This window comes from Diabrotica virgifera, chromosome 9 (assembly GCF_917563875.1).
Source record: "Diabrotica virgifera virgifera chromosome 9, PGI_DIABVI_V3a".
Classification (NCBI taxonomy): domain Eukaryota; kingdom Metazoa; phylum Arthropoda; class Insecta; order Coleoptera; family Chrysomelidae; genus Diabrotica; species Diabrotica virgifera.
The window spans coordinates 144,967,756-145,039,844 of NC_065451.1; the positions used below are offsets into that span (position 1 = coordinate 144,967,756).

Sequence of the window (72,089 nt, forward strand, 5' to 3'; positions counted from 1 at the left end):
TATCAAAGTTTATTATATATGCTATTATTGAATTTTTATTGAATTTTGAATTTTTATTGAATTTATTTGAAAAATCTATCCGATTTCGATTTTTAGTACGGTTATTTTTGAATATTTTATGGAATATCGAATTTTTTTTCAAAAATTTCTATCGAATTTTGAGATATGAACTGATTTTGAATATTTTTATCTAACTTTTGCATATGCTATTGTGAATTTTTATTGAATTTTTGTCGAATATGTATACTATTATTGAATTTTTATTAGCCAGTTGTTTTTATTATTGATATTTATTGATTCTATAGATACATTTTCATCGATTTTGTGTTAAATTTTGTATGAGATGAACCTGAATTAATAATTTTTGTGCGATAAATGATATATAAAGGATATATAAATGATTTTTTAATGAATAATGATTAGTGATGACATACGTTGATATAAGAGCTTAAGATAAACATTGCTGTAAGCAAGAAATATACTTTTAACGAACCGACCTGATGAGTCGAGATAAGGAATTTGAAGAAGAACTATATAGATTAGAAGAAGAACTAACAATATTATAAGCTAAATATTATGAGGCAATTAGAGACAATAAGAAACCCACTGCTCTTGTCAAATTAGGAAGGTACTAAGTGATTTATAGAAGCTTGAACGCTTATTAGAGACCCACTCTGTGTTTTGAAGGGTACCTATTTTATTCATGATTATTCGTGAATAAACAACGGCCTCAAAGCAAGGGATTGAGGTTGTGATATTTTTAGAAGAATTTGAACCGCATAAAATACCTATTTCGTGTTTTGAGTTAACTATACCACCTCAATGGTGCGTACAGATCAGGGCAAAAATTCGGGTTAATATTGGCGGAGAACTAAGACATCCGAGTGAAACTTCTTTTATTATGGTAAAACGAAAGTATCGGAGCTAGTATATGAAGTGATGATTATGATGTTATATGAAATGATATATGAGATAAATGATATATGATTGTTATATGAAATATGTATATGAAGATGAATTATGTACACTCTAGAAGTGTTGTTATATGAAGAAAAATGAAGAAATATATAGTTGTAGTACCAGACAAGAAGAAGAATAGAAAAAAAAAAAAGAATTTTATTAAAATATGTGGGAAAAATGAAAGAAGAAACAAAAAATTTGTCAGAAATGTCAAAATAAACAAGCAGAATTAAGAATAATATCAAATAAGTAGCTAGTATATAATGAATTCAGGTTAAATTTTCGCGGAAAATGGAAGTGTTTGAATTAAGGATAGACAATATCTTACAATAGGATTCTAGTTTCAACCTTCGTACCGTTAACACGTATCGAATACGAGCTAGATAGTTATTAAAAAGTAGTTAGCAGAAAATTTATCGCTCATTAAGTAGATATAAATAAAAGTTTATTTATATACAAGTTAAGTTTTTGTGAAAGTGGTAAATACAAGTAAGTGATATACGGAATATTGACTACTTTTCACGTAATTATTTGAAACAATAAAAAATATTTTTATTGTATTTTAATATACAATTATATATACTAGGAACATTTTAAACACATTTTCAATTTTATTTGCGGTCTATACTTACAAGAACTGGAGTCGGTTACCAATAGGGGGACAGGGCCGCACTCACTTTTGCGGGTGATACCTGTTCTTCTAAAATGATCTCCACTGAAACAAGCATGGATCAACAATCTCAACACAACATAAATTCACCGAAAAGCTACTCACAGGTGACAAATCAATTCAAATTCCCTTCAAGAGACCAGGCACTAGTCTTCAGTGCAATCGAAAATACTCCACTTCATGACTACCTAATCCCTCTTGGTAACATTATTCAACCTAAAAACATCATTTTCGCCTCCCGCCTTTCCAACAACCGGGTTTGCATGTACCTCGCGAATAAAAATATCCTAGATCAGTTTTTAGACAACTATGGCCAAATCACTATCCGAGGAGAACTTTTAAAGGCTAGACGACTCATAACACCAGCCGAACGAATTGTCATGTCAAATGTATCCCCGACCATCCCACACCATGTTCTTGAAAAAGAACTGCTAAAAATCGGTTTACATCTTGTATCTCCCATAACATTTTTAAAAATCGGCGCAAATCTTCCCGAGTACAGCCATATTCTAAGCTTTCGACGGCAAGTATATGTTAGCCCTCATAATTTAACCATCCCAAGCGCCATAACAATAACATTCGAAAACACAAACCAAACAATATTCTTTTCTCAAGATGGAAACGTCTGTTTCAAATGCAAAAATCCGGGACATAGGGCAGCAGCCTGTACCGAACCTACAAATATATCTACGACGCAACAAACTTCACTAAGCTCTACAGCTTCAAATACTACAACTGCAGCTGACTCGGCTGCACAAACAACAAAAGCATCAACTGCTACGCCCACCCTCACCAGTACGACTAACCAACCTGAAACGTCCCAATCTAAACAAGCTCCAACTACATCATCACATCAAAGTACCTTTTCAGAACATACTGAGCCCAAATTACCAAACGTAAATACAGAAGTAACTGAAAACAAAGACACTCATTTAAAACGCTCTATCAGTGAAGTCGCTTCTCCAGAATCCGACAATACACTTCAAGAAAACCCATTTACAGTACCAAAATCTACAGCATCTCGAAAGAAGACAAAGACATCTAAACTTGAAGAAACGCATTCGAATGTATCCATTTGCTCCATGATACATCCTGCCAAAACCTTCATTGATAATCACGAACCACCATTTCCGCTGAACAGTGATCAATTAGTCTGCCTCCTAGAAAACATAGCTGGCTTATCGAACCCCATAATCCCAATCAATGACTTCACTTCTGATTTTAGAGGTCTAAGTGACATGTTAAAGGAAATCCGTCCCTACTTAAAAGAAAGGTCGATAAAAACAAGGCTGACTAACTTACGTACATAAACTTAACGAAACACTTTTGAAATTTTCAAGTTTGAAATATTCTATAATTAGCCGTTAATTAACCGCTAATTAATCGTGAAAAAAAAAAAATTTACCGCTCATTAACTTTTTTTTTTATGCGATGTTTCGCTAAGTTGACGTCAACTTAGCGAAACACTTATTTAAAAAATTAGTATTTCGTTCCCGCTTATATCTCAATCGACGCTATTATTTAACCGTTAATTAATCGTGAAGAAAAAAATTCAATAATTTATTAAGTTTTTTTTTTATGCGATGTTTCGCTAGGTTGACGTCAACTTAGCGGAACAAAAATTTAAAAAATAGGTATTTCGTTGCCAGTTACGGCTTGTTCGATTCTATGAATTAACCGTAAATTAATCGTGAAGAAAGAAATTTCACCACTTATGTAGTTTTTATTCTTTATATGTTTCGACAAGTTGGTGTCAACTTGGTGGAACGAAAATTTAAAAAAATGGTTTTTCGTTTTCGCTTATAGCTTAATCGACGCTACGAATAAACCGTAAATTAATCGTGAAGAAATAAATTCAATAACTTATTAAGTTTTTTTTTATGCGAAGTTCCGCTAAGTTGACGTCAACTTGACGGAACAAACATTTAAAAAATGTTTATTTCGTTGCCAGTTACGGCTTGTTCGATGCTATGAATTAACCGTGAATTAATCGTGAAGAAAGAAATTTTACCGCTTATGTAGTTTTTATTTTTTCAATATCTCGCGAAGTTATTATCAACTTAGCGATACCAAAATGTGTAAAATATGAATTTCGTTGCCAGTTCAAGCTTGATCGGTTCTATGAATTAACCGTAAATAAATCGTAAAAAAAAAATTCAATAATTTATTAAGTTTTTTTTTTATACGATGTTTCGCTAAGTTGACGTCAACTTAACGGAACAAAAATTCATAAAATAGGTATTTCGTTGCCAGTTACAGCTTGATCGATTCTATGAATTAACCGTAAATTAATCGTGAAGAAAAAAATTTTACCGCTTACCCAGCTAACAAAGTTGGGGTAGTGCTACCGGTAGCATTGAGTAGTGGTGCTTCCTGTTCGTGTGATTATCAACCCAACCCAACTATCAACCCAAGATAAGTATCAGGTAAAACCTTCTAATATCTTGGGCCTGATTTTCCTTGTTATATATTTTGTGTCTGGCTTTTCAGGGCAAAGAAAAGGTAAACGATTTTTGAAATAAAGGTCACGTATCCGAGTCTTTCACTCGAGTGTTTTAGACGATTCTTATACTCAAGTAAAATTACTTGGGTCTTCTGAAAGGAAATACAACTTTCCGAGTTTTTAATTCAGCCGTTCATTTGTTAGCATCGCAATATTTTCCGTCTCGTTTATGAGGGTCATTTTGGGTCGAAAACCGAAAAATTGTTGTGTGCTTTTTTACCTGAACGGCACAACTGCGTTGTCGCTCCGAAAAATTGTAATTAATTGGAAAAAAACGACTGAAAAAGGACGTTATACTTGAACGCTCCCCTTATCTTAAAAGGTTCAAAGATTTCGAAACCTATAAATTGACTCGATTTTTTGGAAAAGTTCTCAGATAGTTCGGCGTAGAACTCAGAGAACACCGCGTTGGTACGGTATCCACTTTTAAGAAAATATTGGCTTGTAGCTATTATTTCTAAAGTTCAATTTAAAAAGTGTTAGTGTTACTGCTCGAGGAAACAATTGGGCTACGAAGCGGCAAAAAGTCAACCCTAGTAAGGAATAACAGTAAGTAAAAATGTGAATCACTATTATCAAAAATATTTGAAACGACTTATTAAAAACGGAATACGCTGATAAGATTGTAATCAGTGCCTCAAAAACTCATGTACTCTAATAACATGTATAAATTAGATCAACTTCATAATGAAAATTAAAAAAAAAAAAACAAACAGACCACCACGGGCCCTCTTTGAGCGAAATCTCCTGTTTAAACAGGCGATATGATTGATTTCAAGACTTTGTTTTAGTACTAACGTACGAAAAGTAGTAAACTTTTAGACAAAAAAATGAAAAAGTATAGCAAAAATTTATTTCTGATATGCATTTTGAAAACATCTTGAAAGCATACCACTGTAACGAAAAAAATTAAAGTACGTCTGAGAAGCAAGTGAGAAGTTAAACTTTTGTAAACAGGTTGTTAACGTTTGGAGTTGTTTTAAGAAACATTATACCTAAAAGGTCTATATAAGGTATCAATGATACCTTTTCAACAGTGGTCCTAAAAGACTACTTTTTTGCCCACTTGACGCATGAAAATAGTATATTTCGCAGCAAGGGAAAAAAAAATTCTCTCGAGGGTGTGAGTTATTTTCCGAGCCAAAGGCGAGGAAAACATGCACCCGAGGGAGAAATTTATTTTTTCCTATGTTGCGAACCATATTTTTCATTTTAGCGGGCAGAAAAGTTCACTTTTTTACCCGCTACGATGAAAAGTATATTTTGAAGATAATAGGAAAATAATAGGTACAGATAATTGTGAGTGTTAACGTTTTCGAAAAACTCAATAATTTTGGACATTGTCGTAATTTTCAGATTTTTAACAATTTCGAGAAGTTTCAAGGTTTGGAGGATTTGGATACCAAATTTTTAGAAACTCCAGGAACTTAAGAAATTGTGAAGTTACGGAAAAATTCTAAAAATTAACTACATTTTTATAATTTTCAATATTACAAGAATTTCACAAATTCTTAACATTTTTAACATTGCGGAATTTTCATCAATGTGAAACATTTTCGAAGTTAGAGAAAGTATAATAAAAATTTTTGAAGTTCTAGGAATTTTGAGAATCGCAAAATTTTCGTAAATTTCACAGATTTTTATATTTTTTGAAAATTTTGAAAAAACATATGAATAGTTATTGGAATTGCAAAAATTTCACAAATTTTTTAGAATGCCAAAAATTTCTAATTTTTAATAAATTTCAGAGATTTTTGGAAGTATCGAAAACTCAGAACATTTATAATATTTATGATTATTGACATTAAGAAAGTTCTACTAATTTTCAATTTTGAAAAGGTTGATAATTTTGAATATTATGAGTTTTTTAATGATTTTGAAAAATTTTAAGAGTTTGGAGTATTTGAAACAATCTGAAAGTCCAGAAAATTTTGACGATATTTAGAATTTTACAAATTTTGAAAACTTAAGAGATTTAAAACAGTTTAAAATATCTTGAGAAAATGGGAAGATTTCATTATCAATTCTTTGAAAAAGTTTTAATTTTTGAACTTGCTGAAATAAATGTGTTCCGCTGTTTGTGAGTGATGAGGTAATACACGAACAGCATTTTTTTTTATCCATATAGATTTTATTTTTACATTCAACAATAATTTATTGTATCAGAATTTCAAGGGTCTTTCAACCGTCAAAACCTCCCTCTATTTACGCGCCTATTATGTTTGTTATGCTAAATAATTGCTAATGCAGGTTACTTTCTCAGCCTCGTATTCAAAATTTAACGTCGCCTAATTTAAGGTTACCTCACGAGCGAATATATCTGTTATTTCTCTATGCGAATTCACAAAAACATTTAGGTGATACTGTATTGACGAAATTTTTCAGATTGACGCCACTTTCCAAAATTTTAAACTGTCCAATAGCTCAAATTTGAGCATTTTACGGATGAAGAAAGATGCCTCCCGGACGCCCACCTTTAGTTAACGAGCAACTATTAGTAGATGCAGTTTTGAAAAATCGTCAAGAAATAATTTGCGAACGTGATGACGGTCTTACTTCTATCGTCCCTGAAACCAATTCCATTTGGACCCACATCTCAGAAGAATTATCATTCAAAATAAAACCAGGAACCATTTATTCGTATATCGTGAATAACAAATTCAATCTGAAAAATCTAGTATTTGGGGATTATAACGAGAAGATTACAGCTCAAAATAATGACGTAGACGATTCCGATAATGAAACCAGTATTGCATCAGCCGATCTTTCTAATTTTTCAATTGTTCCCAAAGACAAGTCTGACACAGTTTTTATCCTGACTCTCGGAAAATCAGAATTCAATGATTTAATAGTTGAGACAGTCAGAAAATACAAAGATAAAAAAGGTTTTAATAAGATGCGTACTGTAAATGTTTTGAAACCACAGAAATGGACTGAAATTGTTTCAAAAAAAATATTTGAAGACTTCAATCTTCCTCATGGCTACCATTTCGAATACAATTACATAAATTCGGACAAACAAACTGGTACCTTTTCAGGTAATTTCTTATTTTTTTCGCTCTTCAATATTTATATTTATATGCATGTTTAGTCAATATTATGGTCTTGAAGTGCACTCATCTATCAAAGTTCTTCTAGCTCTAAGCTGTGATCGAGAAACATTGTAAAATTACTTAACTGTCAAGCTTCAACTACATGTTAGTCTATAAAATCTATTATAACATATTCTTGAAGAATATGTGTAAAATTAAATTATGATTACAAATTTGTTCCAGGTCATTGTAAATGTGGCAGTCGTTTGACATGCTACATTCAACCATACGCTGATCACGAACAAATCGTGAAATTGAAATGCATCGCTACTCAAGGGAATACAGATTGTGGAAAACGGCAATGCAGAGGTGAAACTCGAGCTCGACTTGTGCATGTTTTGGAGAAGGAATCTGTAGAAGTGTACAGAGCAAGACAAGCTGCAGAGACGATGAAAGAAGGGTGTTCTGTAGAACCTCCACATTTATACAGTGCACATGTCCTGAGAAATGCAAAATATCAATCTGAACAAAAAAAATATCGAGATCCCAATCCAATGTTGGCTTTGTCAAAATTTAAAAGATCTCAACAAGGACAAAATGTTGTCCACCTGATTTCTTTGGATCCAATCGCAGTTCATTTTTGGTCACCTCATCAGATTCGCATTTACAATAATTTGCGAAAGTCCAATGAGTACCGAATTTGCATCGACGCTACGGGAGGAATGGCCAAACAAGTGTTGCACGTGAACAATGAAAAATCGCATCACATTTTTTTTTACGCTATCGTCCTATTCTGCGATGCAGGACAAATACCGGTCGCAAGCATGTTTTCGGAGCAGCAGGACACCGTGGCGATCAGCACATGGTTGAAAAGATGGATTGGATCTGGGGCCAAATTTCCGAGAGAAGTCGTAAGTAATTATATCCATAAAACGACCAGCTGGGCAGGACTTATATTTCCATATGCTTGTCTTGGGAAAGTATGTAGCTAAACCAAGGCCTTTCCTGGGACTTCCCAGGAACTTAAAATAAAAATTTTCAAAATAGTATATCGAAGAAAATTATCACCATTCGATACAAGCAACTTGATCTTGAATCGTGTAAATCCAAATTTTCATTAAACTAATTTAAAAAAGTTTATAGAGTTTAAAATTTGCGATGTTTTCAGTTATATTAATAATGTTGGCTTTGCCACCTTTTATTACAATTTCAAATAATTTATAAAAAATAAAAAATTTTTCATTCCAACTTGGAGTAATATGATTCTGACTTTTAATGATTATACGAAAAATTCTGAATCCAATGTCAACTGTTCAATGTGATAAGTCACGAACATTAAGAACTATTTTTAGTTATTTTGTACTTTCGAACCTAAACTTGTAGTAGTTATATTTTGAATATGAATAACATAATAGAAACTTAAAACATTATACACAAAACAATACACAAATTTTGTAATTATTTTGAATTTTTTAACCGCAAGTTTAAGTAATTACACTAAAAAATGCAAAAAAAAAAAATAAGATCATCAGCAAGTTTCGGAAAAAGTGGTAGTTTTCAACTCGAATATTAGTGATTCGATTAAAAATTCAAGAAATCGAACAAAAAATCTAGAAATTATTAACAAAAGCTCGAATTCATAGTTATATTGAACTTGTCGCTGATCCGAAATGTAATGTCATTGAATTCTCAATTATATAAATGAAAATAACGTTTCAAAAGGTTACGAAAATTTAAAAACATTTCAACTTTTTTACTTCCTGAACCAAATTTCGAAGAATTTCATTCTGAATTGCAAAAAGAAAATACAAAACGCAAAATTATTATCGAAATTGGGAATCGGTAGTAATTTGATACATTTGAACATAAACTTGTGATTCAATCCTGAATTGGGAAAAAGAACACAAAATTCTAGAATAACCAGTAAATGCAGAATTCTTCTTAAACTTCTACCTTTCAACTTGGACTTTAGGTATGTAGTGATATTTCGAATCCAGAAACAGAAGCAAAAAGTGAGGAACGATTAATGAAAATTCAAAACTTATTTTGATAAAATAATAATTTTGTAATTTTAAGCCAAAACTTGTAGCTATTTGAATGCGTGCACTCTATATTGAAGTAAAAAAAATTCAAAATAGTGGAGAATATCCCAAATTTGTACAATTTTGAACTTTCACTAAATTCTTACAATGAGTTACATTTGGTTCTAAGTATCAAAAAGAAAAAGAAAAATTTCGAAATAATTAGCAAAATATGTATAAAAAGTTGAAGCTTTTTTAAACTTTTTACCAGAAATCAAAGCAACCAAATTCTAGATTCGAAAAATAAGACAAACGATGATAAAATAATCACTGAAATTCAAAATTTGTATAACTTTTAAACTTCCAGATCGAAACATTTTAAGTTTTTACATGTGAATTTCAAAAATATAGCAAAGTTATTAATGCAATAATTAATTTAGTAAAATTATTATCCTACTTATCTGAACAATTTGATTTTTAATAAAATTGAAACTGCAAAAGCAATCATTAACTAGACAAGTTTAAAATTTTAATAATGACGAACTAGTATTTTTGAAACGTAGAAATCCGTTTTTTTCGGAATCGCATGTGCTTCAAAATGTAAGAAATTATTTCTTGAGCGCTCTCCTGAGCATTTCTGCGTGCGTTGATATAATTTACTAAATTGCAAAAAAAGATCGTGAAATTCCGTTTGACGATACGTGAAGAACTTGGAAATATCTACAATTTCTTTATTCTGAGCTTTTTTGTCAAATCTATAATTTAGGTAATGATGAACCCGATGGTTTATGGGAAAATCTATAAACAAATACATTGAATATAAGAGGAGTTATTTTAGTAGTTCTCGGAGGTTTTCGAAGAGTTTCACATTTTCATTCCTCTAAACTTTTTTAATCAAATTAATCATTTAGGCAATAATGTAGTGGATTGTAAATGCAAAATGCTAGAAACAAATATATTTCATATCAGAAGAATTGTCTTTTGAGGTCCTGGAAGTTCTTAAGGAGTTTTACATGTTCTTTTAACAAAACTTTTTCGTCAAATCAGATCTAGACAAAAAAATACCGAGTGTCACACCCTAGCGCGTATGCAATGTATAATACTTATAAACCTATTTATTGTTATGCAATACAAATAAATTTATTGTATTCTCTAAGTATCAATCCAGGAAAAAAAGTCGAAAAAGTGAATTGTAGAACACCGTAGTATTTAGAGCAATGTGAAAAAAACTCCTTTACTATTAGTTTTGAATTTTCATGGATATAATCATGAAAAATCAGGTTCATCATTTTTTAAAATATATGATAAAACGAATCGATGTATGAGCACAAAATTGCATAACTCTCCAAAACTTTTCAGAACTCTTCGAAAAAAACTCCAAAATTAGATAATATAGTTAATAGATTTTTGCATGAAAAATCAATTTTCAAAATTAGGGTGCCAACTTCACAGAAATACTATTGAGTTTCCATTTAGAATCATTATTCAGTTTAGTATGAACTAAGTGTAATATCAGAATTATTTAGCAGTAATTCCGACCCTGAATCTAAAGCAAGCACAGAGAATAAATAAAAATTTATGAAAAATATGTTATAGGTTGTCGATTCATCAAAAGCGTTGTTGAACGCATGCTGTTGGTCATTTACTGGGCACGATACGAAAGAAGTTTATGCAGAGGCGTGTGTTGCGGCTGATTTACCTCGAACTTACATTAGGATCGATGTGGCGCATTATTTGAAAAACTGGTCAAATTACCTCAACAACGAAAAAAAAGCTGTGAAACGGTTTTACATGTTTTCGATCGGACTGCTTATACTTTGCAGAAGTCAAACTGAAGCTAGTGAAATCGTCAAAGCACTGTTAATTATTTCATCAAGCAACACTGCAGGAGACGGGGCGACATCTTTGAAAAAATCTCTTGAATTCATCAAAAATTCAGTTTCACAAAAAACTCCTGATGGTTCGGATATCCAAGAAATCATAGATACGAATCTTGAAGATGAAAGGGATGAAGAAATGAAAGACAAAGATGATGATGAAGAAATATTTGAATCCAAGGAAACTACATTACAGCGCTGGATACGAGATATCAAAGAAGAAGTTGATACAATACTCGAAGAGGAAGAAGGCGATGACATAAATCCACGTTTGTGCCCCCAATTCAATACTCGTCTTCTCCATCAATTAAACACCATTCCGTTGTGGTCGTGCATTTTTCGGGACAAATTTGGGTTTGGACGGGTTCCCGCTAGCAGTGCTCCCATAGAAAGCGAATTTAAGATAATCAAGAACCAGGTCTTGCAAAAACAATCAAGACTTGATTTGACGGTGGAAACTTTGGTCAAATATTATGACGGAAAATTAAAGTTAATAGATTGTTCATCCAAAACGAAAGATAAGAAAAGACAAGAGAAAATATCTCCCTCAGAATGTCCAATTGCAAATGATGCTGTTGACGATAAATGTGAGCGAAAGAGAAATTCTTCAGAATTGAGCGAGAAAGATGAACCCTTTGAAGAAGCTACTATGAATGGTGCAAATTTGGAAAGAAGTACTTTTGATGGACCCTCGTTTGAAGATGTAAGCCGAATTTCATCGGCTTGTGTAGCTTGCAAAAATGGAAACTACCCTTCAGGAGCACATATATGCATCTTGTGCAAATCGAAGGTACATGTGCTGCCAGGTTGCTCTGTTGGAGTAGAAGAAGAAGAAGAGGGCTATGGGGAAAGAAGACTTTGCACCCAATGTTTCGACAGTTCTTCGAAAGAAGCTAGAATTGCTTTCAGAGATGTTGAAAATTGGCGAGGCTTAGGACAAGCACAGAAGAAAAGTCGACGGGGTTTATATTTGAATGGCCTCGAACAAGAAGATATCCAATCGATCGACAACAATACATCAAAAACGTGCAAAATGCCGATTCTCAAAAATGGGAGCGATCCGAATCTGGGCTTGGTTACTATAGAAAGTACGAAATTTTCATTGAAAAACACATGTGCTTTTGACAGTATCTTTCAAATTCTGCTAGCAGGAGTTGCTGATCATGATGAAGTAAAAAATTGTGTACAAGATAACGCACATTTCAATCCATTGTTCGAAATGATCACAGAAGCAGCAAGGTCCAAAATTCAAAGCAAAACTTATCGAAGCAGAGCTGAAATTCTGTTGAAATTTTTCAAAAAAACACCAAAGAAAAATTGCATCGAAGAAATTTTTTGCCAATGCAACGTAGTTTCTTTAGGAAACTTTTTATTCTCATCCACACCGAGCTATCAAGAAATTTCCATTTGCCCAGCTGGATGTCCACCGAGAATAACATCACTTCCTTCAATCACAATCACTGGCAAAGAAATTCACCTGCCTCTTGGAAGGGTTATTGAAGATCACATAGTGATTCCAGGCGTCTCATGTAAACAAACTGGATGTAGAGAGGAAGAAAACAATCAAATTCACGAAATAGGTAAAAATTTACGAAAATTATAAATGTCACATCCTATACGAATTATTCAATGACTTCAATTAATGTAACATCGTCAATACACATTTAACCAAAGCGCTTAATTCGCAGCATTAAAAAAATGTATTCTTGCACATTTTTTTCTGCATAACTTTGCTTATAAATGTCCAAATTTTGAAATCTTCAACAAACTTTATCTGAGCATCCGAACGAAAGTCACTTATATCTGTAAATTTAAAAAAGTCATTCTGATTATAAGTTTTTTATCTATACCAATTTTCCACACTGTCCTAAAATTCCTTACCAATTTTAAAGAGTTCAAAAATTCAAATTTTTTAGAAACGCAAAATTTTTGGTAAAATTACTTAGTTTCGTCTAACCACTAGGACCAAAAGTTTAATTTTATCGAAAACTATATCATGAAACGTTGAAATGTTCATAAATCTTGATTTTAAAGAAACATTTTATACAAAATAAAAGTATGTTCCAGAATTACTCACGTTTTTCTAGAATTTTGGTTCAATTAAAGTCACATTATTACTAGAGCTTCATTTGCAGAATTTTAAATTTATAACTTTCAGAGAGACCACGCGAGATTTTTTAAGATCCATGAAAGCACTCATAAAACTTATTGATTTTGACGTATAATGCTACTCATGTTTTTACAGGAAAGATTGTAATGGTTGGCCTTGATTGCGACGAAAACATGACAATCGAATCCATTCCGAAGTCGTTCGAGTGCCCAAAAACAGGACAGGAATACGGTTTTCTTGGCGCAGTTCTCTATCAAGGGCCAACTGTTATGACAAGAAGAATTTCAGCAATCGGACATTACGTGGCGCTGACAAAAAGAGGACAGAAGTGGACGATATACGACGATCTTCATCAAAAATCAACTTCTGTAATGAAGACTGTTCGCGTGAAGCCGGAGTTGATTTTTTATTTTAAGAAATAACAATTGAGACGATGTAAAATAAAAATGTTTTGAAATCGATAAACTAGTTGTTGTACATTAAAGATATTAAACAAACCATCATTTTTAAAGTCAAATAAGTGACTATGAACAGACGAACATTCGGAACATTAGCATTTTTAATTGCTGAAATAACAAGCTTCATAGTAATGCTTCCTCAACAACCATGTGAACTTGGCGAAAATGAATAGACTTGATATTTTAATTTTGAAGAACGTTAGGTTTTCTCTTATTTCAATTAGGTTTCGACAGTTGCAACTAGTTTATTGCCTTATCATCAAAAAACGATAATTTTTTACAACTACGTTCTTCTATCAATTTTGTAAAAAATTTTTTCATAAACGTAGATTTTTTGAGGTTGATAACACATTTGCAAGTTTCTGTTACACCATGTTGATGCCAACTGAGAGAAAATGAATATTGAAAATATCGGACGCCTGGTAAGTGCACTGCCTTTTTACAGTTCCGTAATAGTCAATAGATCCTGTTACTTCCCGGAAAAACAAATAAACTCCACATCGAATGCAAATGAAAAATTAAATAACTTCTAAAGTAGTAATGAAAATAGAGCGTAAAACAATTATGAATGATTGATTTTCCTAATTTTCATTAGACTAAGTTGCTATCAACTGAATGAAACATCAAAATAAAAAAATTGAATGACCGTTTAATTATTTTCAATCAATATAAATCAGCGGTTAATTTATAGCATCAAAAAATCATTCAATAGTAACGATACACCAGTTCTTTATTTTTGATCAGCTACGTTTAAAACGGCACAGTCGAACATCACCCAGCGAAAAAATTATGTAGTGGTAAATTATGTTTCTTTAACAATTAATTGCATGTTGATAAGCAGCTCATCATACAGTGGTTCGAAAATCAACCTCGCATCATATGTAAACGATTTTTAGAGCTGCTCCGAAAACTCGCTGTCATTTCAGAGGAGTGAAATTGAAAAAGGGCAAAAAAATTCCAAAAATCCCTGAATAGAGTACATACTTTCACGATTAATTAACTGTTGATCAATAGCAGTGTTTAGGCGTGAAGCAATCATCCATTATAATTTTTAGAATTGACGGTTGGCTGAGTTTACGTCAACATAGTGAAATGCCGTAATAGTATATTACATTACTAGGACAGTAAAGTCATCATGCACGAGTGTGAGGGTTGTGATCCGAGGCGAAGCCGAGGAACATAATCACACGAGTAGGAAAATGACTTTACGTCCGAGTAATGTACGATATTTCACAGTACGAGTACGTTATGAGCGTCTTCGTACCGTGAAACGGTAGCGTTATGACGCTCATAATGCTACTAGTACTGTAAAAAATAAAATTAAATGAGGATCAACTTTTTCTTTTTACAATTGAAGAAAGGTCTTCCTTAGCGTCAACCAAGCGATTATTGGAAACGAAATAATAATTTTGAAAATTTTTTTTCTTTGAATTGATCTCAACTTAGCAGAACCTCACATTAGAACAAACCGAATAGGCAAGAAATTTTTTTTCTAATAATAGGACGATTAATTAACATTTAGATCATAGCATATCGGTCAAGCTTTAATTACAAATAAAATACAAATTTAGAAAATTTTAGTCCCACGCAGTTAGTATTAACTTAGAGAAATATAGCATACAACATAATAAAAGGGCGAGTAATCTTTTTTGTCATGATTGCTTAAGTGTTAATTCCGATCATTGATCAAGCAATTTGTTAAAACGATGAATGTACTTATTAAAAAAAATTTTGGATTCATAAGTGAATATCAACTCAGCGAGGCAACGCATTTGAAAAAACTATATAAGGAGTAAACTTTGTTCTTTCCTGAATACTTAGCAATTAAGTAACAGCGTCAGGAAAGTATAAAACAAAAAATAATAATTTCATTCACAATTTTTTATAGCTGAGATGATGTCAACTTAGCAAAACATTGCCTAACAAAACCTTAATGAGCGGTTAAATTTTGTTCTTCACGATCAATTTACAGTTAATTCATAGTGTGGATCAAGCTCTATGCGGAAACGAAATTCATATTTTACACATTTTTGTATCGCTAAGTTGATCATAACTTTGCGAAACCTTGAAAAAATAAAAACTACAAAAGCGGTAAAATTCCTTTCTTCACGATTAATTCACGGTTAATTCATAGCATCGCACGAGCCGTAACTGGCAACGAAATGGATATTTTTTAAATGTTTGTTCTGCCAAGTTGACGTCAACTTAGCGAAACATCGTATAAAAAAAAAACCTAATAAATTATTAAATTTTTTTTTCACGATTAAATTACGGTTAATTCATAGAACCGATCAAGCTTGAACTGGCAACGAAATTCATATTTTACACATTTTGGTATCACTAAGTTGATAATAACTTTGCGAAACATTGCAAAAATGAAAACTACATAAGCGGTAAAATTTCTTCCTTCACGATTAATTCACGGTTAATTCATAGCATCGAACGAGCCGTAACTGGCAACGAAATGGATATTTTTTAAATTTTTGTTCCGTTAAGTTGACGTCAACTTAGCGAAACATCATATAAAAAAAAACTTAATAAATTATTGAATTTTTTTTTTCACGATTTATTCACGGTTAATTCATAGAACCCATCAAGCTGTAAGTGGCAACGAAATTCATATTTTACACACTTTGGTATCGCTAAATTAATAATAACTTTGCGAAACATTGAAAACTGCATGAGCGGTAAAATTTCTTTCTTCACGATTAATTCACGGTTAATTCATAGCATCGAACAAGCCGTAACTGGCAACGAAATAAACATTTTTCAAATGTTTGTTCTGCCAAGTTGACGTCAACTTAGCGAAACATCATATAAAAAAAAAACTTAATAAATTATTATATTTTTTTTTTCACGATTAAATTACGGTTAATTCATAGAACCGATCAAGCTTGAACTGGCAACGAAATTCATATTTTACACATTTTGGTATCGCTAAATTAATAATAACTTTGCGAAACATTGAAAACTGCATGAGCGGTAAAATTTCTTTCTTCACGATTAATTCACAGTTAATTCATAGCATCGAACAAGCCGTAACTGGCAACGAAATAAACATTTTTTAAATGTTTGTTCCGCCAAGTTGACGTCAACTTAGCGGAACTTCGCATAAAAAAAAAACTTAATAAGTTATTGAATTTATTTCTTCACGATTAATTTACGGTTTATTCGTAGCGTCGATTAAGCTATAAGCGAAAACGAAAAACCATTTTTTTAAATTTTCGTTCCACCGAGTTGACACCAACTTGTCGAAACATATAAAGAATAAAAACTACATAAGTGGTGAAATTTCTTTCTTCACGATTAATTTACGGTTAATTCATAGAATCGAACAAGCCGTAACTGGCAACGAAATACCTATTTTTTAAATTTTTGTTCCGCTAAGTTGACGTCAACCTAGCGAAACATCGCATAAAAAAAAAACTTAATAAATTATTGAATTTTTTTCTTCACGATTAATTAACGGTTAAATAATAGCGTCGATTGAGATATAAGCGGGAACGAAATACTAATTTTTTAAATAAGTGTTTCGCTAAGTTGACGTCAACTTAGCGAAACATCGCATAAAAAAAAAGTTAATGAGCGGTAAATTTTTTTTTTCACGATTAATTAGCGGTTAATTAACGGCTAATTATAGAATATTTCAAACTTGAAAATTTCAAAAGTGTTTCGTTAAGTTTATGTACGTGACTAACTTGAATAAAAAAATACTTGCTCACCTTGGAGAGGTGGGCTCCGGTATAGAAAGTGATGCATCACAGTCATCATAGATCAGCAGCTGGTTTCTATCCATTGTTATATTCCATATTTTATATTCTTTTTTTACATTCAACTCAATAATACACTGGAATATTGATGGATTCTTCCATCGTCTAGCTATGCTACAGATTATCATTGCCGAAAACTGTCCAGATATAATCTGTCTGCAAGAGACCAATTTAAAACCCCAACAAAAATACAGTCCCAAACACTACACATGTTTCCGTAAGGACAGGATGCTTTTTAACCATGCTAGTGGCGGTGTTATTACATTAGTAAAAAAATCCCTCGACGCATATTTATTTCCCGTAGTAAGCAATTTAGAAGCGATAGTCATCAAAATTGAATCTTCCATGTCCTTCTACATATGTAATATCTACATTCCTCCCAATTCACAGGTAAATTACACAGATTTGCTACACCTTATAGACCAAATTCCAAAACCACGTATAGTCGTAGGTGACTTTAATGGACATAATATAATATGGGGATCTTCTAACACAAGTTCGATGGGAAGAACAATAGAAAACTTATTATATAACTTGGATTTAAATTGTCTTAATGATGGAACGCCTACTAGGTTCAACTCAGCATCGGGAGAATCCTCAGCAATTGACTTAAGTCTCTGTGATCCAATTTTAACTCCATCCTTATCTTGGGAAGTGCTGTCGTTCACCTATGGCAGCGACCACCACCCCATAAAAATCTGCAATACTAATACTCTACCGGAAATACAAGACACATTTGTTCCAAAATGGAAAACCGAGAAGGCTGATTGGGTGAGTTTCTCAACATATATTGATAATTCCATAGAAAGCTGTGAAATTAACTACTGCGATATCGATAAAACAATCACCAATTTTAATGACTTAATACTAAAAAGTGCCGAACTTTATATTCCAAAAACAAAAACAATATACAATCATCATCCAGTACCATGGTGGAATAAAGATTGCGAAGAAGCAATGCGACAAAGTAAAAAAGCTCTAAATAGGTTTAAACGACACAAAACCCAAGAAAACAAAATTGAATTCAAGCGCCTAAAAGCCAGAGCCCAAATGGTTATAAAAAAATCAAAAAAAGCCTCATGGTCAAAATACGTCTCTGAAATAAACAGTTCTACTCCAATGAGTGAAGTTTGGAAAAGAGTAAAGAAAATCTCCGGTTTGAAGTATTCCTCATCAATTAACACTCTTAAAATTAATAATACTATAGTCTCTACCTCACAAGGCATTGCTGAAACCCTTGCTTCCACCTTTGAACAACATTCCTCTAGCGAAAACTACAACAGTAACTTTAGAGACTACAAACAAGACAAAGAACGCACTATCTTGTCTCTAGAAGAATCCTACGAAAACCCCCTATCTAAACCTCTTACTATCATGGAACTGAATAGCTCCTTACAGGACATGAAAAACTCAAGTCCAGGACCCGACAATATCCCTGTTCTCTTTCTTAAGCAACTGTCAATATTGGCAAAACAACATCTTTTGCTAATTTTCAATCAAATCTGGCAACGTCGGCAATTTCCGTCTACATGGTCAAAGGCTACAATTCTACCGTTTTTAAAATCCAGAAAACCTCGACTTGACCCAGAATCATACAGGCCCATCTCTCTAACATGTGGCATGGCTAAATTAATGGAAAAAATAGTCAACGCCCGGCTTATGTGGACACTGGAAAACACTAATTTTTTCTTACCAGAGCAAAACGGCTTCAGACGTAACCGGTCAGCAGTCGACAATATTGTAGACCTACAAAGTGATGTCCAAGAAGCATTAGCAATGAATCAAATGTGCATAGCTATTTTCTTCGATCTAAAGAAAGCCTTCAATACGTGTTGGAGATACAGCATCATCGAAAAACTGCACGCATGCAATATTCGAGGACACTGCTTAGCCTATATCGAAAATTTCTTAAAAAACTTCTCCTTCCAAGTAAGAGTCAACAACGTTTATTCAGATTTTCATACTGCAGAAAATGGTACTCCACAAGGCTCAGTACTCAGTCCTACCCTATTCCTAGTTGCCATAAACAACATATTAAATAAATTACCTAAACCTCTCAAAGCTCGCCTCTATGCAGACGATTTAGTGGTGTACATTAAAGGAGCACAAAAAGACTCTTTGTGCCGAATAATACAGTCATTTTTAACTCGGCTAGAAGAATGGACAGCAAGTACAGGATTCGAATTCTCCGTTACAAAGACAACTGGGATGCTGTTTTCGAAAAAATCACCCTTTGCTCCAGTCCTTTATCTTCACAACAGCGTCATTCCCTTCGAAAACTCTGTGAAATTCCTCGGTATGTGGTTAGATCAAAAACTTTCCTGGAAAAAGCACATACAACACTTGGCGCTAACATGCAACAAAAGACTCAACTTGCTTAAAACCGTATCAAATCGTTTCTGGGGGTCCGACTTTTCTACGCTGCTGCTTCTGTACAAAACACTAATTAGATCCAAAATCGATTACGGTTCAATTGTTTATGCCTCCGCAACTAAGACTACCTTAAAACCACTAGATACAATCCACAATGCCGCACTTCGGATCGTTCTCGGAGCTTTTCACACTTCACCAATAGAAAGCATATATTCCGAAACTGGAGAACCATCATTGCAGTATAGGCGGACAATTTTAACACTTTCACATGCTTCTTCCGTAGCTGCCAATAAGGATCATCCACTATTTGAAAATACCTTTTCCAAAAATAATCACGACTTTTTCTCCAATAGACCTCGTACCGGAAAACCTTATTACATGCGAATAAGATCAATTTTAAATGAACTCGATGCAACAATTCCAGACGTGTTTCACTGTAACATCCAATATCCCACTCCATGGTTAATAGACATCCCAAATTGCAACACCTCTTTACTAGAGTTCTCCAAAAAATACACTAACACCTTACTTATAAAAAACAAACTGAACGAGATTCTTGAACGAGACTACCTAAACTGCACAAACATCTTCACCGATGCCTCTAAGTCCGTTGAAGGTATTGGTTGTGCATTTGTAACTCCAACGTCTACTTTTCAATTTAAACTACCGCCTAGTTCAAGCGTTTTCACCGCTGAACTATTTGCTTTGTATCGCGCCCTAAAACATGCAAACCTTTCAAATATTTCAAAGCCTCTGTTTCTCACCGACTCGCTCAGCTCTCTTCTCGCAATCCAGCATCTGTATCCTGAAAGTCCTTTAGAGAAACTAATAAAAATTGAGCTACAAATTGCCCAAGAGAACAACACAACTCCGAAATTTATATGGATCCCATCACATATAGGGATTATGGGCAATGAAGAGGCAGACAGAAGTTCTCGTAATGCAGCAACAAGTGCGATGTCCGAATTAGTGCGCGAGTGTGTATCTAAAGATCTCAAAACGTTTTTTAAACAAAAAGTGATCGGTCAGTGGCAACGCGAATGGTTTCTATCGCAATCTAAACTAAAATCGGTAAAACCAGATACACGACAGTGGAAAACAAGTATTAGTTCGAGGTTTATTCAAACGGTTCTAACGCGCCTACGTATAGGGCACACCAAGATTACACACTCATATTTACTCTCGGCCAGTGAACGTCCCATGTGTGACCTATGTGCTACGCCTCTTACCGTCACCCATCTGTTAATCGAGTGTCCAAAATATCAACGTGAACGTTCAATGAACAATCTACCAAACACTCTACTAGCTTTATTAGGAGAAAACTGTCCAGTAAAAGACTTACTCAACTATCTAATATCTATCAATATCTTGTATCAAATCTAGTTATTTTTTTTTACTTGTTAAAATAATTGTGAACCTTTGTTTATCAAGTAATGCCGCTAATAACCTGTTGGTGGATGCGGTAATTTTCTTTAATAAAAAAAAATATCTTACAATAAGTGTTAGTATATAGTAAGCAAAGGGACACAATAAGTGAAGTTTTTAGAAAGATTAAATCTGTATTATAGGTACAAGAGAGTTATTAGAAGATTTTAGAGACATATTAGAAGTTTTTAGAGAGATAAATTTTTATTATATGTACATTATTTTAAAGTTAGTAAGGCGTATATAAATAAATCAAAAGAAGACTGAAATAGGAATTATTAATAAAGTAAAGGTTGCATTTTTATTAACTGATTCGAGTAATATTAGCTTAGCTTAGGACTTTTAGCTAGATACGAGATTTTTATAATTATTTAGGTAGATTAGAGTATTCCCCTGCTTATATGAGATGCTTATAGGCACTAAAAGACTATGATAAAAATCCGGATAGGTTTAGTCACTGTTTTTATGTGGACACTGTTTTTTTGTGAATGGAGAAAAGCCTAAAAGGCAAGACGGACCAGAAAGTGAATTAGTGATAATGATAAACAATTTTTTAGTATTAGGAAAAACCGGTTTAGAATAGGAAAAAGAATATACATGTTTAGGGTATTAGGATAGTTAGGAAATTTAATTTTTGAAAATAGTATTACGTAACCATAAACATTTTGTAAAAGGGAAAGAGAAATAGATCTCATTTTAAAACAGGGAGATGTAATATAGTTGGGACAACCTATATAAATTAAGTTGTAAATATCTTTATCAAAATATAATGTAGTGTATTAGCCATGCTCGAAGACAATGACTCCTGACCGTGAATTAATACGTGAGGTTTACATATTATGTCGTGTATAAAAATGCAGTGTAGGTAAATTCAAGAGTTGTTATAATTAGGTACTTGATATGTACAAATGTGTGGTATAGGTAATGATTTGTAGTTGTAAACAATTATGGTTGAATCACCGTTTATACGATGTAAATATAAAGTTATCCAAACAATAGAGTTTTAATTAATTGGGACCAAAAAGACATTAACATCACACTATTTATTACAGTGGTGCTTGGTTCGTGGTGCTTGGTTCGTGGTGTTTGGTGCGTGGTGCTTCGTGGGTGGTGCGTGGTGCTTGTTGCGTCGTGCTTGGTGCGTGGTGCTTGGTTCGTTGTGCTTGGTGCGTGGTGCTTGGTTCGTGGTGTTTGGTGCGTGGTGTTTGGGGCGTGGTGCTTGGTGCGTAGTGCTTGGTGCGTGGTGCTAGGTGCGTGTTGCTTGGTTCGTGGTGCTTGGTTCGTGGTGCTTGGTTCGTGGTGTTTGGTGCGTGGTACTTGGTGGGTGGTGCGTGGTGCTTGTTGCGTCGTGCTTGGTGCGTGGTGCTTGGTTCGTTGTGCTTGGTGCGTGGTGCTTGGTTCGTGGTGTTTGTTGCGTGGTGTTTGGGGCGTGGTGCTTGGTGCGTAGTGCTTGGTGCGTGGTGCTAGGTGCGTGTTGCTTGGTTCGTGGTGCTTGGTTCGTGGTGTTTGGTGCGTTGTGCTTGGTGCGTGGTACTTGGTGGGTGGTGCTTGGTGCGTTGTGATTGGTGCGTGGTGGGTGGTGCGTGGTGAATGGTGCTTGGTTCGTGGTGCGGGGTGCTTGGTGCGTAGTGCTTGGTGCTTGTTGCGTGGTGCTCTGTTCTTAGAGCGTGGTGATTGGGGCGTGGTGCTTGGTGCGTGGTGCTTTGTTCGTAATGCAAGGAGCGTGGAAAGTGGTGCTTGGTGGGTGGTGCATGGTGCTTGTTGCGTAACGCTTGGTGCTAGGTGCGTGGTGCTTGGTGCTTGGTGCGTGGTGCTTGGTGGGTGGTGCTTGGTTCGTGGTGCTTAGTGCGTAATGCTTTGTTCTTGGTGCGTGGTGCTTGGTGTTTGTTGCGTGGTGCTTCGTTCTTAGTGCGTGGTGATTGGGGCGTGGTGCTTGGTGTGTGGTGCTTGGTTCGTAATGTAAGGAGCGTGGAAAGTGGTGCTTGGTGGGTGGTGCATGGTGCTTGTTGCGTAACGCTTGGTGCTCGGTGCGTGGTGCTTGGTTCGTAGTGCGTGGTGCTTGGTGGGTGGTGCGTGGTGCTTGGTGCGTGGTGCTTGGTTTGTGGAGCGTGTTGCTTAGTGCTTGGTTCTTGGTGCGTGGTGCTGTGTTCGTGGTGAGTGGTGCGTATTGCTTGGTGCTTGGTGGGTGGTGCTTGTTTTGTGTTGCTTGGTGCGTGGTGGTTGGTTTGTGTTGCTAGGTGTTTGGTGTGTGGTGCGTGGTGCATGGTTCGTCGTTCTTGGTGCGTGGTGCTTTGTTTGTGGTGCTTGGTGCGTGTTGCATGGTGCTTGGATCGTGGTGCGTGGTGCTTTGTTCTTGGTGTTCGGTGCGTGGTGCTTGGAGCTTGGTGCGTGTTGCCTGGTGGGTGGTGCTTGGTTCGTGGTGCTATGCGCGTATTGCTTGGTTCGTTGTGCGTGGTGTTTGTTTCGTGGTGCTAAGGTTCGTGGTGTTTGGTGCGTGGTGCTTGGTGCGTTGTGATTGGTGCGAGGTGGGTGGTGCGTGGTGCTTGGTTCGTGGTGCGTGTTGCTTGGTGCTTTGTGTTGGTTCGTGGTGCTTGGTGCGTGGTGCTTGGTTCGTGGTGCTTGGTGCGTGGTGTTTTGTGCGTGGTGCTTGGTGCTTTGTGCGTGGTGCTTGGTAAGTGGTGCGTGGTGCTTTGTTCGTGGTGCTTGGTTTGTGGTGCGTGTTGCTTGGTGCGTGGTGCTTGGTTCTTGGTGCGTGGTGCTTTGTTTGTGGTGCTTGGTGCGTTCTGTTTGGTGCGTAGTGCTTGGTTCGTGGTGCGTGGTGCTTGGTGTGTGGGGCTTGTTTCGTGTTGCTTGGTGCGTGGTGGTTGGTTTGTGGTGCGTGGTGTTTGGTGCGTAGTGCTTGGTTCGTAATGCTTGGTGTGTGGTGCGTGGTTCGTCGTGCTTGGTGCGTGGTGTTTTGTTCGTGGTGCTTGGTGCGTGGTGCTTGGTTCGTGGTGCTTGGTGCGTGTTGCTTGGTTCGTGGTGGGTGGTGCGTGGTGCTTTGTTCGTGGTGCTTGGTGCGTAGGACTTTGTGCGTGGTGCTTTGTTCGTGGGGCGTGGTGCTTGGAGCTTGGTGCGTGTTGCTTGGTGGGTGGTGCTTGGTGCGTGGTATGTAGTGCTTTGTGCGTGGTGCTTGGTTCGTGGTGCTTGGTGCGTGGTGTTTGGTGCTTGGTTCGTGGTGGGCACCAAAGAGACGTTGTTGAGGCTCTCTACAAGAACAGTAATGTCATTAATTGTTTGTGGTTAAGGATTCATGAAACTGGTGATTTTGCTGAACATCATACAGGCCATACAAGGATAACCAACCAGATTAAAGACAGTTTTCTTAGGTTGCAGGATTTGGAAGATCTCACTATAACTGCATGACAATTACAAATGAGACTGCAAGAGACCCATCAGCTGTTTTTAAGTTGCCAAACTATTAGAAATAACTTGCATGAAGTAGGTTTAGATGCACGTAGACCTGTGAGAGTGCGTGTGTTATCCACAGGAAATCGCGCTCATAGAGTTAAGTGGGCACAATAAAACGCAAATTGGGTTAGAGGTAAGTGATCCTCTACTTTGTTCACAGATGAGTATCTATTTGGATTTGCACCAGATACGAGACGGACAAGAATTTGGAGACGATCTGGCAATGCTGAACGATTGGTCACTGTGCAGGAGGTTCATAGACAGCAAAGCAGCAGTTTAATGATACGGGTAGCATCTCTCTTGGTGGAAGAAGCAGTTTCATTTATCTGGAACGGTTTCTAAATGCAAGAGACTACCGGGATATTATTCTCGAACCTATTGTTATACCCTTTGCATAAGAAGCTGGTTTCCAATTTCAATTAATGCATGACAATGCGCGTCCACATACTGCCAGGGTCTTGCAAACATTCTTCGAAGATAACGAAATTGAGGTTTTATCATGGCCTGTACAATCGCCAGATTTAAACTCAATTGAGCATTTATGGGACATATTGGGCAGATGCATTTTACAACAAAATATTGCGTTCAAAACAAAACAGCAACTGTTTGAGGGCCTTTCAATGGAGTGGAGCAGAATACCGCAGAAAGACACTGACCATCTGATCATGAGTTAGCCTAACAGATGTAGGGCAGTAATCAACAACCGTGGAGGTCATACACTGTATTAACTTATCCTACAGACTACTTTGTTAGGAGTTGAGGGGCCACAAATTATTTTTTTATTTATTTATGTTAGCATTTTTTGACTTATGGAGGAGCTTTGTCTTAGTTTTTTAAGAGCTATTGAGATAATTCTAAGAAAAAAATTTATTTTATAAAAAGTTTATTTTATATTCGGGACCCTTGTTTATAACTTATTTTTTAAATATTTGAAATAAATCATTTAAAATACTTCTGTAATCTCGCATTTTGTTTTTGTCCCCTAGATTATTTTGATGTGTGTATAAACACAACATAAGTAAAATAATTTGTGGACCGGCAACGATTAATTTCATTTAAGATGATAATTAGGGGGTGGTTTCCCCGATTTTTTTTTGCCAAAACAAAAGCGACCATCTTTATTTTGAGCAAAACTTGCTTAAATTTAATGCTAGAAACTTTTTATAAAAACAGAAATAAAGCTTTTTTTAAACACTTTAAAAAAGTTATAATGGGTTTTCCGCAAAAAGTGCTTAATTTTTTGGATATTTCACTTAGAAATATTCTATTTGAACTTTGGTGAATATGAATCTATTTTTCATTGGCTATAACTCTGGTTTTACGAGGTCCAGAGACCTAACGCGTACACCATTACTTTTTTACATGCTACATATATTTTTGTTGTAGTAAATAGTGTGATGTTACTGTCTTCTAGGTCGTAATTAATTAAAACTCTCTTCTTAGTTCAAATACATTATATTATTTACACTCAACTCCATCAATGACTAACCATAACAATCTGTTTACATATATCAGTAGCGACCTACCTTACATTAATTAAATACTGAGTACAATAATCTTTCTCCACCGAGTTAATGTTTATATACACATTTAAATAATAACAAAACATGACAATTCAATGTTACTTGCGGTTATTGATACAAGAACAGATACTACATGGATTAATGACTTTGAATGAGTTTTAAACATATTTTGTACAGGGTGATATTATAATACCACACCTCCCCGTTTTGTTAAAATTACATATTTTTAAAATGTGATGCTCCTCTTTCCCTTTTACAAAAATGTTTATGGTTACCTAATACTATTTTGAAAAATTAAATTTCCTAACTATGCTAACTAACTGTAACATGGTACATTTCAGATCAATCAATTTTTCCCTAAACATGTATATTCTTTTGCCTATTTTACACAAAAGTTCATATTTTCCCTATACTAGAACTGGTATTTTATAACCTATTACTAGTTCACGTACTTTCACGTCGTGTCTTTTCGTCCTTTTTTTTTCGTTCACTAATTCACTTCATCAAAACAGTGTCCACAGTGAATGGAATTGATCCTTACTTTTAAATAGTCTTTTAGTGCCTATAATCCGTAATTAATCTAATTGTAATAAAATCTCGAATTTAATACTTCCTAAGCTAGTCTAAATATTACCTAAACCTCTATTAAATGGTATATAAAAAAAATAATTTAACGTTACTTTACTATTTCATCTTATTATTTCAGTCTTATTTTGATTTATTTATATACGCCTTACTAACTTTAAAATATTGTACCTATAATAAAAATGTAATCTCTCTAAAACTTTTAATATGTGTCTCTAAAAAAACTTCTAATAACTCTCTTGTACCTATAATAAAGATTTAATCTCTCTAAAAACTTCACTTTTTGTGTCCCTTTGCTTACTATCTACTAACACTATTGTAAGATATTGTCTATCCTTAATTCAAACACTTCCATTTTCCACGAAAATTTAACCTGAATTCATTATCTACATTTAAAAATAAGTTATTTATAATTTACGTTACTTTAGAAAAAAATTTACAGTTTTAATTCTTAGACATATTTCAATGATTAGCTACTTATTTGCTTAATATCTTCTTAATTTTGCTTTTCTTGCAATTTTTATGTGTCTTCTTTCATTTTTCCCACATATTTTACTAAAAATTCTCTTTTTTTCTTTCTTTTCTTCTTGTCTGTTACTACAACTCATATAATTAATTTTTCTTCATATAATAGCACTTCTACAGTGTATATAATTCATCTTCATATACATCTTTCATATAACAATCATATATCATTTATCTCATATATCATTTCATATAACATCATAATCATCACTTCATATACTAGCTCCGATACCTTCGTTTTACCTTAATAAAAGAGGTTTCACTCGGATGTCTTAGTTCTCCGCCAATATTAACCCGAATTTTCGCCCTGATCTGTACGCACCATTTAGGTGGTATAGTTAACTCAAAACACGAAATAGGTATTTTATGCGGTTCAAATTCTTCTAAAAATATCACAACCTCAATCCCTTGCTTTGAGGCCGTTGTTTATTCGCGAATAATCATGAATAAAATAGGTACTCTCAAAACACAGAGTGGGTCTCTAATAAGCTTTCAAGCTTCTATAAATCACTTAGTACCTTCCCAATTTGACAAGAGCAGTGGGTTTCTTATTGTCTCAAGTTGTCTCATAATATTTAGCTTATACTATTGTTAGTTCTTCTTCTTATCTATATAGTTCTTATCCAAATTCCTTATCTCAACGCATCAGGTCGGTTCGTTAAAAATATATATCTTGCTTATAGCAATGTTTATCGTATGTCATCACTAATCATTATTTATTAAAAAAATCATTTATATATCATTTATCACACAAAAATTATTAATTCAGGTTCATATCATACAATATTTAACACAAAATCGATTAAAATGTATCTATAGAATCAATAAATATCAATAATAAAAACAACTGGCTAATAAAAATTCAAGAGTAGTATACATATTCGAAAAAATTCAATAAAAATTCAAAAATAGCATATGCAAAAGTTAAATAAAAATATTCAAAATCAGTTCATATCTCAAAATTCGATAGACATTTTTGAAAAAAAATTCGATATTCCATAAAATATTCAAAAATAACCGTACTAAAAATCGAAATCGGATAGATTTTTCAAATAAATTAAATAAAAATTCAAAATTCAATAAAAATTCAGTAATAGCATATATAATAAACTTTGATAAAAATATTCTCAAAAATCACTTCATGTTTCAAAATTCATAGATATTCTTAAAAAAAATCGATACTTCATAAATTATTCAAAAATCAGCAAAGATAAATATTCAATGTTCAATAATAATATGTATATATAAAAACGAGGGAAGCATTTTTAATAAAGATAGACATTCTTACTTACATTTTATCACTTTGTCTTTGTTCCCTGGGTTCTCTGCATCTTCGTCCTGGTCCATCTTCGCCGTCTGTGTTTCCAATTTTTGTCGCCCATTGTCAGAAGATTCTCCCAATTAATTTACAGGATCGCCATGTATTAAATAGTGTGATGTTACTGTCTTCTAGGTCGTAATTAATTAAAACTCTCTTCTTAGTTCAAATACATTATATTATTTACACTCAACTCCATCAATGACTAACCATAACAATCTGTTTACATATATCAGTAGCGACCTACCTTACATTAATTAAATACTGAGTACAATAATCTTTCTCCACCGAGTTAATGTTTATATACACATTTAAATAATAACAAAACATGACAATTCAATGTTACTTGCGGTTATTGATACAAGAACAGATACTACATGGATTAATGACTTTGAATGAGTTTTAAACATATTTTGTACAGGGTGATATTATAATACCACATTGTTAAGAACGTTTTTTTTCGACAAAATACTTACTTTTTGAGTCATTTGCGAAAAACCGTCTAAAAATGTAGTTATTTTGTTGAAGAATGAACATATTCACTCGAAAATAACTCGAAAAGTGTTGACTTGGCGAAAAAGCTCTATAGAACAAAAGTTACTTAAAATTAGTCAGTTTACCCATTTACAGACATATTTTAAACATATATTTTTTCACCTCCCAGAGGGGGTGAAAGTCACCCCCAGGGCAAAAGCACACATCGGCGCACTATCACTTTTGTTCTTTGACATGTAAACTATGCGTATGCCAAATTTCATGTCAATCCAAGCGGTTCTTTAAAATTTAGGGCAAAAACCGTGAACGAATGGACTATTAAAATGGCTGTTCCGCAAGTTCCTCAGTTAAAGAAAGAATACTTAGATATGATTCCAGATTTTCTAGATTTTTAGAAATTTCCGAAAAACTTGTAACCAAATTTTATAATGCTACAGATGTGAATGATTTTCAAAATGACTATTTGATGTGAAGCATAATTGCAAAAATAAAAGACGAAGCCGCAGTTAATATTTCTTCTTGTAATCTTAGAACTTGGCAAGATTTAATAAATGCTTTAATTAATTCCTATTCATATAAAAGAGCTATTTATACTTTAAGCATAGAAATTTCAGATTTGAAACAAGGCAATAATGAATCCCCGTTCGATTTTTACAACCGAATACAAAAATTAATAAATCTTCAAATATCTGTATTGACCTTAAAAACTGAACATGCTGCTGAAATTAATATCCTCGGTAGCTTTTTCTGAAATTTGGCATTAAAAGTTTTGTTACGTGGGTTAAAAGAAGCTCTTGGCACCTTAATGCGTACAAAGAATCCTATAGATTAAAATTCTGCATTAGGCATCCTGACAAATGATTTTCAAATATATCTCGATCAAAATAATTCTTCTCACAACAAAAATCCCAAATCTTATCGAAGTAACACGGCCCTCACCTAGGCCAAAATCCAATTTCCAACAAAACCAACAAAATAATTATCAACCCCAAATTCAATATCAACCAAGAAACCAATTTCCAATACAGAGAAATACTATGGAACCTGCGAATCCCCAACCGAATCCTTAAAATATGAGACAAAATAATCAAAATAATTCTTTCCAAAATAATCCTAGTACAAGTAGGAATTTTAATGGAAACTCCAATGTATTCCAGCCAAATCCAAACAGAAAATTTTCAAACCCTACTCCAATGACTATAACAACCAATAATACTTTCAGACCATCACAAAACTTCCTAAATAGACTGACCCGAAAGTTCATCCCAAGAACCTTTTTTAGAAGAGATAGCCTCGGAAGAAAACCAGAGCATGTAGAATTATTAAACTTAACTAACAAAGAATGTGAATTGCCGTACATAATTTTCCCTGGGCATAATTTAAAAGTCCTTATAGATACCGGGAGCACTAAATCTTTTATTACACCGAAAATAGGTGAAAAATATTTGAAAAATTCGATATTTAAAAAACCATTTCAAATTTCCACTGCTCTTGGAACTACTAAGGAAAATTTCTGTATAGTAATTCCGCCTTCCTCTATATTTGTGCATAAAAAGCCAATAAAATTAATTTATCATATTTTTAAGTTGGAGTTCGGCCCTGATAGCGATCAAATCTACCGCGTTATCAGCTGCTCCGAAATAATAGTAATTTTAAATGGTAAAAACAAATCATAATTTAATATTTTATACCTCTACTACAAATTAAAGCATTAGTTTGTGCTGACAATATTATCTCAAGTGAGTAGCACTTATTTTAGTATTATTTTTGTAACAACAAAATTACCTTTAAAAATAATGCCTACGGAAAGAGATAACAAAAATTCCACTTGGTTCTTGACCAGTTTTTTGGACCGGCCACAGGACCGGCTCAACTTCTGATCAAAAAAATTAATTGAATGACATCAAACAATAATAGTACTACACACAACTCCACTAAACAGTTACTCAGATGCCGTAAATTATTTTAAACATCTTACAAAAGAAGACGCAATAGTCATTTCCAGCATTGAAGGTACAAAATCCATGATTACGTCGTAACTGTTGGATCACTAGTGGGTCCAATTATTAATGTACGTTTTGTCTCCAGAATTGCTAACAACAGGATATGTATATACCTTTCTTCAAAAAATACTGTTGATTCTCTGCTTCATTCTTATAAATATATCGAAATAAATGGATGTCAAGTCGAAGTAAGAAGACTAATTTCTCCAGCCCAGAGACTTCTAATATCTAGTGCATGTCCTAAAATCCCGAACGAAATAATTGAACAAGAATTACAAAAACTTGGTATTCACACTGTATCCAAAATGACTTTTCTTCGAGTAGGTATGCCTGAAAATGAGTAGTGATGTTCTGAGCTTTAGAAGGCAATCGTTCATTACCCCCTTGGAAAATATGTCCATTCCTGACTCATTTACAATAACTCATGATAATACTTCCTACCGGCTATTTCTTTCCATACACGGATTCAAATGTAAAACCATTGGTCACCAAGAATCAGAATGCACTCATATTTCAAATCAAATCCCTTCAACCACTCTCATAGATTCAACCCAAACCTCACCATCATTATCTAAACGTCATAAACCAAATGATACCCCTTCAACTACCCTCGTAGATTCAACCCAGACCACATCATCATTATCTAATCCTCACAACCAAATGATAAAATATATCAGTCTATGGAAACCGATACCATTAAAAACATTTCAGAAGAAAATCCAAACACTTCGTCTTCTTCCAAAACAACATTATCAACTGTAGATAACACCGAAAATACTACGGCACCAGAAACATCAATAACCCCAAATAAAGTAGTCAACTCAAACCAGCTAAAAAGACATAATTTATCATCTCCAGAAATAAACGAATACAATCCGAAAACCGATTCACCCATTTTTAATACCCCTAAACAATCTAAACCAAAGAAAAAGCCCAAAACCTCCTGTGAAGATATCATTCAGTCCTTAGAATCCATCAAAGATAAAATCGAAAATCGATCACCTCCATTTGTGCTAAATTTCAACGAAATATGCGATTTTATGGAAAACGTGTTGCACTCTCATAACCCTGAATTAACTTCTAAAGATTGTTTCAACGAACCAGAGGAGTATGTACAGTGCCTCATGACTCTGTATATGTTTTAAATTATGTTCTGTTGTGATTTATCACTTTTTTCGAATTCAAAATTGTATGCAAATTCCCTACTATTGATAATACTCTTAGACCATCACATTTGTACAAGATCCTAGAATAACATTTCATACTTTGCTACAATTAATACGCAACTCCTGGAGCATTGTCTTTCTCCATTCGAACAAAACATCACCCGTTTCACATACGCATCTTCCTTCAGGATCCATTCCAAATTCGAAATCTTACTGTGTTTTAACCTACGTAACATGTCTTTTTACCCTATCACTCTATCCCAACAAACCAATTAGCATAATTTGGACGTACTAATATGACAACAACTAAGTTGCAACGCAATCCTTGTAACGGCATCATTTAACTACTTGTAACGCCGACCTGAAGATGATCTGTATATTGTAGAGATCGAAACCGGTCGTCAAAGTATAATTAAATGATTGTGAGTAAGTCTGTGTTTCATTACTATATTTAATATGGACTCACATATGCAACCCATTCAATATTTGATAATACTCTGTTGATGACTGTAACCTTTGAAATCCTACCCAATGTGGCACTCTCAGGTAAGTCTCAAATCTACCTAAATTCTTCCCAATATATTCGCGTCCTCCTATTTATTACATCAATATGTTTGTATATACTTTCTTCATTACTATGTCAAGTTTATCGTTATTCAATAATGTTATAGCTTGTCTAGCAGAAAACCACTATGTCAACAAATGCACACCTGATTGGCAGTACATATTTCAAAATTTAAATACGTCAACACTCATTAAAAGAAGTACTGGTTTTAGTCTTTCTTTCTGGCATATTCTATTTTGTAGGTGTTAGATCTGCGCCATGATATACTTAATTAATATAACTAATTTTATTGTGTATCATTTAATGACACTGACAAAAAGAAATAATAAAACAGGTACTTCTTTTAATGAAGAAGAGAGTTCTGACGTATTTAAATACGAAAAGTTCAAAATATAAGGTCCATTTCCCCGATTTAAGTTGATATAGGCAACTCAAATTACACGGCTTCCTGGGCATTCTCTGTCTCTCTCTAGGACCTCTCTGTTGTATGTTGCCGCAATCTCGCTTCACTATTTGAATGGTCCACTACTCCATTCCATCCGTATTGACAGTTCGTTGGCGAAAACACACCCGAATCTTAAATGACAAACGTTGTCATAATAAAATACGAAGTTGATGTTATTGTCAAAGCTGTTCCCGTTATTGTCAACGTGAAAAAATTAGTCCCGAAAGGAGCTACTTTCGGTACGAGTTGTGTAAACTGGTACTTTAGATTTAATAAATCATACCGAAAGTTTTATTTTCGGGACGGCTGCAGAAAAACATTATGTTGTATTTAAAAACTTTGCGTCACGTGTAGTCACTATTAGTCACGTTTTATTTTATCAAGATAAATAGCGTAGTCATCAATAGGTTTCAGTTTGCATTTACATACAATAAGTTCTTATTATAAGTGATTGGAATTAAATGAGTTTCTGAAGAGGTGTAGTTACAGATTAAAAGACATTTTTTGATTTGTTTCTCTGAGCTAAGCCATTTCTTATTAACATATTCAATAACTTCTCTCCCATCTTCCATCTATTTTAAATTATTACTCCCTCTATAGTTCAACTATTTTTAATTGAAGGTGTTTCATTGGCAACATCGCACTTAAAACGAGTCACCAATAGTTCTCTTGTCAACTTTGCAGTGGCGTACCAAAATAATATTTTAATTATTTATTATTTATATAAACAGGTAAGTAATTACGTAAAAGTTAAATCTAAGATCTATGTAATTATTAAATTATCATGTGTGTTTTGACAGGTATTTTCTAGTTTTCTAACAAAATAAAGTAAATATTCTTCTGAATCTATTTCTTTGTGACATCTTATGCAATTACGTACAGTATGATGCATGTTTGGAATAAATTCGTTATTTCGTAAGCCACCGACTTTAAGGAAAAGTCCTGAAACAGGTCGATTTTTACTTTTAAATTATGGTTTTTGAGACATATATCGTACTAGTGACGTCATCCATTTGGGCGTGATGACATGATCGATCATTTTTTTTTAATGACAATAGGGGTCGTGTGATAGTTACTTGAAAGGTTATTCAATTCTCTATTCAGCAATATAAACATTAACATAATTTAAAATAAAAATGTATACCATTTTTATTTTATTTTATAGTAGTATTACTCCGTGGAGTAACTAGGTGCATTTTCCGTTGGAACTTTACCAAGCTGCAGACGGGGGTTGTGAATTGCATAGTGTAGAATTCCTTCCCTTTTGTCTTCACTGCAGCATCCATTTATCTTGCAAATTGTAGAAGCCTTGGAGGTGTCACCAGGGAAATGTACCAATAAGTTTTCAACTTAAAAATCGTTTAGTAATATTTTTAATATTTTTCAATATTATTAATGTTGCTATTAGGATTGAAATACTTTATCTTTTTTATTAACAAAATTATTTATACAGGGTGTTCAAGAAATTTTTTTTTGAATTAAATTGACTCAAAAAAGAAGAATGCATGAAATTTATTTAATTTAAAATACATTCTATTGCTGTCAGAAGACAGAAAAAAATAGTTTTTGATAAATAAACATTGCTTTTCGCCTAATTTTAATGTTCGAGCTGCCACCCATCTGCCTCTTGACAATTTAAACATTATTTAATTTAAGCGAAAAACAATGTTTATTTGTGAAATAAACCACATTTTTTCTGTTTTCTGAAAGCATTAGAATGTTTTTTGAATTAAATAAATTACACACATTCTTCTTTTTGCATCGATTAATTTATTAAAAATAATTTTTCTTAGACACACTGTATCAGTAATTATATCAATGTTTATATTACTGAATAGATAAAATTGAATAACCCTTCAAATGAGCTAGTACACGACTCCCATTCTCATTTAAAAAATTCACCGATTACGTCATCACGCTCAAATGGATGACGTCGCTAGTATGATATATATGTCGAAAAATCATAATTCAAAAATAAAAATCGGCCTGTCTCAGGATTTATCCTGAATGTCGCTGGTTAACGAATTTATTCCAAACATTTGCACCATACTGTATCCAATATTAGTTATATTAATGATTATACACTATTTTACTTGGAAAATAAGCCACAATTTAAGTTGGAAAAGCAGTTCATTTGACGTTTCGACTTCCACTTTTGAAATTGATAGGTACCTATTAACATTTTGTATTTTGATAATGATTTTCGAAGTGGAAATCAAAACGTCAAATAAATTGACTTTGCAACTTAAAATGTGGCTTATTTTCGAAGTGAAATAGTAAATAAAGTAAAATTTTATTAATAGGGAGTACCTATACAGTAGTTCAAGGTCAGTTTTCACTTCAAATTGTCATTATGATGTGTGTTTATAATAAGTATTGAGTTTCATTTACTATCCTTGATCTTTGGAAACCGCATGAATATTATTTTGCAGATATTAAAACGTGAAAGAATAATGGCAAATGGTACCACCAAAAAGCAATGTTTGGTTTCATTTTAATGAACTAAGAACAAACTCGCTGCAATTTTTGCTCCAAAGTTTTAAAAAGATCAGAAAATATTTCCAATTTAGACGCCTATTAAAAATAAAAACATGGTGGAGTTTTTTTTAATCAAGTAAACGAAAGAAAAGACAGCGAGAATACGAACAAGAGTGAAGACAATGAATCGAAGATTAAGATTTAATAAATAAATCTACGTTAAAATGTACATATAATATATTATGTCTGAATTGTCAATATGAATGAGTGAGATAAAATTAAATTATTAGAGAAGAATTTTTTACCAAACATCAAAAACAAAATTTGATTAAATTATTAATGTTTTGTATTTTGATAATGATTTCCAAGTTGGAAATTGAAACGCCAGATAAATTTAATTTAAAACTTAAATTGTGGCTTAATCCCATGTCACAAGAAAAAAAACACACCACGTCTACGTCTATGCAGATAAGGACACCTGTTGACGAGTAAAATATTTCTTGGATTCTCACCCTTCCTTGGCCGTAAATATATAGACCAGCGAAGTATTAATAAGGTTACCAATGATTCACAGTGTTCAAGGAATTTGTTCAACTTAGCCGCTCGTGAATATGACCCATAGACCGGAGGTATATTGTTACCGGGGCAAATTTTATAAAATCTTAAAATTCCTTTTTCCCTTATGCACATTGGCAAGGCATACCCAATAAAAATGCCCCCGGTATAAATTTCGTTTTAAAATTTAACATTGTTGCCGATAGTTCTCAGTTCAATTTGTAGACGAGTCGCCTTCAATTAAAAATGGTTGGAGTATAAATCACAATACTCCCAGAGGATTGGGTTACAATGGTTTTTGTGCTGTGAAAAATAATAAGATATTCGCTCTCATGATGTATGACGAAAATTTAAATGGAGAGCGTTACTGCAACATTTTACGACAAATAATTGTACCAGTACTGCACACTTTACACAATAATGAGGATAATTAGGTTTGGTTTCAACAAGATAGAGCACCGCCTCACAATGTGCGAGGGGTTAGCATATTGTTGGATGTAATATTTAGGGATAAATGGATAGCTAATAAAGGCAATTTATTTAGCCACCAAGATCCTCACAATTGTCACTATTAGATTACTATATTTAGGGATATGTTAAAAATAAGGTGTTCTGTGAACCTGTCATTACTAAGGAAGCTATGATAAATAAAGTCCTTCAAGTTTTTAACGAAAAAGATGGAGAATTAATATCAAGAGCTACTAATGAACATCTCATTAAAAAAGTTAATAAATGTTTGGAAGTGAATGGGCAACGCTTTGAACATTTTTATTAGATTGATTTTGATATTTGATTTGATGTTGATTTTTATTAGATAACAAAATTATTTTTATTAACAAAAAATATAAGCCATAACAATATGCAATGAATGTATCAATTAATACATTTCATGTGATACTAAGGAAATAAACTGAGCGTCATAGAAAACGGGCACCTTAAAAAATGGGTAATTTTTAAAGTTGCGTATTTCCTAAACCTGTTGTTCGACTTAAGTGATTTTTTGAATATGTTATAGCCTTGTTCTTTGTCAATATCCCTGTAATAATATTTTTGCTAAACAGGTAAATTTTGTCGCACTTATTTACAAACAACCTATACTGATGAAGAACATGGCTAATTGTTAAAGTACCTAACTTTTGTATTATCCAACATAAGCGAGTGAATCAAAAAACAAAATGTTGAGAAAACCTGAGGCTATAGTTGAGTTTTAATTTCAGTATTTTATAAATGCTAGGATATTCCACAGGGTGTTAAGAACTTTGAGAAAAAAACACAGTTTGATTCGTACACCCGGTATACAATGAAAATTTACCTGTTTAGCAAAAATATTACTACAAAGATATTGACAAAGAATAAGGCTATAACATATTCAAAAAATCACTTAAATCGGGCAACAGGTTAAGAAGACACGCGACATCAAAAATGACCCATTTTTTAGGGTGCCCGTTTTCTATGACGCTCAGTGTATATTTCCTTAATGAAATGCAAAATTTCTGAAATTCCTACAAGAAAATATATGTCTTGTATAATAATATAACAAGATTATTTTTATTCAATAAATTGTTATATCAACAGTATTCTAAGCCAAGAAGTTTTTAGTAACACATTCCTAACTGCCGATTGTGACGCACAGTTATTAATGAACAAAAGGCCATTTGTGTCAGCTACAAAGGTAAAACAGTAGGCTTTAAAAAATTACAATTTTCATATTATTAAACCGTAAAACGGTATGCCTTGAAAATTGCAGTTTTTGTATTATTACTTCATTAATCGCTCTGTGTGGCTTCTCTTTAATGTTAAAAATATTCTGTAGAAGTCTTAACGAGATACGATCTGGGAATTAGAAGAAATTTCGACAAATTGCCTACTTGCATCCAGAATATATCACGAGCGATATCCTGAACGAAGGAAGCCAAACTTAAGAGCTTTTGAAAAATTGATATATAAATAAAGGAGAGAACCAAAACTGTTCTAAGTGAAGAAAATGAATAGGATGTACTGATACCGACTACTGAAGATCCCCACATCAGCACTCGTGAAATTTTTCATCAACACGACATTAGTCAAACTTTGGCAGCAAAAATCCTCCGTAAACATAAAATGCATCCTTACTGCATACAGTTACATCAAGAATTAACAGTCGATGATTATCAACGCAGATTAGCTTTTTGTCAATGGTCTCAGCAGCAAGTACAAAGAGACCGATATATTTTTTCGATTATGTGCTTTTTGAAGATGTGGCTGCATTTCATAATAATGGAACAGTGAATCGGCATAATTTTAATTACTATGCATCAAACAGTCCCTACTTTGTTAACACTCATAGTCAAACTAGATGATCTATAAATGTTTGGAGTGGTATTGTTGGCGATTATGTGATTGGCTCACATTTTTTTGACAGCTGTGTGACTGGTGTCATATATCTGGATTTTCTAAATAAGCATTTTCCAATACTACTGCAAAATGTACCACTTAATATTCGACAATGAATGTAATTTTTACACGCAGTGCTCTAGTTTATCACACTGCTCTTATTCAGTCATCAAAATAATAACTTTCCTGAGAGGTGTTGTAGATCGTTAAAAACCTCCTTCCTGTCTTTTTTTTTCTAACAAGAAGAGAACTGGCAGATGATAAATGTTAGATTTTTATGTTAAGAGAGATGAATTTGTATTTTTGTAGTAATCCAATATAGTCGTAGGAAATAAAGGATAAATATGAAAGCAGCTTCTTTTATTAATTAGACTAGTTGATGATTAAAGTAAACAAAAGGTTATGGTCCAGTTCACGGATGAAAAATAATAATAAGGTATCAATAAGCGAATATAGGTTATACACATGTACACGATGGAACAATGAAAAATGTATAACATTGAGGCCCTAACAGGTGAGAATTACGTATCATGGAAGTTTCGGATTGAAATAATATTGGCAGAAAATGAAGTATTAGAGTGTGAAAAAGACGAAACAATCACAGCAGGTCTAAACGAGAACGAGATGAAAAAATTCCAAAAATGCAACAATAAAGCCAAATTCCGATGCACAGTTAGAGATATTGCGGGACAAAAAAGAGGCCTACCATATGTGGAAAAGTTTAGAAGAAAAATATGAGAAAAAGGGGCTACCAGGACAACTGTTCCTAAAAAGAAAGTTGCTGTCCATGAAATTGAAAGAAGGTGAGTCATTAGAACGATTTATTGGTGAATTTGAGGAAGTCCTGAGACAGTTAAAAGCCACTGGGGTAAAAATTGAAGATCAAGATATAATATATAATTTGCTGTTAACTTTGCCAAAATCATATGAAACTGTGGTAACAGTTATCGAAAATTTATCGCCTGGTGTACTATCATATGAAGAGGTAACGAAAAGGTTATTGAGTGAAGAAGAAAGGAGATGCCTGGGTGCAAGTGCAAGTCGAGTAGTTGGTGCTGAACAAGTTGCTTTCAATGTTGGCACATCTTGTTATGGGTGTGGAAAGAGAGGCCATTATAAAAGAGAATGTCGAGCAAGAGTATTCACAAGTTATCCAAGAGGGTCTGGCAGATTTGGTATTTTCTCCCCAAGCTAACATTTTAAGGTCCCTCTTGTTTTTTTTAAATAACTAATAGAAACCAATTTTTTTTGCTTTGTTAGAACATTTGGCTTTAGAATAATTTAAACAATTTATAAAAACTTATATATTTTGCTCTTTTTCTTATTAAAAAAAAATAAATAAACTTTAAAAATCATTAGCGTGGATGTCCCCGACCTGATTTTTCAATGAATCCATAGCAATATTTTCATCATGGAGGTTTAATAACTTATTTTGTAATAGTTTACATGTACCCTAATAACCACTTATTCCAACCATACAACAACAGTTTTAAAATGTAATATAAATAACTTAATATGACAGCTTAAAGTTTGTCCCCAACTGTCCGCGTCATTAGCGTGGACCAACAGTTAACAGTTTAAAATTCCCGCGTAATATACCCAACCGGAAATTACCGTTTATATTTAAATTTCTATCCCCTCCAACAATACAGTTAAGGTATTTTTCCTGCGCAATATTTATTTAGTCTTCAGAGATACGCGTTAAAAAGTACGTGCACGTGGTCGTGTATTAAGCTTCGTCATTAGAGTGGAGGTAAGTTTTTCAGAAAAAATCAAAATTAAAAAAGTTAACTTATGATCATATTTGGCACTAATAAATAAGCTTTTAATTACAATATCTTTCTTTATTCAAAAAATACTGAGGGAATTTTTATAAGAAAATATACACATTTTGTCATTAGAGTGGCTATTTATTTTCGTCATTAGCGTGCACAAATTAAACCACGCTAATGATGTTATGCCATGCTAATGATTTATTTTTTATCTTTGTAGATTACTTTGAAAAACTAACTTTGACTAGTAAATAATGGCACGCAAAAAGCAAAGTGAAGAAGAAAGAAAACGTAAAAAAAGGGAATGCGAAAACAAAAGGAGACAAAAAATTAAAAATAACGCAGAAAGATATAAAATAGAGCAGGAAAAAAAACATCAAATATATGAAAAAGCTAAGGAAAAGGGCATTGTTAAATTAAAAGAGGATTTAAGTCGCAGGGAACTGAAAGCAAAAAGGAAATCTTGGAAGGAGAATTCAAAAAAATATAGAAACCGGCAGAAATTTTTCAAAAATTTAAATGACAATACACCTCCAGTCAGTGAGAATGGTGAGCCTGAAGAACAAAACCCAGAAGTAAATTTTGAGGAAAATGAACCGTCCACTAGTTTTGCTTCGTCATTTAGTAGTACACCTATTAGCAGTGTAAGCAGACAAAAAAGGGAAGGAAAAAGGGTTAAAAGACGAAACCAAACGAAATTATTTAGGGAACTAAAAAAAACTCAACAGGAAAATAAAAAATTAAAATGTAAATTTGAAATGTATAAAAAAAGATTTTACAGAGCCATTAAGAAAAAAAGTCGGTTTTATCTCCTCAGTCAAAGGTTACAGAACTACTTAAAAATTCACCAACAGTGCCTAAGGAAGTAAAAAGACAATTACTTTTTGGAGAAGCTCTAAAAGAAGATCTTTCTTCTATATTTTTATCCCTAAAAGATGACAAGTCCAAACAAAAATTTACAAAGGCAATAGAGGGTCCCAACTTGAGAAAATATAAACTACTGAAAGATGCCAAACAATTCCTTCCTCCAGGTTTAAGGAGGGCCAATAGGAATAGAACAGAAGTTTTTAAATACGAAAGAAAATCATTTACTGGTTTTAGCTTTTTAAAAAAGACCATACATGACTTCTACTTACAAGAAGAAAACTCTCGTATATGCCCTGGTAAAAAAGATACAGTTACAAGAAAATGCCAAAAAATGCAAAAAAGATACCTAAACAATACCTTAAAGAATTTATTTCACAAGTTTCAGTCAGAGTATCCATCATTGAAAGTGTCATATGCCTTATTTTGTAAAGTTCGCCCATTTTGGGTCATCTCTCAAAAATTAACGGGAAGGGATACATGCCTTTGTATACTGCATGGAAATGTAAAATTGCTTATAACAAGTTTATATACAAATAAAATAATATTGGAAAAGGACATAGATACACTTCTTGAAACTTTGTGCTGTTCAAAATACAATGAAGCATGTTTGGAACGAAAATGTGAAAATTGCAAATTTAAGAAGATATTCTACCATGTGGAAGATGAAATGTGGATAAGAAAATTTGAATATGAGAGGTGGATTACGCTAAAAGAAAAACGAATTAGTGTCAAAACTAAAAAGGACATTCTTGTTCAGATTACCAAAAAGGAGAAAGTGAGGTCTAATCCAGCAACACTAATTCAGAAATTAGAACTATATCAAAATAAAATTTTACGACATATTTTGACAATTAATGAAGACATTAAAAGAAAGCCTAACTGAAAATGAAATTCTATTTCATATAGATTTTTCCGAAAATTTTCTCTGCAAGTATGCAAATGAAGCACAGTCTGTGCATTTTGGAGCATCCCGAGACCAAATAACACTTCATACTGGTATGATGTACCATAAATCAAAAAAAGAGGGTTTTTGTACCGTCTCCAAGTCCTTAAGACATTATCCTGCCTCCATAATGGCACATATGGAAATAATTATAAACCATTACCAGCATGAGTTAGAAACTGAATTTAAAACAATTCATTTTCTCTCAGACAGTCCAAGCAGCCAGTATCGAAATAAAAAAATGTTCTTTTACCTACAGCAAGTCTTACCAAAATTATTTCCACAAATCCAACATATTTCTTGGAACTATTCAGAGGCAGGACATGGAAAGGGAGCTCCAGATGGTATTGGTGCAACCATTAAAAGAACTGCAGATCAACTCATAACATTTAACCATGACATAAATAACTTTGATGTCTTTGTGAAATGTATTCAAGAAAACATCAGCAATATACATATCAAATGTCTTAATGAAAATAATATTGAAAAATTTGATGCTTTTCTGCCTCCACTACTAAAACCATATAAAGGGACAATGCAAACACATCAAGTAACTTGGAATCACATTACTCGAGAGCTGAGTTTTAGAACTTTAAGCTGCTTTAAATGCAGCTTTGAGAATTGTATTCATTATGCGATTGAAAATAAAGTAGCGCCGCTACAGTCTTCATATTTAAGTGAGGAAAATGACAATGGAAGAGCCACTGCTCGGCCTACAGGAATAGAAGAATTTAGTGAAGATACCTGGGTTACAGCTATTTTTGATAATGATTGGTATCCAGGTAAGAGACTACAGTTTTTTACTATACTGCTTTTCTTTACTTTAAAATTTAATTGTTAAATTTTATTAAGCTATACACTTTTTTTCAGGAATCATTGAAAAAATTGATCGAAACATTATGACTGTTAACTTTATGATGAAAAATGGTAAAAGTTTTTTCTGGCCAGATATCGCTGATCGTCAAACTGTGACTACTAGAAATGGAATCTTATGTCAGCTAGTGCATCCACCTGAACCAGTTTCCAATAGATTCTACAAAATACAAGAATATGACTATATTGATAATTTATTTAAATCTTCAGTTTAGATGTTGTATGGTAAAGGAATAAAATCAAGTGAATGGTTTCACATAGCTGATGTTTCTTTTTTTATTATTTCTACATTTTTTTGGGGCAAAATGTTAAAATGAAATGTTCTTTTTTCTTTTAATATAAGTTGATTTTTGATGTAAACTTAGGGGTTGTTTTATTTTTTATCATTAGAGTGGCAGGTAAATCATTAGAATGGACATTTTTTTCAAAAAACCTATATATAAAAAGAATTAAGCTCAACTTTCTATCACATTTAATTAAGAACCTCTCAAAGTGCTTTATACATTATTTTCAAAAATTTAACAACAATATTTTTTTTTAAATCTAGTCAAGCCCAAAAAATTTATTTTAGAAGAAACACCCATTTACAAATTTTCAGAGTCAAAGAGGTTTTCAGGATGATCTTAGAGGAAATGGGTCAAATAGAGGTAACAATTACAGATCAAATTTTCAGAGTCAAAGAGGTTTTCAGAATGATTTTAGAGGAAATGAGTCAAATAGAGGTAACAGTTATAGAGGTTCGAGAAACTTACATCACAACAGAGGAATGCATAGAAGCAACTTCACCCAAGAGCAGGACGGGTCACATGAGATTGATAATATAACTGATGAAGTGTCTAAGGTATGTTTTGTAACTGAAATAGGTAAAAATGTCGTTAATAGTGAAACAGTGAACAACTTAGAATTTGTGATTGATTCAGGATGTACTGATCACTTACTAAATGATAAAAGTATATTTACAGATTTGGTAATTTTGGATAAACCTATAGATATAGCATTAGCAAAAAATGGTAACTATTTACCTGCAGTTGGTATTGGAGTATTAATGTTTTAGCAATGTATGTGGTAGACAAGTAGAATGTAAAATTGAAAATGCTTTTTATGTACCACAGATTACTGTAATTTTTGAAAATGGTGTAAAATTAATTAAGAACGGTTGTTTAATAGGATTAGGTAAAAGAGATGGTTTATACAAGATCAATTTTGAAGTAGCTCGACAAAAATGTTACTCTGTCCAAAATGACCAAAATAAAGAATTTATTAGATGACATGAAAGTTTTTCACATTTAAATTTTAAATCATTAGAAAAATTAATTAATAAGAATTTAGTTGTTGGAATAAACAAGGACATAAATATTAGCGGAGTGAATTTTTGTGAACCATGTGTACAGGGAAAGTTTTTAAGGTTACCTTTTTCAACCAGGACAAAAAGTAATAGAATTTTGGAAATAATTCATTCTGACGTGTGCGGGCCAAACAGTCCACAAACAATTGATAGTTGTAAGTATTTTGTCACTTTTATAGATGGTTTTTCAAATTTTACTATGCTTTTTTTAATTAAAAATAAAAGTGAAGTTTTCAGCGAATTTAAGGAATATTTGAGGTTTGTAGAATCAAAATTTAATTCAAAGGTTTCTAAATTAAGGTGTGATAATGAGGGCGAATATGTTTCAAACGAATATGGAGTTTTGTAAAGAAAATGGCATTATATTAGATTATACAGTACCGTACACACCTCAACAAAACGGTAAGGCAGAGAGGATGAACCGTACTTTGGTGTAAAGAGCTAGATTTATTATGAATGCTTCAATGGTTCCTAAGTCTTTCTGGGGAGAAGCTATAAGGGCATCATGTTATGTGATAAATAGGTCACCTTCGGAAAGCCTGGATAGAGACGTTACACCAGCTGAAATATGGAACGAAAAACAACCAGATGTTAGAAATTTACTTTTTGAGACGACCTGTTACAACATGTCTCAAAACTGATGGAGAGAATGGACAAAATGTTCGACATTCTAATGACACTGGTCACGAAGTTAAGCCTTCAACACTGAACTAAAAATTAGTACATGGAACGCCAATGGTCTGACTAATCATAGTCTGGAAGTCAAAGCCTTTATTTCAGAGCATTATCTGGACGTTATGTTAATATCTGAGGCACATATGACAGACAAAAGCTACTTCAATATACCCAAATTCTCAATATATATATATATATATATATATATATATATATATATATATATATATATATATATATATATATATATATATATATATATAACTCAACACCCTCTAGGAAGAGCCCATGGAGGCACTGCTATAATTATAAAAAACAGCATTAGACATCACGAAATAATCAAGCATAGTGAAGTAAACTTACAAGCCACGTCTATCTCAATAACTGACTGGAATAGCCAGCTTATACTATCTGCAGTTTACTGTCCACCAAATAAAATTATTAAAGAAGAACACTTCACGACATACTTTAACAAGCTTGGAAATCGCTTCATAGCTGCTGGTGACTATAATGCTAAACACCTTCATTGGGGATCAAGACTCATACCATCTCGAGGTAGAGAATTATTAAAAAGTGTCCAAAACAATAATTTACTAACGGCATCCACGGGTCAACCAACGTACTGGCCAACCGACACAAGAAAAGTGCCTGATCTCATCGACTTCTGTATTGTTAAAGGTATCTCTCTAAACTACTTGAAAGTTCAACCTTTGTTCGATCTCTCATCTGGTCACTCTCCCTTCATTATTACTCTAAGTACACAGGTGCACCACATCACAAAACCACTAGTTTTATCCAATAGCCGGACAAATTGGAATACCTTCAGAGATATAATAAAAAATAGTATAAATTTAAACCTACCACTAAAATCTGAGCAAGATATAGAAGAAGCAGTCAAACGTCTAACTGTAAAAATTCAACAAGCCGCATGGGAAGCTTCACCTGATATATCATATGCTAAGAGACCGGGCTCATACCCGCTCTATATAAAAACCATGATATACGAGAAAAGACAATTAAGAAAAAGATGGCAGACCACCCGTGCTCCAGATGACAAAACCAAATACAACAGAGCAACCCGTCAATTAAAAAAGGTCCTACAGGAACACAAATAACAAGAAATAAACTATTTCCTAGAGAATCTGTCTAGCTCTGAAGAAAAGAACTACTCGTTATGGAAATTGTCTAAAAAACTCAAAACACAATCACAAACTAAAGCACCGATGAGAAAAAATGATGGCACCTGGTCTCGAAGTGACGAAGAGAGGGCTAACACATTCGCTGAACATCTTCAGTCAGTTTTCCAATCGCACAAGAGAGAGGTTCCAAAGAACGAAGAGAAATTTATTACAGATATAGCAGATGAACCCTACCAGATGTGTCTTCCCACCAGAAAAGTTAAAATTACCGAAATTGAAGAAGTAATCAAAAACCTAAATACAAAAAAATCGCCTGGATATGACCTGCAAACAGGACTAATTCTCAAAGAACTACCTGAAGAAGCAATAAAGCTACTAATGTACATATACAATGCTGTCCTAAGATTGTGCTACTTCCCCCTCCAATGGAAGGTAGCACAAATCATTCTAATTCATAAACCCAACAAAGACACAACCCAACCTTCATCCTATCGTCCTATTAGTCTTCTGCCTTTACCCTCCAAAGTGTTTGAGAGGCTTCTCCTGAAAAGAATAGACACTGTCATTACAGAAAAAAACCTAATACCTCATTACCAATTAGGATTTCGACAACAACATGGCACAATCGAACAGGTCCATAGGGTAGTCAGAACCGCAAGAGATGCACTCGAGAACAAGAAATATTATACAGCAGCCTTCCTGGATGTCTCCCAAGCCTTCGACAAGGTATGGCATAAAGGTCTAATATCAAAACTTAAAGACAATTGATGGATTCGACCGTTACTTGATGGAAGTTCATTTTATCTAACAATAAAACACGAAAACGTTTGTTTTCTATACTTCCACAAAATTTATTATATCTAAGTGACTACAGCTGTTTCGGCGGAGTGCCTTTCTCAAGTAATATAGTTTACAATGTGTTTGCCTTTTTAATCTTCAACTGAAGAGGTTGAGGAGTGGGGAGCTGTTTGTCTCGAGTTGGTCATTCAGAATTATATCTGTATTTTTCAGTTTATTAATTTCCATAGATTCTAAAAAAGATAGCTTAAGGCCTTTATTTTGAATATGTAGAATTTGAAACTCTTCATTGAACTTCATCTTCACTTAGATATAATAAATTTTGTGGAAGTATAGAAAACAAACGTTTTCGTGTTTTATTGTTAGTTAAAGACAATTGCCTCATCCAATCTGCATGCTCCTACAATCATACCTCACCAGCAGAACGTATCAGATAAAACTAGGGGAGGCCCTCACTACTCTACATCCCATCCACTCTGGCGTACCCCAAGGAAGTGTCCTTGGACCCACAATGTACCTCCTGTTCACAGCAGATATATTAACTTCAGATCATACAACAATTGCAACATATGCTGATGATACTGTCCGAATGGCTTGCCACGAAAATCCGACCCTAGCTTCACAGATACTACAAAATCACTTAAATAGACTTGAAATATGGTTTAAACTGTGGAGAGTCAAAGTTAATAGCTCCAAGTCAACACGCATTACGTTTACACTAAGGAAGGGGATCAATCCAGCTGTAACCTTTAACAACACACCACTGCCAATAAGAAGTGACGTCAAATACTTGGGGATTTACCTAGACAGCCGCCTAACATGGCAAAAGCATATTTGGAACAAACGACTGCAACTGGGACTTATTTATAGAAAGATGTACTGGTTCATGAATCAAAAATCACGCCTAAGTCTAGACAATAAACTTCTGATCTACAAAAGTGTACTGAAACCCATCTGGACGTATGGCATCCAAATCTGGGGAACTGTCAGTGAAACAAATTTACTCAAGATACAGCGCTTTCAATCAAAAGTTCTAAGGCAACTGTGCCAAGCTCCTTGGTACATTTCCAACGATAATATACATAGGGATCTCCAAGTCCAAACCGTCAAAGAAGAAATTGTTTCTCTGTGCTCCAAGTACCACAATAGACTACAGGTTCACCCAAACATATTGGTCACCAATCTCCTGACACCCCTACAGAACAGAAGACTAAAAAGAACAGACACTCTTGACCTCAACACTAACTACTCATTCCCACTTATTAATTACTATTGTATCACTATTCAAATTAATTAAATTAATTTATTAATGTATTACACCGTTCTTAGGCGTCAACGCCCTTCGGTAGGGATCTATGGGGAGTATCACCGATCCGCAAGCCCTTATCCCTTGCCGTACTGCTCCCTCATAGGTCGATCAGATGCCCGCACATTCCAGTCTAAGCGCCAGATTCATATTTAGAATTTTATACTGGCGCGTTAGCCTTTTTGTTGACATACCTCAAGGCGAAGTGAAGTGTGGATCAGCCGCTAGTCGCACTGAGCTATCCGATCGACTAATTTATTAATAACTGTACTAATTCAATCATTATCTTTTAGGAATTCACCACTGGGTGAATACTGACTGTGTCACACTCTTAACACTCATATGTATTGTTTATTATTTTTTATAAAATAGATTGCAATAAAATGGATGTCAAAAAAAATGTTAGAAATTTAAAAGTTTTTGGGAGGACTTGTTATGCTCACATTCCTGATGAATTGAGGAGTAAGTTTGATGATAAGGCAGGAAAATGTGTAATGTTGTGCTATGCACCTACAGGTTATATGTTGTGGAATACAAATAAATCAAAATAATTATTGCCAGGGATGTAAGGTTTAATGAAAATGAATTTTATTTTAAAGTATTAGCAACACTAGATGAAGACAGAGAAGTTAGGAGCAAACGTGATGAAGGTATGGATAGCGCAGACAACATTGCAAAACAAGAAATGAACCGCAGAAATTAAATAGATCAAGTTAGTATTAATGAAGAAATAAGAAATGAAGAACAGAGCACAAGTCGAGCAGAAGGTAGAGCAAGTAGAAATGTAACGCCACCAAATTGGTTAGAAGATTATGAGACTTATATGGCTCTATGTGCCATGAATTTGGTTGAAGATGTGCCACAGTCATTTGAAGAAATAAAAGAAAGGGATGATAAAGATTGCTGGGTTAAGGTAATGGAAAGGGAGATTGATTCGATAAATAAAAATGGTACCTGGGACATAGTCGATAAAAAATCTGTTGGAAAGAATATTTTGGATACGAAATGGGTATATACTTTTAAACTTTTTGAAGAGAGTAAATGTGATAAATATAAGGCTCGATTAGTAGTTCGAGGATTTGCACAAGAGAAGGGAACAGATTATGAAGAAATTTGTTCTCCAGTAGCGAAAATGACCAGCGATCTTGGCCATTGGAAACCAATTTTCATTTTATTTCAGACAACTAGATGTTAAGTCAGCATTCTTGAACTGCTGATGATGGAACTTTGGAAGAACAAGTCTATATATATTGGCCAGAGGGAGTAGGATGTAAAAGTGAAGTATATAGGTTAAATAAAGCATTGTATGGGTTGAAACAATCACCAAAATGTTGGAACATAGAAATTAACTCTTATTTACTTGAAATTGGATTTATAAGGTCCGAAAATGATTTTTGTTTATATATTACAAGTAATGATCATTTTGCAACATATATTTTAATTTATGTAGATGATATAATAATTTGTAGTCCTGATAATGATTTTATAAACTATATTATAAAGCAGTTAATGAAAAAATTTGAATTGAAGGATAAGGGTAAACTTGAATATTTTCTTGGTTTAGAAATAAACTATGATAGAGACAAAGGTATTTTACATATAAGTCAGACAAGATATATTAAACAGATCTTAAGAAAGTTTGGTATGGATTCTTGCAATCCTACTTCTATACCAATAGATCCAAAATTGAATTTGACATGCAGTGATAATAATAATTCAAATAAACCTGTGAGACAATTAATAGGTTGCTTAATGTATCTTATTTTTTTAAAGGTTTTTAACGAGGGAGGGTGTTGTAGATCGTTAAAAACCTCCTTCCTGTCCCTTTTCTAATAAGAAGAGAACTGACAGATGATAGACGTTAGATTTTTATGTTGAGAGAGGAATTTGTATTTTTGTAGTAATCCAATATAATCGTAGGAAATAAAGGATAAATATGAAAGCAGCTTCTTTTATTAATTAGACTAGTTGATGATTAAAGTAAACAAAAAGAGGTAAATAGGCAGATGTGGACCAACTGTTTGGCCATTGCGATCACCGGAATTGTCCAAAATTGACTTTTTCTTGTGGTGCTATACAGGTTCGGCAATTTTTTAACTAACCAATACGTTATTCAGTGTGTGAAACAAAGATAATAATTCATTGTTTGGATACGAGTGAGACACAATCCACTTATGTTGTTGATCGTCTCCACACTCCAATGCGGACAATAACTTTTTAAAGAAATTTTGTGTTTTCCGATGAATCTTCATTCACAATCCATAAACGTCATAAACCCATCTGTCGTCCGCTATTGGTTTACGAAAAGTAAACATTTGAGTATTGCTGTGAAAATCAATACCCAAAGAAATTAAATGTGGGGAGTGGACTTTATAACGATAATATAATTGGTTCATTTTTTATTACGAATGGACGTAAGTATCCAGATTTATTGCGCAATCATATTATTCCAGCAATTCTAAACCTTGCGATCAACTTCGACGATGTCTGGTTTTAAGAGGATGGTTCAATCGCAGTTACACATTATTTGGGACAAAAATTCCCTGTACGACTAATTTCTACTCGAGGAATACTACAGTGGTCCCCTAAATTGCCAGAATTAGCACCTTTGGATTTTTATTTCTGGGGAATGGTAAAATCAAAATTATATAGACATGAATTCGAACGAGTCACCAATTTAGCAGAATGGCAAGAACAAGTTGTATAGCCAGATCAGCTGAATGCTCCTAAGATCCTAAGAATTAGAAGAATAAAGATAGATTATACTTCCTGTAGAGTCATAGAAGCAAGGACAGATATACCGAGATGCCTAACCTTTGGACACAAGCAATGGCACTGTAAAGGGCGGAACAGAAGAGGATGTTGATTCCGATGCGGCAGAGGGTCACATAGAGTCGGAATGCAAGGGAGAAGCAATCAGATGTCTCAACTGCGATGTGACTGAGCATGTGGCCAACTCAAGAATATGTCCAACGTTCAACCAACTGGTTGAAAGTAGAGACCACTAAGACCTAGCCCCAGGAAGAGCGCGCGAGTGGAAACAGTATGAAAGAGAGCGTGAAAGAAGTCCGAGTCTAAGAAATGGCGAAGACGGAAAACAAGATCCGAGAGCTGAGAGTACTTCAAACGAACGTGGTAACGGCGAGATTAGCACCTCATTTCGCCGTAGAAAAGAACATCGACGTGCTGGTGACGGCGGAGCCAAACCCAACAGCGGCTAAGAAAAGAGGATGGTTTGTGGATACGACTGGGAGGGCCAATATGGGAGGCTGTACAAATCTACAATAGAAAGCTGCAAGTGTATGAAATTAAACCTAAAGAAGGATACATAGGGACGGAGATAAATTTGAGAAATTTTTTGAAGAGATGTTAATACCAAATATCCCAAAAAATAAAAAGAATGTGATTGTAATGGACAATGCAAGGAAACTAAATTTCCCAAACAGTATTGGGTGAAACGTCAAATTAAGAAGTGGTGTTATGAAAAGGACATTTATTTTGAAGAAGCTTACTTAAAAAAATGAACTTTTTGAAACTGCTCATGCATTTAAAAATATTTATGACAAAAACAAAATTAATTGTGTTGTCGAAAAATACAGAAATCACAGTGATGAACAATGCCGCTTATATGTCCATATCTTAAGACTGTCCTGTATAATGTAGATGATATATAATGACTGTCCCAATAGAAATGGTGTGGAGTGAACTGAAACGGTCCTTTAGGAATTCAAGTTTCAAACAAAACGACGTTAAAACATTGATTTATGAAGGTTACGAGAAGTACAGAACAACGGACATTGGAAAAATTACGTCGACCATGTTATAAGATTGCAGAATAATTTTTGGACAGTAGACAACATGCAAGATGACATAAAAGCTATTACAATTTCATTAAACGATGACTTGGAAGATGAACTCGATTATGAAAATGAAAATAATTGAAAATTTTATTTCTGGAGTATTCTCTCCTCACTAAATATAAATAGGTACTTAAAATTATTAATGTAGTTAATATATTTTAATAGTGTTTTTCTATGGATGCTATACAATGTGCAACTTCTTTCACTACTTATATACATTCAAACCGAAAAATTTCTCACGCAGTGAGAAAAGTCGGTTACTGCAATGAGAAATATTTTTTCTCACAGGTTGTCAGCCGGTTGTCATACATATATTCGCCGTTTCCATGGTAACGTGCACAATATAAACACAATTAATGTTGTCAAACAAAATGTGTTGAAGCAAAACTTACCAGGAATTACCTCTCAAAACTGTTTAAAAATAACTGATAATTAGAATTTTAAATAAATAACGTATATAAATTTTAAGAATATTAATGCCCGGTTGCACCAACAGATCTTAAGCTTAAGTCGAGAATATCATAAGAATTAATAAAATATAATTATAATATATTACAATAAGAATACCATAATATAATAATAGATATAATTGATAATAAGGTAAGAATCTAAAATTATGGTGCAACGTAAGTGATACTCAAGGAGGCCCTATCTATAAGTAGAGCTTAGCTAAGCTGGAGCTTAAGATCTGTTGGTGCAACCAGGCATTAATACCTACATGTATATGTATTTTATTTCAATTTATGCATATAACATACTTAAAATCATCATTAAAAAAAGTTTGAACTCTTGACAAAACCGCATTTTTTTACATTTTCCCAAGTGAATTTTAAAAAATCATAGTTGAGAAATTTTTTAATTTTTTTTTATAATATATAACAAGGTTTTACTTTGGTAAAAAGGTAAAATTTTTCTTTACTAATAGAAAACGAATTTCCTTAATCCATATATTTTTAATTATTTTACCTACGTAAAATGCTATTTTATATCCTTCATAAAGTTATATTAATATAAATCATTTAACTGACTCCTTAAATAACTTAAATGTCAATTCTAAAACGGCAACAAGCACAGCAGCCAAAGTTGCAAATACCCCTCGTCCCTTCTCCGGGAGAAGCGAACATTTAGAATCATTCCTAAATGTAACGTACAAATTTGTTAACAGATATGGAAATACTCCAGGCAATAAGCCTAAGTGAATTTTTTTTTTTCGGTTATATGCTCTAGAATTGTTGACGAAGCTGGATACTTTTTGTTATGTCGTCCCGATTTAAATACTTGGCCCCAAGTTACTGCTCTCTGCGAAAAATTTGGAGACAAAGTTGATAGGCATGTATTGAAGGAAGCATAAATTTATATATTTAAACAAAAATATAAATGAATCATTGACAGAATTTTTAGAAAGATTAAACCTTAACAAATTGTGATTTAATCTAAAAATAAATTCTGATCCTGGTATCGATCACGCCACTAAGCTGGTCCTAATAAACCATAACGAAATAATAGCTATTACTGTCCTAATATCTAATTCTCACTCTGAATTAACCTTCGGATGACCAAGCGGGGGAAATTGTGACCCCAGCGTATGTTCTTCTTTAATAAATTCAAAAGTATTTTCAATTTTTAACTCATTATTTTTTTATTTGACTTTAATATTCTAGATATCCTCATATTTTAAAATAAAAAAATCCCTATATTTTACGAATAAAAAATATATTCTGAAGTTGATGTTTAGTAAAATAGCGTCTGTTATGTGTAATTCCAAGTAGTTTTACGCTAATGACGTCGACTTTGCAAAGTACTAAGACACTTACTCAACATACACACTACACATGACACTAATACTCATTTTGTAACTGACTGAATGACATAAAGTCCATGCCATAAAAAAAATTAAAAAAAAACTTTGTTTTTTTTATTTGTCATTTTTGACCTGGGGTCATTTTTCCCACTTGGTCATCCGTGTAACAAAAAAAGGTTGGTCATCGAAAGGTTAAGAAAAATTCTTAACCTTTCGAGGTTAATTTTTCGTTAAAAAAAGTCTGTTGAAAAATCCAAGATATATTGAAGAAGCTATATCCTTAGTTATAAATCATTCTCTCTCCGAACAACAAGTAAATTTGAAACATTTCAATCATCCTAATACTAAATCCCACAAAAATATAATCCACAAAATAGTTATTCTTCTAGACCCGGACAAAATATTAATTCCGTTAGTACCCCAAACTATTTACAAATGGGTTTTCAACACAGCTACCCAAATCAAGTCTCGAACTTTCCTAACGTTGAAAGAAACTCAATTCGAAGTCAATCTATAAATATTCAGTCCCGACCAGTTCCACAAAAATTTTTCACAAACGAACAAGTATTTGGCAAACCAACTAATGTCTTTGCACCCAGAAATTCTCATAAAGTTACAGGAAGACCAGAGCCGATACCTATTTCCGCTTCTAGTAGGTTACCCTCAAAAAAGAATTTTTACTGAACTATCAACCTACAAGGAGGCTATAATCAATGCATACTTCCACTTCTGGTAGATTACTATCAAATAAGAATTTTTCAATGAATTATCAAAAGACCACAAAATCATTTTCAAAATCGATATCCCAACAAAACTGCCATTTATATTTGAAGAATTAACAATCGTAGAAACTGAACATAACGGCATAACAACGAAAAAAATTATTTTGATCATCAGTATAATGACCATTACACATGGGACAAGACTAAATACACTAGTGAGCCTAGTACAAATCAACTCGAACAAAACCCTGTCGTAATAGAAGAAGAATTAGCCCAAGAAGGAAATTTTAGGTTTGTCTATCCCCAACTAACGAAACATAGACCTTAATAATGTTTTACCCAATGCATTGCCATAAATCCAAATTTCAAATCCACCTCTAAAATTACTTATTGACACTGGGTGTCTTCCATCTTTACTTCGCCCCTTTGTGGCAGAAAAATATTTTCCAAACAAATCCTTTTATTACAATACCCCTATTGCCACCTGCAACGGCAAAGCAGATTTTAAAGCCGATAATCCCCTTTCAACGAATTTAAACCTCTTATAGGAAATTTAGAATTCGTTTTATATAATTGTCATGATTACTTTGATGGAATAATAGGTGTACGAGATTTTCGCAGACTGAAACTAGATTGTAGATTGCAAAAGGGGTCGATTGGCCCAGTTGACCTTACTACACTGCGACCTATAAGATCTTTTGTGTATACCCTACATCTATATTTTAGTCCAAAAGGTCTAGGCTTTTAAGAAAGTCCATTATCCGTTTTGGAGCTAGGTTTGTAATCTGATCAGGATCAAGAAATACCTGTTCCAGATATTTTTGGCGTTGCCGAACAATTACTCTGCAATTGCAGATAATATGTTCTGACGTCTCATCTGCCTCATCGCAGAATCTACATGTCCCACTGTCCAGTATGCCCATTTTACAGAGATGATATCTGAGTGAGCAGTGTCCAGTGAGAATTCCTGTGATTACTCTGAGATCAGATTTCTGAAGCTCTAAGAGTAATTTCGCGTACCGGGCAGAGGGTCGTAATAACCTTTTTGCCTGTCTTTGGCCTGGAACATTTTTCCAGTAGGCTGCACTGAGTTCCTTTTCATATTTTCGAACTTCTTCCATTATGCGGCTTTTTGGTATGCCACAAAATGGTTCAGGTCCGATGAAAGGAGTACAAGCTCCTTCCTTTGCGAGACTATCGGCAATCTCATTTCCGACAATTCCTTTATGCCCTGGCACCCATAGCAACGTTAGTTTGTTGCGACTTGCCAGTTGTTTAAGGGATTGTTTGCAATTCCAGGCTATTTTTGACTCGTAAGTTGTGGACTTCAGAGCCTTCAAAGCAGCCTGACTATCAGATGCAATAAATATTCTTGCTGAGTTGAGGCCTTTCCTTAGGCACTCTTGAGCACAGAACTCTATTGCTAATAGTTCTGCTTGAAATATTGTTGGAGCATTTCCAAGGGCTGCGGATATCCTAATATTAGGACCTGTGATCCCTATTCCTACTCCTTCGTTTGTTTTTGACCCATCAGTATAGTAAGTGAAGGCACCTTTTGTGATTTGAGCGATTTCGTTTTCTGTCAACTCGCGGTCGTTAATAATAACATCTAACGCGAGTTCGAAATCTTGTTTTGCAGGCATTACGTCTGTAGGCATCTTCATGATTTGGGTTGTTCCAGCCCTTAATACCTCAAGATGTCCCGTTAAGTCACCGGGTTTTAGAGATTTATTCTGTGTCAGCCTATAGGCATTTTCTAGAGCGATCCTCTGTACATGTAAATGTAGTGGAGGAAGGTCTAGCATTGCCTCTAAGGCTGCGGTAGGACACGATCTCATTGCACCCGTGATCCCAATACAGGCAAGTCGTTGCACTTTTTGCAACTCGTTTATTGCCTTTTGCTGCTTTGTTTTGGTCCACCAAACCATCGCAGCATAAGTGATAATGGGTCTGACAACCGTTAAATATGACCAGTAGATCATTTTTGGCTTCAGACCCCAGGTTTTCCCAAAAAGCCTACGGCATATCCAGAAAGCCCTTGTTGCTTTTGTGGTAATATGAGTGAGGTGTGCATTCCACGTAAGTCTCCTATCAAGGATGACTCCTAGGTACTTAACCTCTTCTGAGAAAGAAAGGGTTATTCCATTCATGATCGGAGGCTGTAATGTTAGTTTCCTCCTGTTAGTGAACGGAATAAGTGTCGTTTTGTTGGGATTGACTGATAGCCCTTCCCTCGAACACCAAGTGGTTATAATGTTTAAGGCCTGCTGCATGCGTTCGGCAATAATACCGTCATGTTTGCCTCTAACCACTATAACTAGATCGTCAGCATAGCCCAGAGCACGAAATCCTGCTCTTTTGAGCTTTGTTAGGAGGTCGTCAACCACTAGCGACCACAGTAGAGGTGGTAAGACTCCTCCTTGAGGACAATTTTTTACTGCTTTTATAGTAGTTGATTTACCTCCTAGGTAGGTAATAATTTTCCTAGTGTTTAGCATGGATTGAATCCATTTAGTTATGGAAGGTTGGATACCTTTTGCTGTTGCGGCGGCGCTGATTGATTCATATGAGGTGTTGTCAAACGCACCCTCTATGTCTATGAATGCACATAGCGCCACTTCCTTTGATCCTATTGCCTTTTCTATGTCTTTTACGAGACAGTGCGAGGCATCCACGGTGGATTTGCCTGATTGGTAGGCAAATTGTTCTTTGTGAAGCGGTATATTTGTTAAATATTCGCTTCTTATATATGTATCAAGTATTTTTTCCATACTTTTAAGTAGAAAGGAGGTAAGGCTTATGGGTCTATATGACTTCGGCTCCTCTGGAGGGCGTTTACCACTCTTAAGAATGAAGCATACCCTAACCTCTCTCCACCCTTTTGGAATGTAGCCCAAGATGAAGCTCATCTTGAATATTTTGACTAGATGAGGAGTTAATGTATCAACGCCCTGTTGTAGCAGGGCTGGAAAGATACCATCCTCTCCAGGAGATTTGTAGGGCTTAAAGCTATTTATTGCCCATTTAATTCTATTTTTGGTGAAGATTTTTCCCGCTAGGCTTTTTGCAGCTCTTGATGTTCTGTAATTAGATTCATCAAGATTAACCCTTGGGTCATCTTCAATGAGTGTTGACCCAGGAAAGTGAGATTGTAATAAGCAACTCATGCTTTCCTCTATGGTTTCAGTAAACTCTCCGTTTGGCTTTTTTAGAAGTCCAATACCGTTTGAGTGGTCCTTTGAGATTACTTTCTGGAGGCGTACTGCTGGGGCTAATTCAGTTATCCCCTCGCAGAATTGCCTCCATGTTCTTCTCTTAGACCTTCTAAGTTCTTTATTGTATTCTGTTAGAGCCTTTTTGTAGTCATCCCAGTTACCTATACTTTTGGCTCTATTAAAAGCTTTACGAGTTTGAGCTTTTAACTTACTGAGTTCCCTGTTCCACCATGGCACATCTCTTTTGACGGCTTTGGTCTTGATGGGACAGGCCCCCTTAAAGCAGCTAATTATCGTACGATTTAGCCATTGTGAGGCACCTTCCAGTTCCTCTATGGTTTCAATCGAATAAGTTACGCCTTCAACATCTGACCTTAGGGTGTCCTTATATGCACACCAGTCAGTATGTTTCGGTATTCGACAGGACTGTATCTGTTCCCGCTCAGCCTCGACATCGAACCTTATGGTTCTATGATCCGACATCGATACCTCATCGGAGACATGCCAGTTCTGTATTAGATTTGTAGCAGAGCAACTAGTTAAGGTGATGTCAAGCACCTCTTTCCTATTTGCAGTGATAAAAGTTGGTTTGTTACCTCTATTGATAATGTCTATATTGGAGTTAGCCAAATATTCTAAAAGGTACTCCCCACGTTTGTTCGTGTTTGTGTTGCCCCATACTATGCTGTGGGAGTTCGCATCACATCCAAGGATAAGTTGTCTGTTCTTTTTGTTGCACCAACTGATGAGGCCTTTCACTTCCTCTGGCGGAGGTTGGTCTTCATCACCCGGGAGATAGGCAGAGGCAATTATAATTTGCCTTTTGCCCCTTTCCGTGCCGAGCTCCACTTCAGCTGTTGCTAAGTCTCTTGTGATAAACTCCGGAACAGAAATGAATTTTAGTTTTTTAGAGATGAGCAAAGCTGCTCTTGGCAAGTCATGCATTTGTGAATAAATCAACTTACATGTATTATTTGGAAGTCCTTTTATAAGTCCTTTGTCAGCCCAGGGCTCTTGAATGAGCCCGATGTCAGTTCTGCTAAAACTCCTGTTAAGCACACTAGTTGCGGCTTTTGCGTGATGGAGATTTAACTGCAGAAACCTAATATTTTTGTTGGAAACCATTTTACTGGCTTTTGGGACCTTTATCTGATCCCTTTTTGAACTTCGCAGGGCCCTTTTCCTGGGCCCCCTTTTTTGTGGCCATTTTTGCTGCTTCACTAGTTGAAGCAGCTTCTGGCTCACTAGGTTTTGGATGGCCTTTTTTTGGTAATATTCTTACCTGGCCAAATTTATAGTTGGCTTTATAGCCATTTTGTTTCACCCTTTCAGCGGAGTTAGGGTGCATTGAAAGAGTGAGCTCTACAGTAGGGCCTTTGTCAACCCTTCTTACAACTCTCCAATTCTGTGAGTTGAGGTCTTCATTTTGGACCTCTAAGAATCGAAGAATCTTTGCATTCGTGGTGTTCAGACTATCAGGAAGATACGTCACAAAGATCTCGGAGTGAGGAATATTGCTTTCCTCTTCCAGTCTCAGCGAGATACCCTCCTGTGGCTGCAGCTCCTGAATTATGCTTTTAGGCCACTCAACTGTGGCTTTGTCAGCACAAGACAGAAGCATCCAACCCGGTCTGAATTGTAGGTTACTGAATTTAGGCCTAATTGTTGCCTTTGGATCCAGCTCCACTATTTTTTCCAGAATCTTCTCTTTCGTTGCGGCTAGTTGCTCCACTGTTAGTGAAGATTCTGGATGGTTTTTGGGCATTATTCCTACCCTTATTGCAGCTGCAACCTGTCCATAGGATGGTTTGTTTTCTTCACCACCGCTGGTTATCCCAACGGTGGTGCCAACTCCCTTTTTCTTAGGATTTTCTGGCGTGCTCTCCTCAGACCGGATCCTCTTGGACCCTTTGCCCTTGGATACATCCTCGGGTGGTTTTTGTATAGGCTTTTGTGCCTGTTGTCGAGCCTCTTCATATTTGAGGCCTTGTTTTAACAGGTACTTAAGCCTTTTACGGGCAGCGCCACTCAGTTTCTCTCTTTCGGCCTTTTTTGGCCCTTGAGCGATACTTTGCTCGTCTCCGCTGCTTTTTAAAAGCTCATCCTCCGATTTATGGCTTGGAACTGGATCCAATTCCATAACCTCGGGATGATTGAGGCTTTGTTCTTCCTCTTTGCCCTCATTGTTTTTAGTTTTTCCTACTTGGTCCATTTTAGTCCCACGAGTAGCTAGGGAATGTATGGTCACTCCTAGCAGAGCTCCGCATGCCGGGAGAAGGCTAATGAAACCTGGGTTTCGCCTGGTACCCGGAGTCCGCATAATCGTGACTAAGCAACCTCTTAGCCCCGCGGCGCAATTCCTGCGCCACGTCAAGCCTTCGGCTTGTGCTGTTCCACCTTGGCTTGGGGGGGATTTCTGTGGTTCCCTTCCACTTGGCCAGCCAATCAAGGCAAGCCCCCACATCGGTAAGCACATCCTCTACAACCACCGGCTTACCAACACGGTATATACCGGGCAGGTTTCCACAAGTTTGCATTGTTTCCGGATGCCCGCAGAGGTCCCGAACGATTAGTCCAGTTACCTCTGCACCCACCCGTCTACAACACTCCCTCTCCACGCTGTTGTTCCCGGTATTTGCGTACGCCAGAGCTTCGTTAGCCAGCCTCTTTGTGACGTGTCTAGGGGCCTGGGACCCTATCCACGTCAGCTTGAAGCTGTTACCACCACACACCACGTGGAGAAGTTGGTCTTTGTGCAGCAGACTGAAACTAAATATAGATCTCGAAAATAAAATTCTTTATAATGGTAATAGAATAAAAATACCTCTACTGTACATGAAAGCAATTTAATTCCCAAAAAATCAAAATTCCCCATACATATCAACCTTAAAAAAATTAAGACCAATTTAGCTGATGGTGAGATTATCATCTCTGATATATCCAACAATATAATTATAATACCTAGTTCAATTTTACAAATTAAAGATCATTCTACAATTGTGTACCTCAGAATAAGTCGGTATAAACCACTAAAAAATTTAAACATATACCTACGGTTAGTAGTTTTGACAATAGAATGCGAGAGTGTATCCATTTCGATCATTGAAAATGAAAACTCGTTCTATTTAAATGTTTATCGTCTCCTGTAAAAATTGTCTTTTTGGCATTTACCGAGTTATCAATTTGGGGTATTCAATTATAGAATTTTCCAACCCCACTTCCAAAACGGTAAGCTTACAAATAAACGAAAACTTCCATTCGCCAATAAATACGAAAATGACGAATTTGAGTGCTATAATATTAAAGAAGTACTACCAAGACAAATATACGAAAAAATAAAGACTTTGACTTTTCTCTATTTAAAACAGTTCACAAGAACCCTGAAGAAAAAGCTGCCATAAAAAATATCCTTAACAAATATAAAGATATCTTACATAAACCAGAGCAAAAATTAACATTTAATAATAAAATTAAACATGAAATTAAAACCACATACCCGTACACACAAAATCGTATAGATACCCTTGTATAGATACCCTAGATTGTACATAATGAAGAAGTTCAGATGCAAATCACTAATATGCTGCAGGATGGTATTATTCGACCATCACAATCATCCTGGAGTTCCACTATCTGGATCGTACCAAAGAAAGCGGATGAAATGGGAGGTATGGATGAAACTCACAAATGAGTTTAATTCCATCAGTGGAGAAACGGTGCGGGAAGTAAAAGTGCTTAAAAATAAGTACGAGAATATAAACGAACACAAAAAAATTGCGGGAGTGAAGAAATATGCAAGTGGAACTGGCGGAGGTCCACCACAAAATCCTGTTTTTACAAACACAGACGAGGCTCTACAGGAAATAATAGGCCCGCAAATTACTGGATTGCCTGTTATGACTATGATTCAATTAGTCCAGAAAGCCACTGCGCATCCGCTAGGAAAAATATTCTAATTCGGATTTTTTGCACAATCTTACTCAAAAAGGACTCGTTTTAACAAATTTGCATGTTGCCAGGACCAGGCGGCATGTTGCCAGGGAAAAGGTGGTTAAAAATTTTGTAAACGTTTAAACAACCTTCACTAAATAATCATACGATTGTAATACGTACAGCAATGTTAAATATTACAGGAAAATGACTAATCAAAATACCCACCTAAAATAAACAATATAAATATATAACTCAATGAGTTGGACGGCCAACCAGCCTATTTGAACCGACGTAGTCCTGGATGCAAAGATCCTTTTTCTGACTCGTGGTTCCTAAATTGAAAGAGTGAAACTAAACGCTATCCTGAGGGGATAGTGATTAGGGATTGAATTTAATTTAATATGCAAATGAAGTTAAGTTACGCAAGCAAAATTATGAATTTAAATTACAAAGAACAAACTAATAATATTAAAATATATGGTTATCAAAAGAGAAAAAAAAATGAGAACAAGCCTAATAATAATGCTAAAAATCAATAAATGTAAGGAACTACTGTATGGGAAAAATAGTTATTTGGGCCCAAATTATCTTCTTTTACATAGAGTCATACAGGTGTAGGAACGCTATTAAATTATATGTAGGTGATATTAAGAGATAAAAAAAATGAATACAAAATAAATATAGTCACGGTATATGAGAGTGAATCAGGTAAATGTTCTGGATATTAATAAAAATGTGTAAAATGGTATTGGCGAATTACTATTGCACTGGAAATATATACAGTGCTAGTCAAAAGTCCGTACCCCCCCCTCGTAACTTTTGAACGGTTATACTTATAATAGTGAAATTTGGAGGAAGGAAATGAACTGACGTATGCTTCTTAACTAGTCATGACAGGTGACGTAAAAGTGACAGATGACTTTACAGCGCCACTGTGACAGATAATTTTAAATGGTACCCTATGGTAAGCGATACCTCGTTTGATAGGTATTGAAAATACCCATTCAGCTATACTAATTTTGTTTGAGTTTAAACTCATTTGTATGAATAAATGAAATAATATAAAATTGTAGTTTCGCATTTAATTAATAAAAATTCAAACCTCCGCCTATGGTTACTTGTCAAAAAGGTTGACGTTGACGTAAAAACTACTAGAGAGCTGAAAAATGTCAACTTTTTTGACAAAATAACCATGGGCGGACATTTGAATTTTTAATAATTAAATGCGAAACTACAAAGTTATATTTATTTCATTTATTCACCAAAATCAAAATCAAATTAAACCCAAAAAAATTAGTATGACTGAATAGGTATTATCAATACCTTTCAAATGAGGTGTCACTTGCCATAAGGTCTCATTTAAAATGATCTGTCACAGTGGCGCTGTAAAGTCATCTGTCACTATTACGTCACCTGTCATGACTAGTTAAGAAGCGTACGTCCGTTTATTTCCTCCCTCCAAATTTCACTATTATATGTATAACCGTTCAAAAGATACGAGGGGGTACGGACTTTTGACTAGCACTGTATGTTCCCAAAACAAAGGTGGTGCTAACTGCCAGCTAAGTTGCCCTCCTGGAGGTGCAGAAACTTCCATATAAAAACTGGAGACTGGAGACCTTAGGCTTGTCTCTTGTGACTTCAGAGGGATGGAGGTGGTTCCTCTCGGTGGTCTGAGAGTCTTATTTAAGCTTCATGGAAGGGCTAAAACATAATCCCGGTTTTACTTCCTTGAAATAATATAGGGAAAAGTCATAGAAGAAGAATATCAGGATGTTTTTCTTTAGAATAAAGAAGAATGAGAAAAAGCTACCTCATTAGAAGAAAAAAGCTCATTGTGAGTTGGCCTTATCATAAGATGGAACCAATATAATGACCTTGACTTCATAATAGCAAGTAAACTGACAATTTAAATGAGAAATGTGATATTTATCTGAAGGAATATGATATTAACATAATATAATAATTATAAGTACAGACAGTATATTAACAGGATGATGCGAAGCCGGCCAGGAATATTTATTTGACAATTTATAAAATATTGAACTTACAACTTAGAAGGAAAGAATAAGTAGATTCAAAAGTAATGATAGATAATAATTTCTGATTTTAATTCAGGACTTCAAATGTTTGGTTATGTACAACCAAAAAGATAATAGTAATTTCCTAAAAGGAATCTTAAATAACCGTCGAATAATCTACATAAACTCTAAATAGAAGTTAATTTGCATCTAATAATGAGAAAAACCTTACAAAAACAGTAAAAGCGGCATATAAAAAATTACTAAGTATATAAAAAATTGAGTAGTTACCGAAGAATCCTCATAAACACATCTGCAATTAGTCTCCTTGGTTCACCAAACTTTCAATAATGTAATTATCATATAATTAAATATACAGAGAGAGTCTGTAAAGTGGAATAAATTCAATATCTCAAATACTAATTGTTTTTTTTGGAAAATGCTCAGACCCGTCGATTAGTATTTCAAATTGTCCTTTTTGACATTCAATAAAAATGTATACAGGGTGTCCCAATTTAGAGATATGACGTCATCGTCGATTTTCTTAAATGGCAACACTGTCATTTTGATAGCTAATTTGATAGGGTTTGTAAAGTTATACATAACTGCAAAATATCAAATTTTTATTCTCTACCATTTACAAGATAATAGAAAATAACAAAGTTATATCTGTAATTTGGAATATATTCAATAATTAAAATACTAACTGTTTTTTTGAAAAATGCTCAGACCCGTCGATTAGTATATCAAATTGTCATTTTTGACATATAATAATAATGTATACAGGGTGTCCCAATTTAGAGATATGACGTCATCGTTGATTTTCTTAAATGGCAACACTGTCATTTTGATAGCTATTTTGATAGCGTGTGTAAAGTTATACACATCTGAAAAATTTCAAAATTTTATTCCCTACCATTTACAAGATAATAAAAAATACCAAAGTTATGAAGAACAAGAAGTAATCAAATAATAATTGAATTTATTTATTTCAATTAAGCAAATGCTCATAACGTTGCCCATTGACAATTTGACAATAATTGAGGGCAACATTATGAGTTTTTGCTTAATTTATTGAAATAATTAAATTTAATTATTAGTTGATTACTTCTTTTTCATAACTTTGTTATTTTTTATTATCATCTAAACGGTAGAGAATACAAATTTGAAATTTTGCAGTTGTGTATAACTTTACACACCCTATCAAAATAGCTATCAAAATGACAGTGTTGCCATTTAAGAAAATCAACGATGACGTCATATCTCTAAATTGGGACACCCTGTATACATTATTATTATATGTCAAAAAGGACAATTTGATATACTAATCGACGGGTCTGAGCATTTTTCAAAAAAACAGTTAGTATTTTAATTATTGAATATATTCCAAATTACAGATATAACTTTGTTATTTTCTATTATCTTGTAAATGGTAGAGAATAAAAATTTGATATTTTGCAGTTATGTATAACTTTACAAACCCTATCAAATTAGCTATCAAAATGACAGTGTTGCCATTTAAGAAAATCGACGATGACGTCATATCTCTAAATTGGGACACCCTGTATACATTTTTATTGAATGTCAAAAAGGACAATTTGAAATACTAATCGACGGGTCTGAGCATTTTCCAAAAAAACAATTAGTATTTGAGATATTGAATTTATTCCACTTTACAGACTCTCTCTGTATACAAAATATTGAACACTGAAACTTTTTAAAACGTAAATCATACGAGGAACTTCGCCCTTTCCTTAACCACACTCCAACCTTAAGTGCCAATTTCCAATCCTTTTCCGCTAGCCAAAAGCCAGACGTCAAGTTATTTCTTAGGTTCGCCGCTAGAGCGCTACCAACTTTACGCCGGTAAAGTTCCCAATATGGAAGTATTTGGAAAAGATATATAATATATTAATTAGATATTGTTTTTAAGTATACTTCGATAGAACGGGTTTAAAAGTAAAAATGAAATAACTATAAAGATAATTAGAAGTTAACGGAACGTTACAAGACCTGCAAGTTTTTAGTAGGTCTACTAAAAATTAAAACAACATCGAGCATTCTCGATTAGTCAGTCACATTTATTTAAACATGCATCCTAAAAAATTCTCTTAATAATTTTGTAATGTTCCATCATCTCAATTAAATACCCATAAATTAATTCGTGTTCTATTATAATTTATGACAGATATGACATGAATGACAGATAATAAATCTAGACATGACATTAAATTATTATGTTTAATTTAAAATCGAGAAGTGTGAAAGGTTTCTTATAGAGTATAGCACAAAACTTTTTTAGACTTGTGGGATACTAACGCCCGGTTTCATAATCAACTTAAAGTGAACATTACCTAAAGTTCACTTTAAAGTTGACACTTACCCAAATGAATTGCATTGATAAAGGTACCAACTTAAAATTTAAAGTCCACTTTAATTGATTATGAAACCGACGGTTAGATAGAATAAATAAACACACTAGAAAAATTAAAATTTGAAATTAATACAAAATGAATAATTTTTACAATGAACAAGTGTGGAATTTAAATATTATGTATTACAATAAAATTCGAAACTACTGAAATATTAAGGACATAGGTGGAAAATGTCGCCTGTCAAAATGTTTAATGTGTTTTATTAAATGTATTTATTTTTTAGAATCGTGAGAAATATAATGAATATTGTTGAAAAATTTAAACGCAGAATGAAATATTACATTATTACTGAGGACGGAAAGTCCCTGAAAACTTCTATAATGTTTATTTTAATAAGTTACAGGGGTGAAAATAAAATAGAAAATTTAGTGATGTTTAATTGCAAATATTTAATTCAAAAGAAACTTTTATTTATTTTAAATTTATTTTAAGGGACTTTCGGCCCTCGGTAATAACGTAATATTTCATTTTGCGTTTACATTTTTCAAAAATACTTTAGTTTTCTTAGGATTCGAAAAAAATGAACACATTTAAAATACAGAAAATTTTGACAGGCGGCATTTTGCGCCTTTCTCATTAATATTTTGTCATAGCTCCATTATTATTAATAACTGCTTGTAATCTTCTAGGCCCTGAGTTAATTAAATTTACTGCTAAATTTACATCTTCAGTCAAGCTTTCCCAGGTTTCTTCAATGATGGTCCAAAACTAATCTCTGTTTTGGGGAATTACACTTAATTTTTGTATTTTGTTGACCATAAGTCCCCAAACGTTCTCTATTGGATTAATATCTGGACTTTTAGAGTTTCAATGTTATTTTGATAAGGTAATCCCGTACACGGTGATCTGTGTGGATCGAACAGTTGTCATGCTGGAAAATAAAATTTTTGTTGGGGAAAATTTCCATAACCGATGGCAACATCACATTATCTAAAATATGTAAATAATTTCCAGCATTAAATCGTTCTTCAATTTTTTAACACATTCCTAAACCTCCTCTATACATCCAAGCCCAAACATTTATAGAGAACCGTCCGGACTTATCACTTGACGAAATATAGTTTTCGTTAAACCTATTTCCAGGCGGTCAATAAACCCTAAACCGGCCATCATAACGAGACTGGAATACTTTTTGATCAGAAATAATACACGGTCCCAAAAATTAACAGGATCATTTAAGACATAATTTAAAGCAAATAGGAGTCTACTTTGCTTATGTTCCTCGCTATACTTGTATTTTCGGGCGGCTGCTGCACAATTTTTTAAATCTGTTGTCTTAATCCTCCTTAATGCTGTAGTTATAGGTGCATTAAAGTTTGTAATCACTTTTGCTTGCCTTGCCTTATGGAAGGGATTCACTCTTAAATAATTAGATAATGGTTGATCTTGTTGGGCTGTAGTAATAGCTGGTCTTCCGCTCCCTCTCCTTCTATCCAGAGTCTGCTCGTTTTCCCATCTTTTTTTTAATGTTGAGAATTGTGGTTTTGCTTCTATTGAACTCTTGAGCCAATTCTCGGACAGACCAACCATCTTCTATTTTCGAAATTATTCTAGTTTTATCACACTTACTTAATTGACTTGGCATCTTTAAAAATTTACTTTGACGAATTTGTCAAATTTGACTGATGTCAAGTAATTACATAAGTCATCGAGGACTGGACCTAGTCCTTTTTATGTAATGTGTTTAATCGTTTAATTTTTCAGTTGTAAGTGGATTTTTTAATATTAACTCAACCGTCTATCTGGTTATTAAATTTATTAGATACGGTTTTTTGTTGTTAACACGATAAAAATAATACCTGTCTAAAAACTATATATTTTTGAACGTTATTTTTTGTATTTAGATTTAGTGCAATTCCGTTATCTGTGATGGCAACAACGCCGTGATTCACGAGCCATTGTGTCAAGTCTGAAGATAGGTTTACATTGGAAAAAAAAAGTGTACCAGTTTTTTTTGACGCGAAGTGTACATCTTTGATTCGTTTCAATTATGTTTGAGATAAACGTTTTTTAATTAGTATATTGGCAGTTAAATACCGTAACCTTATAAGTCAAAATCTAAAACTTTTCAGGAGAGCGAACAAACTTTGCTGCTTCGTATGTTTTTTCTTTTTCGGTATTTATTCAAATATTACTTTGAAACAAACAGACATGCCAACATGCCTGTTTGTTTACTCGGAAACAGAAGTGTTTCCGAGTTCACCTGTTCATCAGAAAAGGAAAAAAACATGTATTAAGCAGTGAAGTTTTTTGACTTTCCTGAAAAGTTGTTGTTTTTTGACTTATGAGGTTTCGGTATTTAATCGTCGATATGTTGCTGTTGCTGCATGTAATTGCTAATTTTCATTAACATATTATCTTATAATTTTTATTTAACATATTACGTTAGATGAAAATTAGCCAATAATAATATTGTTAAATATAGTCCTCTATAATGTTGTAAAAAAATTTAAATTCTCCATTTTCGTCCTCTTTACCTGCATCGCCTGCCGGTAATTCTTCCCAAAAGTTTCTCCTGTTGGATGGAATTATATCTTACATGTTATTCAGCAAATTTTGTTTTCTCCCTTGACTAATTCCTCGGTTAGATGTTCGTGGAGGTGGAAGTGTCACACCAGTTTTAATGCACCTGCAGTTAAAAAGTTAATAATAATAGTCTCCCATTTTATACCGTTGACGCGGCTTTGGGATCATAGCAGGGTAGTCTGCTATATCTAGGGCGAACGGTATACAAGGAAGGTAACAGGGCCAGTGCTACGCTTCAACCGCCTATTATTACCCCTGGTTTTACCCAAGGTACTCATTTTATTCAGGCCGAGTCGACCTGGGGCCTATAGACATTTTAAAAATGTCTAGTTGTTCTTGCCGGCGCTAGGATTTGAACCCCGGCCTACTAGCACGCGAACCAAGCATACTAGCGCCTGAGCTACGCCGGTTAAAAAATTGAGTTCTATAAAATCTTCTGCGTCATACGAGTTTTTATATTTTAATGTTTTCTCACCCGTCATAAAAATTGCGAGCGAAATATTATTGTGATAGCAGCGTGGTTTTACTTTTGTAATTTGTATTTTGAACTCAAATCTGTCCAATTATAGAAATTTCTAATCTCTAATGTTACAACATCGATCTGTTTTTTTGAATTTAAAACACATTGAACAAAGTCATTAAAATCCCAAACAGTTTTGACCCTCTTTAATGATTTTTCTACCTGGTGGTGAAAATGGTCTGCGGACATAAACGTGGGTCCGGGCTCAAAGTATTTTATGGTTAATTGTTTTAAGTTAACAAAAAAACTGAACAAACACCAGTTCTTGTTCTGCCCCGAGCAATTATCCAGCCAAATTGTTATGGATTCTTTATCTCTGTTGACACTATATCTTATTTTTTTCTTCCTGATATTCCTTCGCGCCACATAATTCCTAAAGGATAGATGTTTCTACCTTTCCCAACAGCAACAACGCTTGCGTTAAAAGCAATTATGCGCCTTGTAAAAATGACTTCTTTAAACAGATCTTCTCTTGGAAGCATTACCACTTTCTGAAGATCTGCTGAAACTATGAGATCTGATGATTTTAGTTGCGATTCCGCATCTTTTTCATACACTTTCCTGGCAGTAATATATTTATTTCTGTGAGATACATAGTTTTCACACACTAAACAATTTTCTGTTGTACTAATATGATTGGCTTCGGTGTTATGAAGATCGTATGATGCACACTAGAAGCACTCTTCACAGCCAAGTTGTGCATACTATGTTGAGTTTTGCAATTTTCTGACGATAGAGCTTATTATAACTATCCTGAAAATCAGGATTCTTTATTTTGTAGTCGTTGTAAATCACTGTAATTGAAATATCTGATGGTAAGTATAGACGACTGGGAGCATGCTTCCGACGATAATGAGATACGGTAAGTAGAAAAGACTTTATATGTTCAACCATCGGTTGTTTGTCAACAAAATTCAGAGCTGGTCGGTGCCCTCGTTGGTCTTGTTTGGGAACAATAGCATTATCATTACTTTTGTCATAGCATAACGTGGCGAGGAAAAAAGTTTTACATACTTGCATATCTAATCCGTAAGTAATATTTGCAGGCCCGCGCCGTCCATAAGGGCAATTAGGGGCTGCGCCCCCCGGCGCCGTGATTGAATAGGCGCCGCTCCGACAGGTTACCGAAAAAAAATTATACCTAAAAATCTTATGATTAAATAATGTTAAAAAAGTTTAGTGCTCAAAAATAAAAAATTTAAAAATAAATCCATTTCTCATTCATCTCTCTCAACAACAACCAATTTTCGTACCATCCAAATTTCTATGAAGTAGTCTATATTGGATGTTTAGCGACATTCGATACTTTTCATGGTAAATTTATTAGCTAGGAACTGTTTTGTTTCGATAATACATAAGGAATGCACATGTGTCCACTTAAGGACTCCTAACCAAATCTGTGACTGTCATTTCCGATTTTATTTATGGCCCTTTAGGTTTTACACTATATCTGATGAATGGTAATTTTTGTCTTTAGTTTAGTCAGTATTATCTTTTCAATAAGTGCGGAGTGTGTTCTTAGGGAACAAATATATAATTGTGTCTACGCTGTGCTACTGTGCTGTGTAAAATAAGGTAAGACAAGAACGAGAATTATTATTATAATAAGAGGAAAGGAAGTAAACAATATTAACCCTCGGATTAACGATCGTTTGTTAAACTAATTTTATCATTTATGGGTTACATCAAATTTTGTATCCACCAATTTTTTTAGGTTCCCGGTTTAGACTCCGGAGATTCCCGAATATTTGCAATTTACACATTGTTTCAAAAGTTATGCATCACCTAAAATTATGCTCATTTTCACAGTTGATTTTTTCGTGAACAGATTAAAGGATTTGTCTATTTTTTTTTATTTTTCTTTGGTATTTACAGAGCAAGGCAAAGGTTTACTCAAACTTCTATTTTGAACTTATACCGGGCGGAAGAAAGATATGTTTTTCTGATGTTAAGTTTGAGACACCCTGTAGGGAGGACAAGGTATAAGTGTGGGTATACATCTAAATCATGTGGTAGTTTTGTTTTGTGAACATTTTTTTTAATGTCCCTGATATCTTTATAAACAAAGAAATTATACGGCTGTATTCTTTAAAATGGCGTTTGTTAACTGAAACAAAACTAAATTACCGATAAAAAAATATCAGTTAAAAAACCTTACCTAATTATGCGTTATGCGCCTTTCATTCTTGCAACATGTCCCGCCCATCCCCGTTTTTGCCTTGTAATATATTCGATAATATCTTCCACTCCGGTTCGTCTACAAACTTCTTAGTTTCTTACTCTATTTCTTACGCTTATTCCAAGCATTGATCTCTCCATTTTTCGTTGTATTCTTCCCAATTTCTCGACTGATGTTGTTTTTGTTACAGTGAAGGTTTCTGCTCCGTATGTGAGGATTGGTAAAGCGCACTGGTTAAAAGCTTTCCTTTTTAAATGGATCGGTACATATTTGTTTTAAATACGTCTCTCATTTTTCCGAATGCAGCTCAACCTAAACTTATTCGTCTGAGTAGCTCGCATGTTTGGTTGTAAATAAATACACACATTTTTCCACAAGTCCTATTAGCTTACTAAAACTTGAATTCATTATACAGGATGTAACAAAAGGGCAGGTCATAAATTAAATCACAGATTCTGAGACTAGAAATAGTTCGATTC

General features: G+C 34.1%; 1 protein-coding gene and 1 long non-coding RNA gene across 3 annotated transcripts; both read left to right on the forward strand.

Moving 5' to 3' along the window:
• The first annotated feature begins 40,289 nt into the window (after positions 1-40,289).
• Positions 40,290-43,360, forward strand: LOC126892071 (uncharacterized). 2 transcript variants are annotated; one of them, XR_007700664.1, is made up of 2 exons: positions 40,290-40,433; positions 43,133-43,360. XR_007700664.1 is itself a non-coding variant. In XM_050661504.1 (2 exons), exons 1-2 carry the CDS (start codon positions 42,402-42,404, stop codon positions 43,348-43,350), a joined length of 861 nt encoding a protein of 286 aa, XP_050517461.1. In that variant the 5' UTR covers position 42,401; the 3' UTR covers positions 43,351-43,360. The 2 variants fall into 2 exon arrangements, 1 of the variants encoding a protein (XP_050517461.1); XM_050661504.1 differs by lacking the exon at positions 40,290-40,433 and adding an exon at positions 42,401-43,044.
• Positions 43,361-70,958: 27,598 nt separating this feature from the next.
• Positions 70,959-71,282, forward strand: LOC126892074 (uncharacterized). Its single transcript, XR_007700665.1, has 2 exons — positions 70,959-71,006; positions 71,146-71,282. It is a non-coding gene; the product is annotated as an uncharacterized LOC126892074 (long non-coding RNA).
• Positions 71,283-72,089: the final 807 nt, after the last annotated feature.

Coding starts and splice junctions, on each gene's coding strand:
- LOC126892071 (XM_050661504.1), top strand. CDS start 42,402: ATGGAAATAATTATAAACCATTACCAGCATGAGTTAGAAACTGAATTT. Junction 43,045..43,132: donor TGATAATGATTGGTATCCAG/GTAAGAGACTAC, acceptor ACTTTTTTTCAG/GAATCATTGAAAAAATTGAT.